General features: G+C 39.8%; 1 long non-coding RNA gene and 1 other non-coding gene across 2 annotated transcripts; both read left to right on the top strand.

The window, feature by feature from the left end:
* Positions 1–24920: 24920 nt before the first annotated feature.
* LOC126929287 (uncharacterized) lies at positions 24921–37714 on the top strand. The gene is made up of 3 exons (XR_007717132.1): positions 24921–25407; positions 32656–32706; positions 37012–37714. It is a non-coding gene; the product is annotated as an uncharacterized LOC126929287 (long non-coding RNA).
* On the top strand, positions 35716–35819 carry LOC126929980 (U6 spliceosomal RNA). The gene has a single exon (XR_007717405.1). It is a non-coding gene; the product is annotated as a U6 spliceosomal RNA (small nuclear RNA).
* Positions 37715–66293: the final 28579 nt, after the last annotated feature.

Genomic DNA, 66293 nt, shown 5'->3' with positions numbered 1-66293 from the left:
ACAGAAACGTCTTCCAAAGGCCATCAGCATCAAAGATCATAGGTAGATAAATCCACGAAGATGAGGATAAAACAGTGCAAAAATGCTGAAAATTCCAAAACCAGAATTCCTCTTCTCCTCAAATGATAGCAACTCCTATCCAGCAAAGGCACAAAACTGGACAGAGAATGAGACTGACTAATTGATAGAAGTAGGCTTCAGAAGGTGGGAATAGCAAACTCCTCTGTGCTAAAGGAGCATAGACTAACCAAATGCAAGGAATCTTAGAACCTTGATAAAAGGCTACAGGAACTGCAATCTAGAAGAATCAGTTTATAGAGGAACATAAATGACCTGATGGGGCTGAAGAAACCCAGCACAGGAACTTTGTGAATCATGCACAAGTACCAATAACTGAATTGATCAAGCAGAAGAAAGGATATCAGTGATTGAATATCACTTTGCTGAAATAAGGCATGAAGACAAGATTAGAGAAAAAAGGAATGAAAAGGAATGAACAAAGCCTTCAAGAAATATGGGACTGTGTGAAAAGGCCAAACCTATGATTGATTGGTGTACCTGAAAGTGATGGGGAGAATGGAACCAAGTTGGAAAACACACTTCAGGATTTTATACTGGAGAACTTCTCCAACCTAGCCAGACAGGCTAACATTTAAATTCAGGAAATAGAACCACTACTAAGATAATCCTTGAGAAGAGCAACCCCAAGTCATGTAATTGTCAGATTCTCCAAAGTTGAAATGAAGGAAAAAATGTTAAGGGCAGCCAGAGAGAAAGGTCAAATTACCTACAAAGGGAAGTTCGTCAGACTAACAGCAGATCTCTCTGCAGAAGCCCTACAAGCCAGAAGAGAGTGGGGGCCAATGTTCAACATTCTTAAAGAAAAGAATTTTCATCCCAGAATTTCATATCCAGCCAAACTAAGCTTCATAAGGAAAGGAGAAATAAAATCCTTTTTAAATAAGGAAATGCTGAGGAATTTTGTCACCACCAGACCTGCCTTACAAGAACTTCTGAAGGAAGTACTAAATATAGAAAGGAAAAACTGGTACCAGCCACTGCAAAAACACACCAAAATATAAAGACCAAGGAAACTATGAAGAAACTACATCAACTAATGTTCAAAATAACCAGTTAGCATTGTGATGACAGGATCAGGTTCACACATAACAATGTTAACCTTAAATGTAAATGTGTTAAATTCCCCAATTAAAAGACACAGACTGGCAAATCGGGTAAAGAACCAAGTCCCATCAGTGTGTTGCATTCATTCAGGAGAACATCTCACATGCAAAGACACACATAGGCTCAAAAGAACGGGATTGGGGAATATCTGCCACACAAATGAAAAGCGGAAAAAAAAAAAAAAAAGCAGAGTTGCAATCTTAGTCTTTGCTAAAACAGGTTTTAAACTAACAAAGATCAAAAAGACAAAGAGGATCATTACATAATTGTAAAGAGATGAAGGAAACAAGAAGAGGGTAACTATCCTAAATATATGTGCACCCACCCAATACAGGAGCACTGGGCTTCATAAAAGAAGTTCTTAGAGACCTACAAAGAGACTTAGACTCCTACACAATAATACTGTGAGGCTTTAACACCCCACTGTCAATATTAGGCAGATCAAGGAGACAAAATATTAACAAGGATATTCAGGACTTGAACTCAGCTCTTAACCAAGCAGACCTAATAGACATCTAGAACTCTCCACCCCAAATCAACAGAATGCATTCTTCTCAGTGCCGCATAGACTTATTCGAAAATTTACCACATAATTGGAAGTAAAACACTCTTCAGCAAATGAACGGAAATCATACAGTCTCTCAGACCACAGGGCAATCAAATTAGAACTCAGGGTTAAGAAACTCACTCAAAACCACAGCCTGTTCCTGAATGACTACTGGGTAAATAACGAAATTAAGACAGAAATAAAGAAGTTCTTTGAAAACAGTGAGAAAAATGTACCAGAATCTCTGGGACACAACTAAAGCAGTGTTAAGAGGGAAATCAGAAAGCTGGAAAGATCTGATATCGACACCCTAACATCACAATTATAAGAACTGGAGAAGCAAGAGCAAACAAATTCCAAAGCTAGCAGAAGACAAGAAATAACTAATATCAGAGCAGAACTGAAGGAGATAGAGACCCGAAAAACCCTTCAAAAAAATCTATGAATCCAGGAACTAGTTTGTTGAAAAGATTAACAAAATAGACTGCTAGCTAGATTAATAAGAAAAGAGAGATGAATCAAATAAACATGAGAAAAAATGATAAAGGGAATATCACCACTGATCCCCTAGAAATGCAAACTACCGTCAGAGAATACTTATAAACACCTCTATGCAAATAAACTAGAAAATCTAGAAGATACGGATAAATTCCTGGACGCATACACCCTCCGAAGACTTAACCAAGTAGAAGTCGAATCGCTGAATAGACCAATAATACATTCTGCAATTGAAGCTGTAATTAATAACCTAGAAATGAAGCCCAGGACCAGTCAGATTTACAGCCAGATTCTACAAGAGGTACAAAGAGGAGCTGGTACCATTCCTCGTGAAACTATTCCAAACAATAGAAAAAGAAGGGTTTCTCCCTAATTCATTTTATGAGGCCAGCCTCATCCTGATACCAAAACCTGTCAAAGACACAACATAAAAAAGAAAATCTCAGGCTGATATCCCTGATGAACACTGATGCAAAAATTCTCAATGAAATACTGGAAAACAAATCAGCACATCAAAAAGTGTATCCACCATGATGAAGTTGGCTTCATACCTGGGATGCAAGGCTGGTTCAATATATGCAAATCAATAAACACAATCCATCACATAAACATAACCAATGACAAAAACCACATGATTGTCTCAATAGGTGCAGAAAAAGCATTTGATAAAATTCAGCATTCCCTCATGTTAAAAACTCTCAGTAAACTAGGTATTGATGAAACATATCTCAAAATAACAAGAGGTATTTAAAACAAGCCCATAGCCAGTATCGTACAGAATGGGCAAATGCTGGAAGCATTCCCTTTGAAAACTGGCACAAGACAAAGATGCCCTCTCTCATCACCCCTATTCACCATAGAATTGGAAGTTCTGGCCAGGGCAATCAGGCAAGAGAAAGAAATAAAGGGTATTCAGATAGGAGGAGAGGAAGTAAAATTGTCTCTCTTTGCAGATGATATGATTATATATTTAGAAAACCCCATCATCTCAGCCCAAAAACTCCTTAAACTGATAAGCAACTTCAACAAAGTCTCACAAAATCAATGTGCAAAAATCACAAGCATTCCTATGCCCCAATAATAGACAAGCAGAGAGCCAAATTATGAGTGAACTCCCATTCGCAATTGGTTCAAAGAGAATAGAATACCTAGGAATAAAATTGAAAAGTGATGTGAAGCACCTCTTCAAGGAGAACTACAAACAACTGCTCAAGTAAATAAAAGAGGATATAAACAAATGGAAAAACCTTCCATGCTCATGGATAGGAGGAATCAATGTCAGGAAAATGGCCATACTGCCCAAAGTAATTTATAAATTAAATGCTATTCCCATCAAGCTACCATTGACTTTCTTCACAGAATTAGAAAAAAACTACTTTAAATTTCATATGGAACCAAAAAAGAACTTGTATAGCCAAGACAGTCCTAAGCAAAAAGAACAAAGCTGAAGGCATTGCACTACCTGACTTCAAACTATACTACAAGGCTACAGTAACCAAAGCAGCATGGTACTGGTGCCAAAACAGATACATAGACCAATGGAGCAAAACAGAAAACTCAGAAATAACACCACACATCTACAACCATCTGATCTTCAACAAACTTGACAAAAACAAGCAATATGGAAAGAATTCCCTATTTAATAAATGGTGATGGGAAAGCTGGTTAGCCATATGCAGAAAACAGAAAGTGGACCCCTTCCTTACACAGTATACAGAAATTAACTCAAGATGGATTAAAGACTTATAAATATAAGACCCCACCAAAAAAAAAAAAAAAAAAAAAAACCCTAGAGGAAAACCTAGGCAATACCATTCAGGGCATAGGCATGGGCAGAGACTTCATGACTAAAACACCAAAAGCAATTGTAACAAAAGCCAAAATTGGCAAGTGGGATCTAATTAAACTAATGAGCCTCTGTACAGCAAAAGAAACTATTATCAGAGTGAACAGGCAGCCTACAGAATGGAGGAAAATTCTTTGCAATTTCCCTATCTGACAAAGCCCTAGTATCCAGAATCTACAAGGAACTTAAACAAATTTACAAGAAAAATCTAAAGCCCCATCAAAAAGTGAGTGAAGGATATCAGCAGACACTTCTCAAAAGAAGACATTTATGTGGTCAACAAACGTGAAAAAGAGCTCATCATCACTGGTCATTAGAGAAATGCAAATCAAAACCACAATGAGATACCATCTCATGCCAGTTAGAATAGCGATGATTAAAAAGTCAGGAAACAACAGATGCTGATGAGGCTGCTGAGATACAGAAATGCTTTTACACTGTTGGTGTGAGTGTAAATTAGTTCTACCATTGTGGAAGATAGTGGGGCGATTCCTCAAGGATCTAGAACCACAAATACCATTTGACTCAGCAATCCCGTTACTGAGTATGTACCCAAAGGATTATAAATCATTCTTCTAAAAAGACACACGCACACATATGTTTATTGCAGCACTGTTTACAATAGCAAAGACTTGGAACCAACCAAATGTCCATCAGTGATAGACTGGATAAATAACATATGGCATATACACACCATGGAATACTGTGTAGCCATAGAAAATAATGAATTCACATCCTTGAGAAACTAACACAGGAATAGAAAGCCAAACACTGCACGTCCCCACTCATAAGTGGGAGTTGAACAATGAGAACACATGGACAGAGGGAGGGGATCATCACACATCGGGGCCTGTCCGTGGTGGGTGGGGGACAAGGGGAGGGAGAGCATTAGGACAAATACCTAGTGTGTGTGGGGCTTAAAACCTAGATGAAAGATCGGTAGGTTCAGCAAATCACCATGGCACATGGGTACTTATGTTAAAAAGCTGCATATTCTGCACATGTATCCCAGAAATTGAAGTTAAAAAAAAAGTATTCTGTATTTTTAAGTTTTCTTTTAATTGAAATGTAATAATTGTGCATATTTATAGGATACAATGTGTGATGTTTCTTTACATGTGTGCCATTGCACAATAGTCAAATCAGCTATTTAGCAGATCTCTCACCTCAGCATTTCCTTGTAGCGAAAACATAGTCTTGTATTTGAGTTATTGTGAAATTTTTCTCATATATTTGGAGCATTATTCCCCTTTGTTATGTGCATAGTTTGCATTTTGTCACCAAAGTTCATCACCTACATTCTAGTCCCTTTCATTCCTCAAGAATTATCCCACTTCCGAAATCAATGATTCAGACATGCTCTTCTCTGACCATTACCTCATGTCATTAGAGTATAATCACTTAACTGCTGTCTCTTCACTGGGGCCTCCAACTCACTGAACATTTTTGGTTTTATTGAGACAGGGTCTCACTTTGGCACCCAGGCTGGAGTCAAGAATTGAGGTTTGGTAACCTCCCCCTAGGTTTTGGAGGATGTATGCAAATGCCTGGTTGTCTAGGCGGAGGTTTGCTGCTGGGGCAGGGCCCTCATTGAGAACCTCTGCTAGGGCAATGTGGAAGGGGCATACGGGGTTGAGGCACCCACAGATAGTCCCCACTGGGGCACTGCTTAGTGGAGCTGTGAGAAGAAGGCCACCATCCTCCAGAGCCCAGAATAGTAGATCTCCCAACAGCATGCCCTGTGTGCCTGGAAAAGCTTCAGACACTCAACACCAACCCATAAAAGCAGCTGGGAGGGAGGCTATACCCCGCAAAGCCACAGGGGCAGAGCTTCCCAAGACCATGGCAACTCTTGCATCAGTGTGACCTGGATGTGAGACATGGAGTCAAAGGGTATTATTTTGAATCTTTAATATTTGAATGCCCCACTGGATTTTGGACTTGCATTGGGCCTGTAGCCCCTTGTTTTGATCAATTTCTCCCATTTGGAATGGGGATAATTTCCCAATGCCTATACCCCCATTGTATCTAGGAAGTAACTAACTTGCTTTGGATTTTACAGGCTCATAGGTGGGAGGGATATGCCTTGTCTCAGATAAGACTTTGGACTATGGACTTTTGAGTTAATGATAAAATGAGTTAAGACTTTGGGGGACTGTTGGGAAGGCATGATTAGTTTTGACATGTGAGGACATGAGATTTGGGAAGGGCCAGGGGTGAAATGACATGGTTTGGCTGTGTCCCCACCCAAATGTCATCTTGAATTGTAGCTTCCATAATTCCCATGTGTTGTGGGAGTGACCCAGTGGGAGACAATTGAATCATGGGGTGGTTTTTCTCATACTATTCTCCTGGTAGTGAATAAGTCTCATGAGATCCGATGGTTTTATAAGCTGTTTCCCCTATTGCTTCACTCCCGTGCTCTCTTGCCTGCTGCCATGTAAGAAGTGCCTTTCACCTTCCACCATAATTGTGAGGCCTTCCAAGCCGTGTGAAACTGTGAGACCGTTAAACCTCTTTTTCTTTATAAATTACCCAGCCTCAATTATGTCTTTATTCGTAGCATGAGAACAGACTAATACAAGTTGTTAAACCATTTCACTGATGAGAATTGAGAGATTCAGGCCAGGCGTGGTGGCTCAAGCCTGTAATCCCAGCACTTTGGGAGGCCGAGACGGGCGGATCACGAGGTCGGGAGATCAAGACCATCCTGGCTAACACGATGAAACCCTGTCTCTACTAAAAAATACAAAAAACTAGCTGGGCGAGGTGGCAGGCGCCTGTAGTCCCAGCTACTTGGGAGGCTGAGGCAGGAGAATGGCGTAAACCCAGGAGGCGGAGCTTGCAGTGAGCTGAGATCCGGCCACTGCACTCCAGCCTGGGCTACTGAGCAAGACTCCGTCTCAAAAAAAAAAAAAAAAAAAAAAAAAAAAAAGAGAGAATTGAGAGATTCATATCGGGATAATTTGCCCATCACCACAGTGGATAAGTGGCAGAACATTGGTGTTCCTTCTCTTGGTTAGCCTGTAGATTTCATTTAGATTGGAGGGGAGTAGAATTCATAAATTTCCTGGTACAAATTTTATGATCACTCTGAAGTAGAATTGGCACTTTATTGTGGAGTTGCCAGGTTATATCACACTGCAGCTCCTGTTGCATGACCTGATAATGAAGTTATTATGTATAAGAGTGTATCTCTAGATGTATCGAAAAGACATCTGCTGAGTCAGCCCAGAGGAACCAAACCATGGCCTGGTCTCTGACGGAGTTTGACATTTTCTCTTCTCATCTCATCTGCTCTTGTCTCTTTCCTTTTTTTTTTTTTTTTCCTCCTCTCCATCTCCCTCTCCCTGTCCTTGTCTCTGTCCCTCGAGTCTGGTTCTGTCACCTAGGCTGCAGTGCAGTGATGCAGTCACAGGTCACTGCAACCTCTGCCTCCCAGGCTCAAGCCATCCTCCCACCTCAACCTCCTGAGTAGCTGGGACTACAGATGCCCACCACCACACCAAGCTACTTTTTTTTTTTTTTTTTTTTTTTTAGTAGAAATGAGAGTTTCACTATGTTGTCCAGGCTACATTTGAACTTCTGAACTCAAACGATTTGCTGTCCTCAGCCTCCAAAAGATTGAGGATTATAGGCATGAGCCACTGCGCCCAGTCAGTTTGAGCTTTTCATACACACATTCTCAGGGATGTCATCCTTGACTGCAGCCTGTGGATGCTGATGGGGAGTAGCACAGTCTGAATCATGGTGTCCTTCAAAAAGTCGGTGTCCTTCAAGGATCTGGCTGTGGACATCACCAGGGAGGAGTGGGCCCTGCTGGACACAGCCCTGAGGAAGAACAGAGACATGATGCTGGAGATCTTGAATCCTGTGGCATCTGTGGCTGAATCAGTCAACATTCATTTACTTCATCAAATACTACCCAGAATAGCTTCCCCACATTCCACTCCATCTCTGCCCTGGTGCCTATGCGGTAGTCCCCACCTCATCTGCTTTAAATACATTCCCAGACCCTCAGTGGATGCCTGAAATGAGAGAGTATCTCTATGCTGTTTATTCCTGTACATTCATACCTATGATAAGGTTTAAATTAGGCACACGCAAAAGATTAACAGTAAAAATTAATAATACAATCAAATCATATAAATATCTACTACAATCAAAGTTATGTAAATGTGGTCTCTTAAAATATCTTACCGCATGATACTTAATTTTCAGACCACAGTTGACTGCAGGTAACTGAAGCCACAAAAGCATAACCTCAACTGAGGGAGGACTAGTTAGCACCCCTATAGCACTCAGAACTAACTGGACAGAATTTGCTTATTTATTCACTTATGTGTAGTTTGTCATCTCATGAGAATGCCCACTTCCTGACCAAGAATTTATAGGTTTTTTTGCTACTCCATATCTAACACCCAGAACCATGCTGGACGCTCAATGGATATTTGTTAAAAGGAGGAAAAACTGTGTTAAGTATTTACTAACAACCGTTCTGCTCAGTGAACCATGGTGGAGTTTGACACCCCAGTAGTAAACATGGCAGAGACTATTCCTCTAAAATAGACCTCTCAGCGTTCTGATTGAGCTTATGCCTATTAGACGTCTTTTGAAAATAAGATCTAATCCACTGTGGAAACAATACCATCCTGGTTGTAAAAAAGAGAAGGTATAGCAGCCTGTCAGAGACAGTGTCTCATTCTGTCACCCAAGCTGGAGGGCAGTGGCACAGTCAGCTCACTGCAGCCTCAAATTTCTGGGCTCAAGTGAGCCTCCTGCCTCGGCTTCCTGAGTAACTGGGACTGCAGACATACACCACGATACCTAACTGAGTTTTTATTCTTTTAGAGACAAGGTCTCTGTGTTGCCCAGACAGGCCTCGAACTCCCAGCCTCAAGTCACAATCTCCCAAGGTGCTGCAATTACAGGTAGAGGCCTCCATGCCTGGCCATGCAGTCTATCTTTAGCCCTGGGCACGAGCATCAGCAAACAGCTCCCCAGTCTCTGAGCTCCAGGCCAGGTGCCCTTCCTGCTCTGGGCGGCGCCTCCCATGTCTCTGGTATTCAGGGCACTCTTCCTGGCATTGCCATTTCATGTGTGCTGTGTTCCTCCCCTCCCCGCCCTTGATGATCAGTCACAGATCTCAGCACAGAACTAAACGTTCAAGCCCATGTTTTCTGCAAACAGGATATCAGGTCTCCAAATCAGATGTGAGTGCTCAGAGCCAGGAGAGGAGAAGCGGAGGGGAGGAGGTTGCCCCAAATCCTGAGTGCAGGTGAGCTCCAGGTCCTGTGAGCTGGTGTGAAGAGCCACCCAGGAGGGACAGGGCTGGGGCCATGTCAACCTCAGATGTCCTTGAGGGAGTGGCTTTTCCAACGTCGTATTGAGGTCAGTGTAAAAATGCCTGTCCAGTGGTGTCATAATTCTTCAGACATTTCCCTGTGTCTTCATCTAGCCTTCAGCACGTTCCTTGGCCTCAGAGGGAGGCATCTTCCTTCCATGCGTCTTTGACGGGAGTTAAACTTGATATAGTACCCTTTGTTTTTGGCCCTCCCCTTGTTGATTTCCCCTGTCTCAATCTCACAACATCCATCTTTTAATTTTCCCTCTCATTTTGGTCTTAACAATATTCTCTAATTGTTGATGTCCTATAATGTTCTTCTGATCGCTGGTATATTCCTTTATTTCGTGTCTTCACTCTTTGTTGAAGATCAATATTTGAAACATACTTGCTTGCTTTTGTAAAATGTTCCTTCCCCTAATGCCACTATAGCTGTTTCTTTTCTCAAAGAAACATCTTTTCACATCTTCTCAGGTATGGAAAGTGAACTTGAAAGGTATGAAACGATAGTCACACAGGATATCTTTAGGAAATTCCCATTCATCCATGCGTCAGTTTTAAGTCTCAGGGAATGACCCTGCCTGTCCACATAAGGGACCTGGGACTGGGATGAGTTAGAAACTCGGCGCAACCACCTGCCTGAAAATAGAGATGAACGTAGGCGCTGCCCCAGCAGCAAATGTTGCATAATTTGAATTTTGGAATGAAATTGGCCTAAAGTCAAACTGTAATCTGAGTTTCTATGAAATGGAGACTGCTTAATCATACCTCACATATCTAGCATTTGGAACATAAACAAGATCTAAAACTTAACTGGAAAGCAATGCAGGTGACGGGCTGAAGTTTAGAAACTGGATGCGAATGTAAGAAAGTAACACTCCATTTGAAGATAACTGACTCAGGGAGACTTAAGCTGGAGAGGATCCCTGAAGGGCCAACTCAGAAGTAACATGCAAAGGAATGAATGAAGGAATGTATGTGAGCAAGCCTCCCACAGCCTCTTCCTTCCATGCCAAGAGCAGAGATTTCTTACCAGAGTGGAGCTTTTTTAATGTAATGAGCCTGGGGAAGATTTCACATACAACCCAAACTTCTGTCCGCCTGGCCTGGCCTTCATTTTTCTGCCTTCTCGCCTCACGTGCTGCCTTCTTGTCTTCTGACTCTGCCTTCCTCTTTTCTCGGCTTCCGGCCTTTTGCCTTCCAGCCTTTCTGGCCTTCTGACCTTCTACTTTGTTCCTTTCTGGCTGTTGCCATCTGGTCTGGCCTTCTGCCTTCTGGCCTTGCCTTCTTGCCTCCACACCTTCTGCATTTGGCCCTCTGGCTTTCTTTACTTCTGCCTTCTGACCATCTGACTTGGCCTTCTGCCTTCTGATGATCTGATCTGGCTTTCTGCCTTCTGGCCTGGCCTTCTGCATTCTGGCCTCCGGTCATTCAGGCCTTCTGCCTCTGGCCTCTGGCCTTCTGCTTTCTAGCCATGTGGCCTACCGCCATCTGGCCTGGCCTTCTGTGTTCTTGCCTTCTGGCTTTCTGGAGCTCTGGCATGATGTCTTCCTTTTGGTGTTCTGTCTTCTGGCCTGGACTTGTGCCTTCCCGCATTCTGGCTCTCTGGCCTGGCCTTTTGTTTTCTGGCAGTCTTCTCTCTGGCCTGGCCTCTGGTTTTCTGCCTTCTGGCTTTCTGCCCATCTGGCCTGATCTTTGGCCTTCCGTCCTCCTGTCCTTCCTTCTAACCTCCTTGGCCATCCTCCTTTCTGTGTTCTTCTTTTGGTGTTCTGCCCTCTGGCCTGGCCTTCTGCGTTTTCACCTGGAGTTCTATTTTCTCACCTACTGACCTTCTGGCCTTTGTCCCTGGTCTTCTGCCTCCTGGCCACGTGGCCTGGCCTTCTGCCCTCTGGTCTTCTGGCCTGGCCTTCTTCCTTCTGGTCTTCTGCTTTCTGGCCTGGCCTTCTGTTTTCTGTCCTTCTGCCTTCTGTCCTTTTCCCTTCTGGCCCTCTGCCTTCTGGCCTTCTGGCTTTTGTCCTTCTGGCCTTCTGCTTTCTTGTCATTTGCCCTTCTGCACCTGGCCTGGCCTTCTGCATTCTGGCCTCCTGGCCTTCTGGCTTATGGCCTTCTGTCCTCTGGTCTTTTTTTTTTGTGCCTTGTAGCCTTCTGCCTTCTGGCCTGGCCTTCTGCCTTCTGGCCTTCTGCCTTCTGGCCTTCTGCCTTCCGCTCATCTGGCCTGGCCTTCTGGCTTTTTGGCGCTCTGGCCTGACCATCTACTATCTTTCTGTTGTTGTTCTGGCTTCTTGGCTTATCTTCTGTATTCTTGCCTGGCCTTCTGTATTTTGTTCCTGCCTACTGACCTTCTGGCCTTCTTCCCTGGCTTTTTGGCCTCCTGCCTTCTGACCTTGTGGCCTGGCCTTCTGCACTCTGGCCTTCTGCTTTTTGGCCTTGTGTCCTGGTCTTTGCCTTCTGAGATCTGGCCTTCTGTCTTCTGGGTAGCTGACTGGGCCTTTGGCCTTCTCACCTTCTTGTTTTCTTCCTGGCCTTCTGCTGGCTGCTCTTCTGGCCTTCTGCCCTCTGGCCTGTGTTTCTGGTCTTGCCTTCTTTCTGACTTCTGGCCTTTTCTGGCCTGGCTTTTTCTTTCCTGGCTCTCTTTTCTCTAGCTTGGCCTTCTGTGTTGTGCCCTTCTAGCCTTCTGACTTTCAGCCTGCTCACCTCTGTCCATCTGGCTTGGGCTTCTGCCTTCTTGCTTGGCCTTTGCTTGCTGGCCTTCTGGCCTTCTGCCTTCAGGAATTCTGGCCTTTTGGACTGGCCTTATATTTTTCTGGCCCTCTTCTCTCTGGCCTGGCCTCTGGCCTTCTGCCTTCTGGTCTTCTGCCCATCTGGCCTAGCCTTTTGCCTTCTTGACTTGTCTTTGGTTTTCTGGCCTCTGACCTGCTGTCTTCTGACCTTCTGACCTTCTGTCTTGGCCTTCTGGATTTCTTCCCTGGTCTTTTTGCTTCTGGCCTTCTTCCCTGGCTTTCTGCCTGCTGGCCTTCTGGCCACGTGACCTGGCCTTCTACCCTCCGGCCTTCTGGTCTGGCCTTTTGCCATCTTGTGTTCTGTCTTGGTCTTCTGCCCTCTGGAAGTCTGACCAGGCCTTTGGCCATCTCACCTTCTTGCTTCCTTCCTGGCCTTCTGCTTGCTGGTCTTCTGGCCTTCTGCCTTCTGGCCTTCTTGCTTCTTGGTGCTCCGGCGTGGCCATCTGTCTTTCTTTCAGTGTTCTGTCTTCTGGCTTGGCATTCTGACTTTTGGCATTCTTGCCTTATGGCCTGGTCTTTTGTTTTCTGGCCTCCATCTCTCTGGCCTGGCCTCTGGCCTTCTGCTCATTTGGCTTGGCTTTCGGCCTTCTGTTTTTCTTTCTTCTGGTCTTCCTCCTTCTAACCTTCTGGCCTTCTGGCTTTCTGGCACTCTGGCTTGGCCTTCTTCCTGTTGGTGTTCTCTCTTGTGGTCTGACCTTCTGCCTTCTTGCCTCATTTTCTGTTTTCTGGCTTTCTTCCCTTGTCTACTTTCTTCTGGCCTTCTTCCCTGGCCTTCTGCATTCTTTCCTGGTGTTCTGTTTTCTGGCCTTCTGGCCTGCTGCCCACTGACCTTCTGACATTCTTCCCTGACCTTCTGCCTTCTGGCCTTCTGGCCTGATATTTTGCCTTCTGGCTATGTGGCCAGGCCTCCAGCCCGCTCACCTTCTTGTTTCCTTTCTGCCCTTCTGCTTGCTGGTCTTCTAGCTTTCTACCTTCTGGCCTTCTGGCATGGCCTTTCCTTTTCTTCCCTCTGACCTGGCCTTGTGGCTTTCTGTCTTCTGGCCGTCTGGCCTGGCATTCTGTCTTCTAGCATGGCTTTCTGCCATCTGCCATTCCGGCCTCTGTCTTCTCTCCTGGTCTTCCGCTTTCTTACCCCTTATAGGTTCTGGCCTTTTGGCTTGGTCTTCTGCCTTCTTACCTTCTGACTTTCTGCCTCCTGGCCTTTGGCCTTTTGCCTATTTAGCCTTTTTGTTTGTTTTCTTTCTTTTTTTTTTTTCTCCTGGCTTTCTCCCTTTTGGATTTCTGGCTCTCGGACTTTTGGTCTTCTGGACTGGCCGCCTTCTTATCGCCTTTCTGGCCTCCTAGCTTTCAGCCTGCTGACCTCTGGCCACTCGGCCTCGGCTTTTGCCTTCTTGCCTGGCCTTCTGCTTGTTGGCCTTCCAGCCCTCTGCCTTCTGGCATTCCTGCCTTCTTGCCTAGTCTTTTGTTTTCTGGCCTTCTTCTCTCTGGCCTGGCCTCTGGCCTTCTGGCTTCTGTCGTTCTGCTCATGTGGCCTGGCCTTTTGCCTTCTGGCCTTCTGGCTTTGGCCTTCTTCTGCTTTCTGGCCATCTGGCCTGTCCTTCTGCCTCCTGGCCGCCTGCCTTCTTCCTTTTGGACTTTGGCTTAATGGTGCTCTCGCCTGGCCTTCCTCCTCCTGTTCTGCCTTCTTGCCTTGCCTTTTGCTTTCTGGTCATCTGGCATGCTGTTTTCTGGCCTCCTGTTTTCTGACCCAGTGCTCTGTTTTCTGGCCTTCTGGCCTGCAACCTTTCGTTCCTCTGTCCTTCTTCTGGCCTTCAGGCTTTCTGGCACTGCAGCTTGGCCTTCTTCCTTTCAGTGTGTTGTTTTCTGGCCTGGCTTTCGCCCTTCTTGCCTGGCTTTCTGTTTTCTGGCCTTGTGACCTGCTTCCTATTTACCTTCTGGCCTTCCTCCCCGGTCTTCTGCCTCTGGCCATCTTGCCATCTGCCTTCCGGCTGTCTGGCCGGGCCTTTGGCCTTCTCACTTTCTTCCTTCCTTCCTCTGCTTGCTTGGCCTCTGCTTGCTGGTCTTCTGGCCTCCTGCCTTCTGGCCTGTTTCTCTGGCCTGGCCTTCTGCCTTCTGGCCTTCTGACTTTTGTCTTCTGGAATTCTATCTTCTTGCCTTTGCCTTTCTGGCTCTCTGGCCTGGCCTTCTTTCTTCTGGTCTTCTGCCATCTGGCCTGGCCTTCTGCTTTCTGGGCATCTGACCTGCTGCCTTCTGGCCTTGTGTCCTGGCCTTCTGCCTTATTCCCTGGTCCCGTGCCTTCTTATTGTTTACCTTTTGGCTTTCTGACCTGGCCTCCTGCATTCGGGCCTTCTGCCCATTTGGCCTGGCCTTCTGACTTTGACCTTCTGACCTTCTGTCTTCTTGGCTCTGGCTTTCTGGCTCTCTGGCCTGTCCTTTCTTCTGGCCTTCTGTCTTTTGGCCTCCTGACTTTCTGGAACTCCGGGTCTTCTTTTGTTTGGTGTTCTGTCCTCTGGCCTGACTTTATGCTTTCTTGCCTTGCCTTCTGTTTTCTGGCCTTCTGGCCTACTGTCTTCTGGCCTTCTGGTCATGTGGCCTGGCCTTCTGCCCTCTTGCTTTCTGGCTTGGCCTTCTGCTTTCTGGCATTCTGTCCTGCTCTTCTGCCTTCTGGCCATCTGGCCTTCTGCTTGCTGATCTTCTGGCCGTCTGGCTTCTGGTTTGGCCTTCAGGCATTCTGATCTTCTGGCCTGACCTATTGTTTTCTGGCCCTATTCCTTCTGGCCTGGCCTCCTGGCTTTCTGCCTTCTGGCCTTCTTGGCAAGCCTTCTGGCCTGGCCTTTTGCCTCCTAACATTCTGGCCTTCTGACCTGGCCTTCCTGCTCTTTCTTTTGGTACAGTACCTGTTCAGGTCTTTTGCCTGTTTTTTTCCCGATTGGGTACTCTCCTTTTTCTTATTGGTTAGTAAGTGTTCTTTATATATTCTGGATATTAGTTCTTGGTTGAAGATATTATTGCTAATATGTTCTCCATTCTGTAGGTCGCTCTCTCATTCTCCTAATGGTGATATTTGTTGGACAGATATTCTCATTTGTAATACTATACATTTTATTTCTTTTTTCTTGCAACAGAATAGAATTTTCTTAAGGATATTTAAATGAAGAAAGCAGCATCTTCCAGTGGATGAAGGGGTTTTAGCAGAGGGAGGGAGGTGGGAATGTCAGGAGCTTGGAGGACACAGGTGTCACCTGACCCTCAGGGATGTGTAAGAATCTGGAGCCGGGGGGAGGCTGCAGGAGTTTTGGGTGGGACAATCATGGAGGCTTTCTAAAGCCATGCTGTGGAGTTGGTCTTCCTTCCTGAAGTCCACAGAGAGCTGAAGTTTTGAGCAAGGGCTGTCAAGACCAGAGCTGGGGTTAGGATTATTAATTCAACAGCAAATGCCTGATGTGGTGAAGTGGAGTCAGAGAGAGCCCTGACTAGAAAGACTCGGGGCAGCCTCATAGAGAGGGCTTAGCACTCTTTCTCCCCAAAGGCATATAGGCTGGGGATGGGGTGTGGAGACACATTCACGGATGCTGTGTCTTTAAGGATAATGCCACAGCCCTCTCTGGCTCTGACTCAGTCTAGAGCTGTCTTTCTGCTCTATGGAAAAGCTCAGAGAACAAGCAGATGAGTCAGAGGTTCACAGGGCAATCCTTCATCCATCAGTGCTCTGGTAGCATTGGAGGAGATGGGGCAAGTCTGCCAAACTCCTCTCGCTGAAATCTAAACATCTCAGAACCCAGATAGGGACATGGAAATCATACGTTTTATTTTGAAAAATATCATCACTCTTCTAAAAATATTTAAGGTGACTAACAAAATAATAGCAATAACATCTCTACTGTATCCTTAGGCCAGACCCCATACTGGTCATTATGGTAGGAGACGCACTTGGAGCTGTGCACAGAGAGGATGCCAAAAGCAGAGGCATGTGATGGAGAATAAGGCAGGAGCTCAAAGAGCCTGTGGTGGGGAGTTGTATGTGTCCACCTGGCCAGGCTATAGCACCCAGTTACTCAATCCAACACTCATCTAGGTGTTGCTCTCAAGGGATTTTGTAGATGGGCTAACATCTACTATCAGTTGACTTAAGATAAGGAGATTACCTTCAGTAAACTGAATAGGCCCCATTTGATCAGTTAAAAGGCCTAAAGAGTGGAATTGAGGTTTCTCTGAGGAAGAAGAAATTCTTCCCCAAGACTGCAGCATCATCAGCTCCTGCCTGAGCACTTGCAGCCTGCTGACCCGCCCTGAAGATGTCGGAATTGGCCAGCCCCACAATTTCATGAGCAGATACATTAAAGTAAGTGTTTTTTAATTTCTCTCTCTATTTCTATGTCTCTCTCTACCTCTACCTCTACTTCTACCTCTTTATCTCCATCTCTACCTCCATCTTCATCACCATCTCTATCATCTCTATCTCTGTCTCCATCTCTATCTCTAAGTATGGTTTAATATCTCTGTCTACATATCCTGTTCTTCCTGTTTCTCTGGAGACTGCAGGCGAATACTTAAAGCCAAGGTCAATGGAGCAGTGGACAATGAGGACCAGTTCTCTGACCTTAGTGTCTTCTTTAGTTTCTCTCTCTTACTCTGCTGTAGCTACAAAGACCCTCTTTCTGGTCTTCAAATGTTCCAAGCATGTTGTAGCTGCCAGACTTTGGCACTTGTTCCCATCACCCAGACAGCTCTTCCTCACAGCCTGAGCATCCGCTTCATCTAGGGGTCTGCATAGAAGCCACCTCAGGGAGAGGTCTCCCCTGGTGGCTCGAACCTACAATATCCATCACCATCATCCTGTCTTTACTCAGATAGTTTTCTTCCCAGTGCTTATCACTGCTGGCTAGTAGATAGCTTTTATTTATTTATTTATCTATTTTTTATTTATTTATACCCAGGCTGGAGTGTAGTGGCATTTTCTTGGCTCACCGCAGCCTCTGTCTCCCGGATTCAAGTGATTCTCCTGCCTCAGCCTCCTGAGTAGCTGGGATTATAGGTGAGTGCCACCATGCCCAGCTAATTTTGGTATTGTTATTTTTATTTATTTTTTGTTATAATTTAAGTTCTAGGGTACATGTGCACAATGTGCAGGTTTGTTACATATGTATACATGTGCCGTGTTGCTGTGCTGCACCCATTAACTGGTCATTTACATTAGGTATCTCCTAATGTAACATATCTCCTAACATATCTCCTAATGCTATCCCTCCCCTCTCTCCCCACCCAACGACAGGCCCTGGTGTGTGATGTTCCCCACCCTGTGTCCAAGTGTTCTCATTGTTCAGTTCCCGCCTATGAGTGAGAACATGTGTTTTGTTTTCTGTCCTTGTGATAGTTTGCTCAGAATGATGGTCTCCAGCTTCATCCATGTCCCTACAAAGGACATGAACTCATCCTTTTTTATGGCTGCATAGTATTCCATGGTGTATATGTGCCACATTTTCTTAATCCAGTCTGTCATTGATGAGCATTTGGGTTGGTTCCAAGTCTTTGCTATTGTGAATAGTCCCGCAATAAGCATACGTGTGCATGTGTCTTTATAGTAGCATGATTTATAATCCTTTGGGTATATATCCAGTAATGGGATGACTGGGTCAAATGGTATTTCTAGTTCTAGATCCTTGAGGAATCGCCATACTGTTTTCCATAATGGCTGAACTAGTTTACAGTCCCACCAACAGTGTAAAAGTGTTCCTGTTTCTCCACATCCTTTCCAGCACTGTTGTTTCCTGACATTTTACCATCTGACTGGTGTGAGGTGGTATCTCACTGTGGTTTTGATTTGCAATTCTCTGATGGCCAATGATGATGAGCATTTTTTCATGTGTCTGTTGGCTGCATAAATGTCTTCTTTTGAGAAGTGTCTGTTCATATCTTTTGCCCACTTTTTGATGGGTTGTTTTGATTTTTTCTTGTAAATTTGTTTAAGTTCTTTGTAGATTCTGGATATTAGCCATTTGTTGGATGGATAGATTGCAAAAAATTTCTCCCATTCTGTAAGTTGCCTGTTCACTCTGATGCTAGTTTCTTTTGCTGTGCACAAGCTCTTTAGTTTAATGATCCCATTTGATATTTTGGCTTTTGTTGCCATTGCTTTTGGTGTTTTAGACATGAAGTCATTGCCCATGCCTGTGTCCTGAATGGTATTTCCTAGGTTTTCTTCTAGGGTTTTCATGATTTTCAGTCTAACATTTAAGTCTTTAATCCATTTTGGATTAAGTTTTGTATAAGATGTAAGGAAGGGATCCAGTTTCAGCTTTCTACATATGGCTAGCCAGTTTTCCCAGCACCATTTATTAAATAGGGAATCCTTTCCCTATTCCTTGTTTTTGTCAGGTTTGTCAAAGATTAGATGGCTGTAGATGTGTGGTATTATTTCTGAGGGCTCTGTTCTGTTCCATTGGTCTATATCTCTGTTTTGGTACCAGTACCATGCTCTTTTGGTTACTGTAGCCTTGTAGTACAGTTTGAAGTCAGGTAGCGTGATGCCTCCAGCTTTGTTCTTTTAACTTAGGATTGTCTTTGCAATGCGGGCTCTTTTTTGGTTCCATATGAACTTTAAAGCAGTTTTTTCCAATTCTGTGAAGAAAGTCATTGGTAGCTTGATGGGGATGGCATTGAATCTATAAATAACCTTGGGCAGTATGACCATTTTCACGATATTGATTCTTCCTATCCATGAGCATGGCATGTTCTTCCATTTGTTTGTGTCTTCTTTTATTTCACTGAGCTGTGGTTTGTAGTTCTCCTTGAAGAGGTCCTTTACATCCCTTGTAAGTTGGATTCCTAGGTATTTTCTCTTTGAAGCAATTGTGAATGGAAATTCATTCATGATTTGGCTCTCTGTTTGTTTGTTACTGGTGTATAAGAATGCTTGTGATTTTTGCACATTAATTTTGTATCCTGAGACTTTGCTGAAGTTGCTTATCAGCTTAAGGAGGTTTTGGGCTGAGAGAGTGGGGTTTTCTAAATATACAATCATGTCATCTGCAAAGAGGGACAATTTGACTTCTTCTTTTCCTAACTGAATACCCTTTATTTCTCTCTCTTGCCTGATTGCCCTAGCCAGAACTTCCAACACTATGTTGAATAGGAGTAGTGAGAGAGAGGATCCCTGTCTTGTGCCAGTTTTCAAAGGGAATTTTTCCATTTTTTGCCCCAAAGAACATCTTTATTTCTGCCTTCATTTCGTTATGTACCCAGTTATGTACTTCAGGAGCAGGTTGTTCAGTTTCCATGTAGTTGAACAGTTTTTAGTGCGTTTCTTAATCCTGAGTTCTAATTTGATTGCACTGTGGTCTAAGAGACAGTTTGTTATAATTTCTGTTATTTTGCATTTGCTGAGGAGTGCTTACTTCCAACTATGTGGTCAATTTTGGAATAAGTGCGATGTGGTGCTGAGACGAATGTATATTCTGTTGATTTGGGGTGGAGAGTTCTGTATATGTCTATTAGGTCTGCTTGGTGCAGAACTGAGTTCAAGTACTGGATATCCTTGTTAACTTTCTGTCTCGTTGATCTGTTTTATGTTGACAGTGGGGTGTTAAAATCTCCCATTATTGTTGTGTTGGAGTTTAAGTTTCCTTGTAGGTCTCTAAGGACTTCCTTTATGGATCTGGGTGCTCCTGTATGGGGTGCGTATGTATTTAGGACAGTTAGCTCTTCTTGTTGAATTGATCCCTTTGCCATTATGTAATGGCCTTCTTTGTCTCTTTTGATCTTTGTTCCTTTAAAATCTGTTTTATCAGAGCCTAGCATTGCAACCCCTGTTTTGTTTTGTTTTTTTTTTTTCTTTTTTTGCTTCCATTTGTTTGGTGTATCTTCCTCCATCCCTTTATTTTTTAGCCTATGTGTGTCTCTGCATGTGAGATGGGTCTCCTGAACACAGCACACTGATGGGTCTTGACTCTTTATCCAATTTGCCAGTCTGTGTCTTTTAACTGGAGCATTTAGCCCATTAACATTTAAGGTTAATATTCTTATGTGTGAATTTGATCCTGTAATTATGATGTTAGCTGGTTATTTTACATGTTAGTTGATGCAGTTTCTTCCTAGCATCAATGGTCTTTACAATTTGGCATGTTTTTGCACTGGCTGGTACCAGTTGTTCCTTTCCATGTTTAGTGCTTTCTTCAGGAGCTCTTGTAAGGCAACCCTGGTGGTGACAAAATCTCTCAGTATTTGCTTGTCTGTAAAGGATTTTATTTCTCCTTCACTTATGAAGCTTAGTTTGGCTGGATATGAAATTCTGGGTTGAAAATTCTTTTCTTAAGAATGTTGACTATTGAGCCACCCTCTCTTCTGGCTTGTAGAGTCTCTGCTGAGAGATTCGCTGTTAGTCTGATGAGCTTCCCTTTCAAAGGGAACTTTGAACTTGTCAAAGTCATTCTCTGTCCAACTTTGTTCCATCACTGGCGAGGAGCTGCATTCCTTTGGAGAAGAAGAGGTGCTCTGATTTTTAGAATTTTCAGCTTTTCTGCTCTGGTTTCTCCCCATCTTTGTGGTTTTATCTACCCTTGGTCTTTGATGATAGTGACGTACAGATGGAGTTTTGGTGTGGATGTCCTTTTTATTTGTTAGTTTTCCTTCTAACAGTCAGGACCCTCAGCTGCAGGTCTGTTTGAGTTTGCTGGAGGTCTACTCCAGACCCTGTTTGCCTGGGTTTCACCAGTGGAGGCTGCAAAACAGCAAATATGGCAGAATGACTAAAGTTGCTGCCTGATCCTTCATCTGGAAGCTTCGTCTCTGAGGGGCACCTGGCTGTACGAGGTGTCAGTCGGCCCCTACTGGGAGACATCTCCCAGTTAGGCTACTCGGGAGTCAGGAACCCACTTGAGGAGGCAGTCTGTCCATTCTCAGATCTCAAACTCCATGTGGGAGAACCCCTACTCTCTTCAAAGCTGTCAGGGATGTTTAAGTCTGCAGAAGTTTCTGCTGCCTTTTGTTCAGCTATGCCCTGCCCCCAGAGGTGGAGTCTACGGAGGCAGGCAGGCCTCCTTGAGCAGCAGTGGGCTCTACCATGTTTGAGCTTTCCAGCCATGTTGTTTACCTACTCGAGCTTCAGCAATGGTGGACACCCCTCCCCCAGCCTCGCTGTCACCTTGCAGTTCAATCTCAAGCTGCTGTGCTAGCAGTGAGTGAGGCTCCATGGGCATGGGGCCCTCAGAGCCAGGTGTGGGATATAATCTCCTGGTGTGCCATTTGCTAAGATCATTGGAAAAGCTCAGTATTAGGGTGGGAGTGTCCTGATTTCCCAGGTACTGTCTGTCATGGTTTCCCTTGGCTAGGAAAGGGAATTTCCCAAACCCTTGCCCTTCCCGGGTGAGGTGATGCCCTGCCCTGCTTCGGCTCACACTCCATGGGCTGCATCCACTGTCCAGCCAGCCCCAGTGAGATGAACCCGGTACCTCAGTTGGAAACGCAGAAATCACCCGTCTTCTGCATCACTCATGTTGGGAGCTGTAGACTGGAGCTGTTCCTATTCGGCCTAATTTTTGTATTTTTAGTAGAGGCGGGGGTTTCTCTATGTTGGCCAGGTTGGTCTTGAGCTCCTGACCTCAAGTGGTCCACCTGCCTCAGCCTCCAAAAGTGCTGGGATTACAGGTGTGACCCACTGCACCACACCATAGCTTTGTTTTAATTATCTCTTGCTCACTGGAATAGAAGCTTCACAAGAGCAGAGATATACTTTTTATCTCTCACCTCTTAGACCTCAGCACAGTGCCTGCCACAGAGTGGGCCCTCAGTGGGTTCCAGATTGTGGTGGGTTTTGACTGGTGGGCTCAGTAATTGTAAGGAGTTGAAAGCAGATTAACCACCTGATATCCTCCTGGCAGCCATGGACTCCTGGAGAGACACCTTGGAGGGAACCTGCGAAAAGATACCAGCAAGAAACAACTCGGAGGTACCTGAAAGTTTTTCCTTATCTCTGATCCACGTTGCCTGGCCACGTTGTTCATAAAGAAGGCCTTATGACACATCTCATAAAAGCAACCCTAGCCTCTCGATCACTTGGCAATTTGGGGGAGGAAAATCAGACACTGAAAATGAAAGTGCACAGCGGTAATATATGGTATCACATCCATCATTCTTTACAGCAACAAGAACGATGGCCTTTGGGAAGCAGCAGTTGCACCTAAAAGATAGGCAGTTTAGACATGTCTTGACAGAGAAGAATTACCCATCTCACCCTCATCCCCCCACATCCCCATCCTGATCCCAAGGAATGGCAGAATTACAAAGAAATCAAATGCAGGGCAGATTTAGTAGGGATTCAAGGCTTTGGTGCTAATAACAAGATGAAGTTTTAGTCTACCAGGTATCAGCATATTCTCAGTCTGGGCGAGGGTGTGGCTGCCCGTTAGACAGGACTTGGTGGGATATGGGAGGACTCACTTGCCTCTAATAGCGCTCAATAATTTGTCCAGGGTGCTGAACTGGGACCATGCAGGCCTAATTAGCGTTGACAAATAGCAGTCACAGGTGATGGTTCTTACACTTGGCTTCTGTGTGAGAGTGAGTTTATTTTGAATTAATGAAGCTGGAGTGGGAATAGATATCTAGAAATTACAAACATAAGCTTACGAGAGCCAGTTGATAACATAAGCAAGTGAAGCAAGGTTTAAAGCAATAGAGAGTAGTGGGGATTGTGGTTAACCTGAAGGTGCAAACCCCACCTAAAGCAAGAAGCCACCACTGAGTTTCAGCTGTTTGAGGCCAAGTAGGAGTGTGAGACTGGTGTTTCCAATCAGAATTTATGGGAGGAGCTAAAAAAAAAAAAAACCTCTTTTATGTGGGATCTCTTGATTTTAAATATTGGCAGCTAATTTTAAAATGTTCTAGACTAATCCCTTATCTTAAGATGGGGAGTTGCAGGCCAGGCCAGAAAGGGGACGAGACTTGCTCAAAGCAGTTCAGCAACTTTGCCACAAGATAGGGATTGTAATTTCATTGCCTGACTCCTAGTTTAGTGCTCTTTCCTTTTCACTTCAGCTTGCTTTCCTCTTTAACAAAAGTCTTTAGTCTCTCATCCCTGGACCCAGAAAAGACAGGGTAAGGAAGAAATTGGCTGGGTCGGGGGATGTCTAAGCAAACAAGTCCTAAATTTACAAGAGCATGAGATAAACACAATTATTTTAACACACTCTAACTCAGCAAAGTTCTGGATTTAGGGTACAGAAGCCAGGGACTGAGGATATCAGGACTGGAGAGTCAGGGGTGCTTTGCAAAGATGTGTGCTCCTCCTGGACCATCTGCAGTGTTCTGGGGCATCCCTTGTGGAGCACCTCTGAGCTCTGAGCCAAATGCGTCCCTTTTCCTTTTATGCTAACCAAGTTTCACAAGAACAGATCCTGTGGCCTCTGACTTAAACCACAGTAGTTGTAAGCTGTCCTTGTAGGAGTTCTCTGGAGCAGAATAATCATGCAGACCATGGAGAAAAATCCGTCAAGATATATCTGGTCTAGCCACCTATCATAACTCAACAGCGTCTTCCTTCTGCTCCCTGGCTTAGACTCCCTGAGCCCTTATCCTCCAAAGCTGGGCAAATCTTTCACGTTTGGCAATATGGGGGACACAGTTTGCATTACACAAATCAACAATGTCATCTCAGAAGAGACCAAATAGGAAATAAGAGGCTTAATGGGATTTATCAGTTACTGTCTAGGACCATATTTCTTTGGGAAGTGATTGTTTCACAGAATCTAATGTCTCATAGTTTCAGATTACTTCCAACCAGGACAGCCTACAAGATAGCAGGACAATCGGGAGAATTGGGCAATGTAATTATAGTATGGAAATGATGTTGATCACTCTGAAGCAGAGTGTAGACCTTGACTCTAAAACCTTGCTCTGTCTTCCCACCCATTTTCCATGGCTCGCACTTGAAGCTGTAGCCACCCACACCCAGGAAACCTGGAGGTAAGCTCACTCCTACTTGGAAGCTAGAAGGTGGTCAAGTCCCTCTGTAGGGTGTAATAAGGTGTGGGGCAAGGGATCAGGACCAAGCAGGGACTGAGCAGTTGGGGCTAACAGGAACACCTCAGGGGTGACCCATTGCCCTAGTTTATGATGGTAACAATTTCCCAAGTACTTAATTTCCCAAGCATATACTTATGTGTGTGTGTATGTGTATGAGTGTGTGTGTATGCATATATATATATAACTCCTAATTCTTGTTACATATTAACAAGACTATGTATATGTATATATGTGTGTATGTGTGTGTATGTACGTATATATACACCTTCCTCCCTCTCATCTCCTTTTCTCCCGCTCATCCTTTCTTTCATCCATTCATCTATCCATCATCCATCCATTATTAAATATTTTCTTACTATTTTCCTTCCTTTTCTCCTTCTTTCATTTGTTCATTCCTTCCTTCCTTCTTTCCTCCCACGCATCCTTGATTTCTTTCACCCATCCATTCATCTATACATCATTCACTCATCTGTTACTAAATCTTTGCTTCCTTCTTTTCTCCCATCCATCCTTGATTTCTTGCATCCATCCGTCCATTCATCTATACATTATCTACTCTTTGTTATTAAATCCATCCTTCCTTCCTTCCTTCCTTCCTTCCTTCCTTCCTTCCTTCCTTCCTCCTCCTTCCCTCCCTCCCTCCCTCCTTTTCATCCATTTATTTACTGAGTACCATCTCCACATGAGACAATATGTAAGGTTTTTGACGATACAGAGATGAATTATTTCAACTACTCATTGAGCATATGCTATGTGCAAACATACCTATACGTAGCTTCCAGGTATAGAAAAACTCATTATTCATATTGTTCATCAAATATTTGTGGATGATTGATAAGTTTTTTGGACTTACTACTGCTCATCAAACCCATTTCCACTTTTACTTGAGCACACAGTTTAAACTACATTTTCAAGCCTTCCCTGCAGTGAGGTGTGACCAAAGTGACTGAATTCTAGTTAAAGGAATGTGAGCAGAAGTGATGTGGGGTAGTTCCTGACCTGGCCATAAAATGTTCCTGCTTTTTCCACAACCTTCCAGCTAGGTTTCAACACCAAGGATGACCCTGGAAGGTCACTTGTTGAAACTGGCAGAGCCATCAGGAGCCTGGGTTCTTGAATGAACCAGTGGAGCAGAGCCCTCCTTCCCTCCCCCATCCTCTGGTGCCCTGAACCTGCATTGCATCGTCAGGTAAGTAAAACCTGCACTGATTGAGTTGAGGAGAAACATGAGGGTTGTCAATTGCAACAGTTAGATAAACTTTATAACAGGTGCTGGGGGAATGAACATTCATGCAAACTTTTTTTTGGCACCTACTACAGTCCAGGAAACATAGTGAGTGGCCAGAATGAGGCACAGCTCACTCATTCAAACAACTCTACTAGGCTATGGGGCTGCAGAGATAGATTCATAACAATTTCCACAAACAATCATTAGGTAATTAGTATGCCCCAGTCGTGGAGTTAAACTTTGAGGACACAAAGAATAATTCATTCAAACATGGATTAAGTTTACTACTACGTGCTTGACACCGGGTTGAGTATTAGGGAATCAAAGATAAACATAACTGTTCTCTTCAAGGGGTTCACAATCTGGTGGAAGAGCCACATCACGTCCTGGTGTTGCAAGTATGGGAAGTGTTCAAATAGAACTTTCCATGAGATTCCATGATGACCCAGGAAATTATCTCTGCTTGAGGCTGAGGGAGAAGAGGAGGGAGCATGGAAGGCTGCAATAAATGGTGGTTTTAGATCTCAGCTTTGAAGGATGAATATAAGTTTTCTAGGCAGAGAATAGGTGGAAGGGAAATCCAGGCAGAGGACACAGCATGTGCAATGGGGGTGTGTCCTGGGATCAATGAAGAGTTCTGTGTGTCTGGAGCTCAGGGACAGGGGCAAGGACAGAAGCAAGTGAACAGGGTGGCAGCCTGACTGTATGGCAGATGCTCTCCTCTTTCTCCCTGCAGGGTTTGTGTGACTGGACTTAGCAGGGCTAACAGGCTGAGATTAATCCCATCCTGGACTGAGGCGGGAGTAGACATTCTGTCTGATGCCTCTCCCACTGGACAAGGACTGGGGTTCATTTTAAAATGATATCTTAATGAGGAACCTCACGATGTCATCCTGCTAATATCATCCCCATTTTATGAATGAGTAAATTACTCATTCAGATGACACGGCTGTTTGAGCCCAGGTTGGCACTTAAGCCTCCAAGTGAGATTGCATTTATAATGTGCTTGTGGCCCCTGTAGAGTAGGAAAGGGGTTTCCAGATCAAACAATGAGGCAGAGGCTCTGAAAATCTCGGGGTGATTGACTATATTTGGCAGAGGCCAAGGAAGTTCCCCTTCCAAACACTAACCAGAACTAGTTCCACCTGGCACTCGTGTGTGTGTGTGTGTTCATGCGCACGTGCGCACGCCTGTGTGTGTGCGTGCATGTTTGTGTGTATGTGTAGTGTAGTGAGGGGTGTAAAGGTGGGAGAGTCGTAGCTGAGCCAGGTACAGCCTGTGCTGTGCTAGGAAGGAATAAATCTCTCCCTGAGCCAACGTTAATATAAGCTTGGCAGGTTCTGCGCAGGCCCCCAGTTGATTATGCCAGTGGATGCTGGGGAGGAAAAGATTAAGCTGCCAGAGTGGGGTGTGAATGCACATTACACAGGGTGACTACACACACACACACCCACACAGCCACACACCAACCCGCACAGCAACACACCGACCCACACAGCAACACACCAACCCACACAGCACACCGACCCACACAGCAACACACCAACCCACACAGCCACACACCACCCAACAGCCACACACCGCCACACACCGACCCACACAGTCACACACTGACCCACACAGCCATGCAGCCACACACTCACACAGTCATACACCCACACACCAACCCACAGAGCTACACACCAACCCACAGAGCTACACACCGACCACACAGCAACACACCAACCCACATGGCCACACACCGACCCACACGGTCACACACCGACCCACACGGCAACATACCGACCCACACAGCCACACACTGACCCACACACCCGTGTAGCCACACACCCACACAGTCATACGTCCACACACCAACCCACCCACATAGTCACACACTGACCCACACAGCCATGCAGCAACACACCCACAGAGTCATACACCTACACACTAACCCACAGAGCTGCACACAGACCCACATACCTACCCAGCCCCACACACCCACACAGCCATACACTGACCCACATGGCCGTACCAAGGCGATCAGAGTCTGGAACACTCTTTCTATAGACTGACCGCAAATTGGATTTCCTGTCAACTCTCGCACTTGGAGTCACAGCTCAGGGTATTTGAAGAACACACTTGGTGGGGCTCACAGAGCCATCTCGCTAATTTGGGGCAGCCCAATCTGTAGAGTTATAAAGTGTTGCTTTTCACAAGGTTACTTCGCTGGATGGGTTTTGTGCAGCTTTGAAAATAAGACTTATTCCTAACAGAGCTTTCCTCTGGGGCTGTTGTTCCATTACTGTTTTTATTATTTATTTGTATGGGTGTGACATGGTCGGGGGAGGAGAAGGGGTGTGTGTGTGTGTGTGTGAGAGAGACAGAGAGAGGGAGAGACCATGGAAGCTGGTTGGCCCCATCTAAAGCATTTGTATGAAGTCTCTTCCAGAAATGTGTTTACATGACAGACTGTCTCAGATCCAGCAAGGAGAGGCTGCTTTTTGGCAAATATTATCAATTCCAAAATGTGTAATAAATACACATTTCACAAAAGCAATATGTGTTTTAAAATATAATATGTGCAGACAATCTTATAAATCACTAGCTTGACACTAGTCAGCTGGAGAGGTTTCTGGGGCAATGGTGATGTACATGTGTGTGTGTTTTTAATAATGTCAGCATATGCATAATCTGTTTGAAAAACAACAGCCAAGCCCTTTGTACCTGCCACCTTTACAATACGCATTTACCCAGAGCCTGCTGTATCCTAGACTCCCAGGCAGATAACAAGGGGGAAAGGAAAGGAAAGGAGAAGGGAGGTGAGGAGAGGGGAGGGGAGGGGGAAAGGAGGGGGAGAGAGAGAGAGAGAGAGAAGAAAAGAAAAGAAGAAAGTATAAATATGAATAAGATGTGAAAGTTCCACCCATCTCAGGATATATTTCCCGGATGGACTTGACCAGCTGAGGCTTCAGATGTCAAAAAGTATGCATTTTATGGTGTTCACGCAGAGGTTTGTGTGATAATATTACATGAGGCAGAGCCACAGACTGCAAGAGAGGGGAGGGTTTCATCCGATCCCCCATGCTGACACACCCATGGAGCCTCATGCTGTCATGGTGTGTTAAGGGCTAAATGTCAACCTAGAGTATACATTTTCTGCCCTTTGTCAGTTGGTGATACCCTTTGGATTTTTTTCATGCCCACTTTAGTATTTCATGGTTGAATGTCACTTTCCTGGTATAGGTAGTAGTGGTCACAATGGGATTTCTGACTCACAGTTACCCTCTACTGGATCCCTTAACCTCTTCAAGGAGTTCCATGGGCCTCATCACCTCGTGGGTACTGCCTCACAGAGCATCAGTATTCTAACCCTAACCCACGGTTGTCTACCTCTCCTCCCGCCCCACCAAAACTAGCAAAGAGAACCAGCATTTCTCAAGTGTTGCAACCAAGTTTTCAACATAAAAATGAGACCAGTGCCCAGAGGAGGTAAAGTATATTTATAAATAAGAATTCTATTACAAAGTGCAGGTTATAAAGTGCAGCCTGGGCAACAAAGTGAGACCCCATCTCTACAAGATGAAAAATTAAAAAAAAAAAATAGCCAGGTGTGGTGGTGCATGCCTGTAGTCTCAGCTCCTCGGGAGGCTGAGACAGGAGGATCCTTGAGCACAGGAGTTTGAGGTTACAGTGAGCTGATCACACCAGTACACTCCAGCCTGAGCAGCAGAGAGAAACCATCTTCAAAACAAAAACAAAAATAGCAAGTACTGGAAAAAAAGAATATATGCCTATATTTAGGTAAAAGGATATTCATTTAAGTGTTGGTCATAATACTGAAAAAATCAAAGCAAATTAAATTCCCAAACAAGGAGAGATTATTTAAATGAGTTATGGTACATTTGTGCAGTGGAATACTATACAACCATTGCCAAAAAAAACCCAAAATAATTTAGAGACTTAGAAAAGGTTTCATGATAGTAAATGAAAAAGCAGGTTATAAATCAGGCCAATTTGAGAGTATTTTATATTCTGTTACGTTTGTTATTGCTGTCATGTGTTACTTATGGAAGGCTGCAAAGTGCTACATATTCAATATGAGTTTAATGTTTTAGTATATAACGCGTTCACATATGTTAGTTTTATATAGGTTTATATTTGGAAGATATGTCTAGAAATGTTAACATTCGTCATATTGGGAGAGGGGATTCAGGATCATATTTATGCTCTTTGCCTATTTGCATTTGTTTCTGCAATGAATAAAAACTGTTTTGTTTTGTTTTAAATTAGAGGGTTTTTTTTTAAGAAAGAGTCTCATTCTGTTGTCCAGCATGGAGTGCAGTGGCACAATCATAGCTCACTGTAAACTAAACTCCTGGGCTCAAATGAGCCTCCCGCCTCTGCTTTAAGTAGCTGGGACTACAGGCATGCAACACCATGCCTGGCTATCTTGTATTTGTTCGTTTGTTTTTACTTTTAGTAGAGACAAGATCTCACTATGATGCTGAGGCTGTAATAAGAATTAAAATGTGTTTTTAAAGTATTTTAGTGTCCTAGGAAAATAAGCTGACACTTAAATGTTTAAGTCTACCACGGACATAAAAGAAATCAGGCAGTAGAAGAAAATACTAAGCAGCAGGTGCCATTACAACTTGACCTCTTACTCCTTTAGGGAACTTCATTGGTGGATGTCCATGTTTTCTCATTCTCTGGGTGCCCCATTAGTTGGTAGTCACCCCAGTAGCAGGCCTGGATAGTTGCAGGATGAAGCCAGTATCAGATTCCAACCTTTCCGTTCTTTCATACAGACAACCAGAAATGGGTAGCGGCCAGAAGAGAACAAAATGACCCCTTCTTCTTTGTCTTAAAGTAATTGTAAGTGAAGGAAAGGGCTCAACGCATGTCCTTGGGGATGGTCATCATCCTCTTTTTTCTCTACTGGCCCACCCAGAACCTTATACCTGATTGTCATAATATCAGTAAGTGGAATGACCTCAGAAAACAATACCAGAAAGAGGATGAGAATAACATTGATAAATGCAAATAGCTGCCTGAAAGCAGGTGTCAGCAAAGTTTTATTGGAACACAGTAACACATATTAGTTTACCTATTGTCTATGGCTGCTTTTTCATGATAGTGGCAATGGAGGAATTGAGAGTTAGGCCAGGAGCTCACAATCCCCAGTATAGACTATCTTGATGTTTTATTATAGATCTATTATTTGTTGTCTGACTTCTGTATCTGAAATGTAATATCCATGAGGGCAAGAATGTGGTTTCCCTAACAGGCCTTTCCTTAGTATTAAGAATAGTGCCTGACACATAGTAGGCACTCAGTAAATCAATATTGAATGAATAAAACTGAACACAAAAATGACAAGTGAAGAACTTAATCATAACTTAAGAAAACAGAAGGCAAGGAAAGGAAGACAATTTTATGCAACTGCACCATGTTGCTAAGGAATGAAATAACATATATGTTTTTAAAGGAAATCAAAGATTATTAAACAATGAAACGAGAAGAAAGACTGCAAAGCGAAAGAAACTGAGAGCTAAAACACCACCACCATGGAACTGACAGATAAATTAAAATAGCAATGATTGAAATACTTAGCTAAACTAAAATTCTGATATAAAGGCTTCATTTAGTCATGATGAGTGCAGAGAATAAAAGACAAAGCAATAAGAGACAATATAATCAATAATAGAGGACAGTCAAAAAGTGATCAACGTAAAGACAATTGATGTTCCTGAAGTAGAGAACCCACCAATGAAAAAACCTGTTAAAGATAGAATAGCCAAAAGATATGAGGATAACAACATTATAGATAATTAGTGATAGATTCATAGAGAAACATTAACTGTAAGCTATGTTCTAGTTAAATTTTTTAACTTTGAAAACAAAAATTGTTTAGATTTCTAGGCAGAAATGCAAATCACCAGCAAAGGGTCACCATCCTTTTAGGATGAAAATTAGATAATCTCTTCATTTTGCCAAACCAATGTTTACTGGTGGACAGGGGAGTAAAGGCTACTTAGGACTTGGTAAAAGAAATGGAACTGTGGAATGATGGGAAAATATGAAAGGAATAATTTGTTACTTTTGCAAGAAAATATCTGAAAAAATAAAAGATGCACACAAATGGGCACATACACACAATCTGACTTCAGAAGTTTTCTTCAGAATTGCAATTAGTTTTTACTTTTTTTTTTTTTTCATGTAATGTGTAATTTCGGCGTATCTACCAGATTCCTTTGAGGTAGCTTTGTGCTGTGAGTCGTAATGAATTCTCATTCGGTTGTTCCTAAAGTTGGCTTCCCCATGTCTGGCCCCAAAAAGCTGCCTCTGCAACTCCCTGATGATGTTTATATTGTCTGATTAGTGTATTCCACAAACCTTTGTTATTGTTATTGTTTTTCTTAAACCACTTAATTGATGTATGATTGACATATAAAAAGTGGTACATATTTAACATATATATCTTCATCAGTTTGGGGATAAAAAACATCCCTGAAACCATCACCACCATCAAGGTTATAAACAAACCTGTCACATCTCAAAGTTTCCTGCCACCCCCTTTATTATGATTGTTGTTGTTTTGATAAGAGGACTTAACAGAAGATCTACCCTCTTAGCAATTTTAGGTACACAGTACAGTATTGTCAGCTATTGGCACTATGATGAAACTTTGTACCCTGTAACCATCACTTCCCAATCTCCCCCTTCCCCCACCACCTGGCAACCACCACGCTACTCTCTGCTTCACTATTTTAGATTTCACATGTAAGTAAAATCATACAGTGTGTGTCTACCTGTATCTGGCTTATTTCACTTAACATAATGTCCTCTGGGTTCATCCATGTTGTCACAAACGAGAGGATTTCCATTTTTGGGGGGCCGAATAATACTCCATTGTGTGTATACACCACAATTTCTTCATTCATTCATTCATCAATCAACATGTAGGTTGTTTCCATATGTTGGCTGTTGAGAATGCTGCCATAAACATGAGAGTACAAATATCTCTTCAGCACACTGATTTCAGTTCCTTTGGATATATACCCAATATGGGAGTGCTGGACCACATGGCAGTTTTACGTTTAATTTTTTGAGAAACCTGAGTACTATTTTCTATAATGGCTGTAACAATTTATATTCCCACCAGTAATATACAAGGTTTTCCTTTTTTCCACATCATCACCAACAGTTATCTTTTTTAAAAAACAGGAGCCATCTTCATTGTGGATTTGATTTGCATTTTCCTGATGATCAGTGATGGTAAGCATGTTTTCCTATATCTGTCGGTCATTTGTATGTCTCCTTTGGAGAAATGTCTATTTACGTCCTTTGCCCATTTTTTCAATCAGGTCATTTGTGGATTTTTCTGCTATTCAGTTGTATGAGTCTCTTAGGATATTAAACTCTTACCAGATAATATGGTTTGCAAATGTTTTCTCCCATTCTATAGGTTATCTTTTCTTTTTTTTTTTTTTTTTTTTTGAGAGGGAGTCTCGTGCTGTCGCCCAGGCTGGAGTGCAGTGGCGCCATCTCAGCTCACTGCAAGCTCCGCCTCCCGGGTTTGCGCCATTCTCCTGCCTCAGCCTCCCGAGTAGCTGGGACTACAGGCACCCGCCACCTCGTCCGGCTATTTTTTTTTGTATTTTTTTAGTAGAGACGGGGTTTCACTGTGTTAGCCAGGATGGTCTCGATCTCCCGACCTCGTGATCCGCCTGTCTCGGCCTCCCAAAGTGCGGGGATTACAGGCTTGAGCCACCGCGCCCGGCCTATCTTTTCATTTTATTGATTGTTTACTGTGCAGAAGCATTTTAGTTTGATATAGTCCCACTTGTTTATTTTTGCTTGGCATTGTATCCAATATCCAGGATCTTTTCCCCTATGTTCCCTTCTAAGAGTTTTATGGTGTCAAGTCTTACATTTTAGTTTTTAATCCATTTTGAGTTGATTTTTGGGTGTGGTGTACATCAGGGGTCCAATTTCATTCTTTTGTGCGTGGATACCCAGTTTTCCCAACATCATTTATTGAAGAGATGGTCATTTTCCCACTGTGTATTCTTGGTACCCTTATTGAAATTTAGTTGACCATATATGATGGATTAATTTCTGGGCTCTCTATTCTGTTCCATTGGTGTATGTATCTGTTTTTCACTAGCCTTTCTACCATGCATAGTTGTTATCACAGACTACAAAAGCATCTTAGGTATTTTTTAATTTTTGCAGTGTCTTATTTGTGGAGCTAGTGATTGCTTCATTGGCTCCGTTGCAGGACTGTGTTCTGAGAGAAGCAGGATTAATATTTCATGCAACCTCCCACAAGTTGCAGCTACTATATTCCTAATGTCTTCAGCCTGTTTTTTTGAGAGATGGGTTCTAGTGCCTGCCAAGCTTCTAAGTACAAAGAATAATACCATTACTGAAAAGGTCCAAAACTACATGAATAAAAAGCTCTGATTGCCTTTACAATGCCATATAAGACATGAGAAATGTACAGACAAAACAATCATTCAGGGCTGGGTGCATTGGCTCAGGCCTGTAATCCCAGCACTTTGGGAGGCTGAGGTGGGCGGATCACTTGGGATTAGGAATTCGAGACCAGCCTGGTCAATGTGGTGAAACCCCATCTCTGTTTTAAAAAAATATAAACATTGGGCCGGGCGTGGTGACTCAGGCCTGTAATCCCAGCGCTCTGGGAGGGACAGATCATTTGAGGTCAGGAGTTCAAGAGCAGTTTGGCAAACATGGTGAAACCATCTCTACTAAAAATACAAAAACTAGCTGGGGTGGTGGCGCATTTTTTCCCCTAATAATTCCCTACCTCACTCCCTCATAATCTCTAAGCAATATATGTGTTTCTCAAACCTAAAGATGTAAAACCACACAGTATGTAATGAACAGTGTAAAAGTTTTGTGCAAAATCATTGGAGAAGAAGGAAAACCCTGGCTTCCTTAGCTCTCAAAATTAAATAGAAAAGTAATCAGAGATTTTTACATAACCAGGATATTATTAGTTTTGTTTCTTAATGTCAATTTTAAGCATTTAACAAAATACAGACTAGACATCATGTGCATTATTAAATACCTCTTACTATGGAAATGTGATAGTCAATATTATAATTATCCAGGATTGTAATCTTGAAATAGAAATGCTTAATCATATATTTGTTTCCTATATAGTTTTCCATGTAGAGCTTACCATGCAGTATTTTTTCTTCATAATACTTAATACAATTGTAAATAATGAATTATGCTGTAATTACTTATTCACTGTGTGACATCCTTCTAGGCGTCATACATTGTGTTAATGGCTCAAATATTTCACAATCCCTCTGTTTAAAGCTATTGCCTTGAGATTTTGCATTTTCTTCCACAAAAGAGGACATTTCTCTGCCCCTTGATTTGGGGTTTGGGCATCTAACTAACTTGTTTTGACCAATGGAATAAAGCAGATCTTATGGAGAGCTAGTTCCAAGGCAAGAATCCAAGAGACCTTGTGTAAAATGCTGTTCTACATGAGCTGATGCCGTCATCATGAGAAATACACACCTGGTCTAGCCTATTAGCCTGTGGAAGAGAATGAAAAACATATGAAACAGAACTTTCCCATCGAAACAAAACCTACCAAATCCAACCAAGAGCAGAACCCACATGTCAGGCATTACTCCTATGTTTGCAGTTTAGCTGCTTACTTGTGCATTTGCAAATACCAACGGGGCTTGCTATAGGCTGCATTTGATGGGGGCAGCTTACCTGATGTTATGGTCTGAATGTATCCCCACACTTCATCTGGTAGAAACATAATCCCCAATGCAAGTGTTGGGAGGATGGGTTTTGGGGAGGTATTCAGGTCATGAGGGTTCTGCCCTCATGGGTGGATTAATATCAGTATGAAAGGACACAATGGAGGGAGTTTGCCTCTCTCTCTTTTGTCCTTCCAACCCTTCCACCTTTTCTACTTGGTGAGGACACAGCATTCCTCTTCTTCAGAGGATGTAGCAACAAGGCACCAACTTGGAAAGAGAGATGAGGCCCTTACTAGATCTGAACCTGCTGGTGCATTGATCTTGGGTTCCAGCCTCCATGAAAAATACATTTCTGTGCTCTATAAATTACCTAGTCTAAAGTATTTTGTTACAACAACACAACCAGAGTAAGACATCTGGTATATTCTGCTCTACAGCCCATCCACCCTGCTTTTGTTGTATTTTAACACAGACATGTTCTACTCATAGTATTGCAGAAATGCTAAAAAGCAAATAGAAATGCATGCAGGTGCTTACCTCAGCAGCACATACACTAAAATTGAAATGTTACAGAGATTAGCATAGCCTCTGCGCAAGGATGACACACAGATGCATGAAGCATTGCAGATTTTTGTAACACAAAGGATAAATGCTTAAGGAGATGGACACCCCATTTCCCATGATGTGATTATTATACATTGCCTGCCTCTATCAACATATCTCATGTACCTCATGAGATATTTAAACATCTGTTATGTACCCACAGACATTTAAAATGAAATATTTAAAAAATGTATGAAGGCCTTTGAAGCCTAGGCTTTGAACAGACATATCTTCATTTCTGCCTCATTCTATTAATTAAAGCAAGTCATATAGGGTATTGATATTCTGCCTTTATCAGAGAAACTCTAAAGTCATATGACAAAGAGCTCAGAGAGAGGAGTGAAAAATAAAGATTATTAATAAAAATTCATTTCTAGCTTTTCCCATATCCACCTAGATTAAGAAATAAAGTATTACTAGGACCTTAGAAGTCGCTCTGATGTCCTTACTCAGTTATTATCTCTGACCTTCCTCCTCCATATTAACAATTATCTTGACTCCTAGCTACATAGATCAGTTTTGCTAACTTTTATAAAATGAAATCATAAAATCTGTACTTATCTGTGTTGGGATTCTTCATTTTAATAAAATTTAGTGAGATTCATGACCATTGTTATAGGTAGCCATAGTGAGTTCATTTTCATTGTGATTTAGTGTTACATTTTAGGAATATGCCACAATTTGTTTATTGTCAGTCATCTACTATTGATGAATATTTAGGCTATTTTCAGTTTGGGGATATTATAAATAATGCTGCTGCAAACACTTGGCAAACACCTATAAACTTCTCTTTTGCCTGCATACTAACAATGGGTTTGCACAGGCTAGAAGACTTCTGACTGCTCCACATCCTCTTTAACACTTACAATTGTTAGTGTTTATTTCATTCTATTTTTATTACTCTTTTTTCTTTTAGACGGAGTCTCACTCTGTCACCCAGGCTGGAGTGCAGTGGTGCGATCTTGGCTCACTGCAATCTCCACCTCCCAGGTTCAAGCGATTCTCCTGCCTCAGCCTCCCGAGTAGCTCGGATTACAGGCATGCACCACCATGCCCAGCTAATTTTTGTATTTTTAGTAGAGATGGGTTGGCCAGGCTGGTCTCGAACTCCTGACCTCAGGTGATCCGCCTGCCTTGGCCTCCCAAAGGGCTAGGATTACAAGCACGAGTCACTCCTTCCAGCCTATTTTATTTTAGTTTTTTTTTTTTTTTTTTTTTTTAGAGACAATGTCTTGCTCTGTCACCCAGGCTGGAATACAGTGGTGAGATCATGGTTCCTGGCAGCCTCGACCTCCCAGGCTGAAGTGATATTCCTGCCTCAGGCTCCCAAGTAGCTTGGACTACAGGTGTGTGCCACCATGCCTAGCCAGTATTTTAAATTTTAGTCATTTTGGTAGATATTCATTAAGTGGTTTATATTATGTACAATTTTTATGCTTTTGTAAGTGGTATGAATTTTAAATATAATTTTACTTCTTTATTGCTCATATATAGAAGTATAATATTGATCCCTGACCTTGCTAAATGTACTTATTAATTTTAAGTTCATATGTGGATTCATTTACATATTTTACATACACAGTTGTGTCACTTACAAATAATGAGTTTCTACTTCCTTCTCATTTTTATACCTTTTGTTTCCTTATTGCACTGGCTAGAACCTGCAATATGATGTTGAATACAATGTTGAAAAGAAATGGTAATAGAAGGTATTCTCATTCATTTCCAAGCTCTCAGGGAAAAAAATATTATTTTCCCAATAACTGTAACAATTGATGTAGTTTTTGGTAGCTACCCTTTATTGCTTAATTCCATTTCCCTACTTAGCATGTAAGCTCTACGTTCTTTAAATCTCCGTTTGGGGTTGTCCTCGTGATTTCAATGTGTTTTCTGACTTGTTAAAATCTAATATATGTTAATACTATTACCACTTTTGAGAAAACATAAGGACCGTATTACTTTAATTCCATTTTTTCTCCCACCTTTTGTGCTATTATTGCCATGTGATGTATATATTGCCAAAATGCTTCTTTTATCATTGCCTTATATAGCCAATATCCATTTCTGTTTACCCATATGTTTACATTTGAATTGCTCTCAGCCTTTCAGCGGCTGCTTTTAAGTGAGCAAATGACTGGCGGCAGATGAAGTAGTAGCAAATGTCCACAGATAGCTTCTCCTTGAGAACCTGGGCTTTGCTACTCTGTGGGATTGTGTTCTAATTTCTTGCCACCTTGGTAGATCTGTAATCTCTACCAATAGCTATAATTTTATGTGTTTTTATATTTTGTCTAGTATCTGTTTGTTTTTAATGGGAAATTTTTCCATAACAAGGTCATCTAGTACTTCTGGAAATACAAATTCTAATATGTGTCTCACTTCCTAAGATTCCAAAAAGCGAGGACTTCCATTTCTAGCCACACTGCAGATTAGATACTAAACTCCTGCTGAAATTGACAAATAATCCTGTGTGTGTGTATGTGCAAAAATGTATATATGTATATATACATTTGTATATATACAGCATACTTATAAGATGCCCATCTGGCAGGAAATCTTCTAATGCCCAACATTCAGTAAAAGAGGAATCTCAAATAAATGGGTGTAAAAGTGAACCAGCCTTCAATTGAATTCATTCGTCGTAAACTTCAAGTTTTATGTTCTTAGCGTTAACCCTGGAAACAGAAGGTTAACAACTAAAATAACATGGTATGTAAATACAATACAATAGAATAAAAATATGAGGCATTGAATAAGGATTACTTCTGGATGGTGAAAACTTGATTGCCAGTAAAACAAATTTCTTGTTTTGTGTTGGGGTCATATATCACAACACCTGTATATAACTAGAAACAGCCACCTGTATGTAACCAGGAGAAAACTATGACGGTGTTTAAGTAGCGCTGTTTGCATTAAGAAAAAATGGACACATTTAAATATCTATAAACAGGAGAATGATAAATAAATTGTATTATATCCAGAAAATTGAATAGTAGGTCGAAGGAGAACCAGTGAATAATGGCTAAATGGAACAATATGGTCAAATCTTAGAGATAATTAATTAAAGAGCCTATATTTAAAGAATATTTATGGTATGATTTCATTTATATGCATTCAAAAACATGCAAAACTGAACAAAATAGAAACACATGCAGTAAAACTTTTGACATTCTATGGAATGATAAACACAAATTTTAGAAGGCTCAAAAGGCCTGCATTTTTGGGGTCTCTGCTCACCAGTAAATAGTCTCCTGACACAACTGCATAATGTGACCCTGAAAATTCAAAATGCCTCACAGCTTGGTTTACTATTGCCCAAGTCTTAAATTCAACCAATGCAGGTGAAATTTTTATGTATTACTTTATTCTTTAATGGCCAGCTGTTACCTGTCTCTTAGTGTTTCTGGTAAAAAATAAAAAAAAAAAAAATAAGGGTTTGTAAATCCCAGTATATAAAAGTCTTTCTTCCTACTTAATGGAAAGTAGTTGTTCCAATAAACACTAGGTATAGAGGGGAAATCAATCAAAATTAAGAAGTTTAGAAGACGTAAAACGAAAGACAGAGTCACATCAAACAAGTGCCTTCTTGTACTCCCCTTTCTTATTATAACTCTAGGAAAAGGCAATAGTTTTATGAATGCCATTTATTCTTTGAGAGAGGCAATAGTATGTACTGGTAATATTGTTCCCCTGCAGATGTGATAAAATCAGATACCATGGTTATCCCAAATAGGAAGAATTATGCCAATTGAGTTTAAGTTCACAGGTCCTGGGTTCTGGGTCATAGCCCTGAACAACTAACGTATCAGCAAGCGTGAAATCAAGATTTTTCCTTTTCTGTCTAACCTCCATCCTGCATATAATCTCATGCTCTTTCTCTTTGGTAAATTTTCCTTCTGCGAACCAAATTTTTCTCCAAAAACTGCTTTGTGATTACACAGCTGCTACCAGGTAGAGCCAGATCATGAATCCAGACAGTCAGAATAAATAGTGTGGTAATCATTATATCATGTAAAAATAGATTTTTTTTCAGGGAAAATTTTACTTTAAAGTTCACTTCTTCCTTATCTAATGAAACGAATAGCAGAGATTATGTTTCAAAGCACTTTGATGATATATGAATTTATTAGGCACAAAACAGCTTTTAAAAGGAAGTTATTACAATGATGAGTCAGTTTCAAAAATCTAAGTGTTTTGGTTCAACTGAGTGCAATTACTCACATTTGATAATTCATTATAAATGCTAGGCTCCATATCTCATTTTTCTTCCAACTATTCAAATTTTATGTTCATCCAACAGCTGTATTCAAGGTAAATTTGAAAAATGTGGATCATTTTCTGTGCTGCTGGGTACCTGTTTCTAGGAATGATGCTTCCTTGTTTTTCTCTTCAATGGCATCAAAACTCTAGACAGTTAATCATCAAAGGAATTGCACAAACAATATTTTTCAATTGCATCAAACATAACAAAGCTTGTCAAATATATTTTTAAACAAAATTTCTATGACAATAATGAACCAGACACTAACGTCTGTCAGGCATCACAGTTTCTGTGTCATCCCTAAACTTGTCAAAATGTCATGACCATCCCTATGCAAATTTATCTGCTTGAGATTTTTATATGTTCCTTTACCAAAAAAGGATCCTTGAACGATATGCATATCTTTGAACACTCAAACCTAAATGATAACTAAATGTTACAGGGAATAGAAGGTCTGGTTTTTTACATTTTTATGGGTATGTAGTGGGTATTTTTGACTTCATGTGAAATCTCTTTTAAAATACTCTCATCTATTAAGTAATTAACACAGTCTTATAACTCATCCATTGCCAATTAAATTATGAGCTATTTCTATGATGCTGTACTTTAAATGAAACCCTAGAAGCATGCCTATGATATTAGAAGAGAAAAGGAAAAAGAAAGATTAAGTGAATTTCTTGCACCATTTTTTCTGTCCACGAGGCCCCAGAATGTGATCAGTACCTATGATCCACAATAGATTACAAACTGAAAATGAAAAAATACATCAAACAGGGATCTGAAGAGGTGAAAGAAAGTCCTCAGCTTAGACAGCATCCAAGCCCACATTCTAATTTGGTAACTAAATTGAGGGTATTTGAATATAATAAGGGTCTGTCAACTACTTGGCCCATAGGCAAACAACATTGATCTTGGTAAATTGATGCTATTTCTCTATATTTGTGCTCCAAAAGATTATTTCTTGATTTTTCATCCCAACATGAATGAACTCTTCAGTGAATAGTCTTTTTAATTTTTTTTATTTTTATGCTCAGACAATATATGATGTTCCATACTAACTAAATACTAATGTGTTTGTTCTGTTTTGATGTTTTTGTATTAATATTTTCTATTGTAATGCATTATGTATGCATAAACAATATTATACTTAAGTTACAAGAAAATAATATGAAGCATAACATTAAGGCCATCACTTAGCCTTCAAACAAGACCATTTCCAATAACTTGCATCTACCGTTGTGCCATTCTCTTGTCCCACCCCGCTTGTGTCTTTTTAAAAAGATAACTACAATTCTGCATTCTGTGTTTACCAGCTTCTTGCTCTAGTTTTATCATGTGCCTAAGGAGTATACTGCATAATTTTGGGATTGTTTTTAAATTTTATAGTTAGATATAATAGTGTGATCTTCCAGGACTTGCTAGTTTGTCTTGACGCTTCCAAAGGTTCATCCCTGATGTCATGGTTAGATACAGGCCATTTTTTTTTTTATGGCTTCATATATTCAACTGTGTGAATGCATTCCAACTTATTTATTCATTTCTCTGTCAACATGCTTTTGAATCATTTCCAGTTGTAGGAGGCATATTTCTTCCCAGTCCCCTTCTTTCTTTCTTTCTTCACACAAACGTTGCTTCTATGTTCTCTAGGGTGTGTGTACAAACTGTTCATTAAATATGTGTTTCTTCTTTATACTGGGCACACAGTTAGACTACATTTTGCAGATCTCCTTGGAATAGTCATGTGACCGAGCTGTAGCTGAGGTAATGGTGAGCCAAAGTCTGATACATCTGAGATACAGCTTTCAAGTCATGTGTTTGCCCTTCCAATGACCAGCAGAACAGCATCTCTTTCGTTTGTCTCTTTCCCTGTCCACCAGCAGAAAATAAGGGGCTCAGAATATGTTGGAGACACAATGCACAAATAACCTGGATCTCTGAATGTTCATGTGGAAAAAGTCTCTCATGGCAAGTGATACATATTTGGACTATTATTTGAATGAGAAAATAAGCTTCTATATTATAGACTTCATTTATACATTTTGTAATGTAGTTGCTAAAACTATTCATATTCCTCTAACTTAGTGGTTCAGTGAGTAGAATTTTTCTATCGCTTAAAGGAACATTTGACATTATCTGTCACATGGGACCACAGTGAGGTGAGGTACAATCCAAGAGCACATTAAATTCTGTGCCCTAAGCACCTCACTCTTATAAAGGCTTGCTCCTGGCATCTAGTAGATAGAAACCAGGATGCTGCTAAACATCCTAAAATGCATTTCCCCACAGCAAAGAATTATCTTACCCAGAATATCAACAGTGCCAAGGGTGAGAAAACCTGCGCTAATTAATATACAAGCAGATAACAAATGAGAACTTAATAAGTGGTAGTTACCCTAATGCAGCTTAAAGTCAACTCTTTAGATTACATTTCTGTGGCCGTCCAATTGCATCCAATGGTTCAACAATCCAAATTCACAATGGCATGCCAATTAAGTAAAGAACATGTCTTCAATATTTTTTTTTTACTTTTTAAAATTACACACATGCTCCTAGAAAGTACAAAATACAAGTGCATAGAAAAATAATTACTCTCATTTTAGTAGTGTTTTGTTATATATATTTAATCAACCAACAGATCAGGAACTAAAATGTAAATACTAATATTTGATAATCCACAAATTTTTTTATAATTTTACATACATTCATTTTAATTTTTTAAATTATACTTTAAGTTCTAGGGTACATGTGCACAATGTGCAGGTTTGTTACATGTGTATACTGGTGCCATGTTGGTGTGCTGCACCCATCAACTAGTCATTTACATCAGGTATAACTCCCAATGCCATCCCTCTCCCCTCCTCTCTCCCCATAATAGGCCCCGGTGTGTGATGTTCCCCTTCCAGAGTCCAAGTGATCTCATTGTTCAATTCCCACCTATGAGTGAGAACATGCAGTGTTTGGTTTTCTGTTCTTGATGGTTTTCCAGCTGCGTCCATGTCCCTACAAAGGACATGAACTCATCCCTTTTATGGCTACATAGTATTCCATGGTGTATATGTGCCACATTTTCTTAATCCAGTCTGTCACTGATGGACATTTGGGTTGATTCCAAGTCTTTGCTATTGTGAATAGTGCCGCAATAAACATACATGTGCATGTGTCTTTATAGCAGCATGATTTATAATCCTTTGGGTATATACCCAGTAATGGGATGGCTGGGTCATATGGTATTTCTAGTTCTAGATCCTTGAGGAATCACCGTACTGTTTTCCACAATGGTTGAACCAGTTTACAATCCCACCAACAGTGTAAAAGTGTTCCTATTTCTCCACATTCTCTCCAGCACCTGTTGTTTCCTGACTTTTTAATGATTGCCATTCTAACTGGTGTGAGATGGTATCTCATTGTGGTTTTGATTTGCATTTCTCTGATGGCCAGTGATGACGAGCATTTTTTCATGTGTCTGTTGGCTGTATGAATGTCTTCTTTTGAGAACTGTCTGTTCACATCCTTTGCCCACTTTTTGATGGGGTTGTTTTTTTCTTGTAAATTTGTTTGAGTTCTTTGTAAGTTCTGGATATTAGCCCTTTGTCAGATGAGTAGATTGCAAAAAGTTTCTGTAGGTTGCCTGTTCAGTCTGATGGTAGTTTCTTTTGCTCTGCAGAACCTCCTTAGTTTAATTAGATCCCATTTGTCAATTATGGCTTTTGTTGCTGTTGCTTTTGGTGTTTTAGACATGAAGTCCTTGCCCATGTCTATGTCCTGAATGGTATTCCCTAGGTTTTCTTCTGGGGTTTTTATGGTATTAGGTCTAACATTTAAGTCTCTAATCCATCTTGAATTAATTTTCATATAAGGAGTAAGGAAGGGATCCAGTTTCAGCTTTCTACTTATGGCTAGCCAATTTTCCCAGCACCATATATTAAATAGGGAATCCTTTCCCCATTTCTTGTTTTTGTCCGGTTTGTCAAAGATCAGATGGCTGTAGATGTGTGGTATTATTTCTGAGGGCTCTGTTGTGTTCCATTGGTCTATATCTCTGTTCTGGTACCAGTACCATGCTGTTTTGGTTACTGTAGCCTTGTAGTACAGTTTGAAGTCAGGTAGCGTGATGCCTCCAGCTTTGTTCTTTTGACTTAGGATTGTCTTGGCAATGCAGGGTCTTTTTTGGTTCCAGATGAACTTTAAAGCAGTTTTTTCCAATTCTGTGATGAAAGTCATTGGTAGCTTAATGGGAATGGCATTGAATCTATAGATTATCTTGGGCAGTATGGCCATTTTCACAATATTGATTCTTCCTATCCATGAGCATGGAATGTTCTTCCATTTGTTTGTGTCCTCTTTTATTTCACCGAGCAGTGGTTCTTGTAGTTCTGGTTCTCTGTTTGTTTGTTACTGTTGTGTAAGAATGCTTATGATTTTTGCACATTGATTTTGTATCCTGAGACTTTGATGAAGTTGCTTATCAGCTTAAAGATTTTGGACTGAGATGATGGGGTTTTCTAAATATACAATCATGTCATCTGCAAACAGGGACAATTTGACTTCTTCTTTTCCTAACTGAATACCCTTGATTTCTTTCTCTTGCCTGATTGCCCTAGCTGGAACTTCCAACACTATGTTGAATAGGAGTGGTGAGACAGGGCATCCCTGTCTTGTGCCAGTTTTCAAAGGGAATGCTTCCAGTTTTTGCTCATTCAGTATGATATTGGCTGTGGGTTTGTCATAAATAGCTCTTACTATTTTTAGTTACATTCCATCAATATCGAATTTATTGAGAGTTTTAGTATGAAGGGCTGTTGAATTTTGTCAATGGCCTTTTCTGCATCTATTGAGATAGTCATGAGGTTTTTGTCTTTGGTTCTGTTTATATGCTGGATTACATTTATTGATTTGCCTATGTTGAACCAGCCTTGCATCCCAGGGATGAAGCCCACTTGATCATGGTGGATAAGCTTTTTGATGTGCTGCTGGATTCAGTTTGCCAGTATTTTATTGAGGATTTTTGCATCGATGTTCATCAGGGATATTGGTCTAAAATTCTCTTTTGTTGTTGTGTCTCTGCCAGGCTTTGGTATCAGGATGATGTTGGCCTCATAAAATGAGTTAGGGAGGATTCCCACAAATTGTTTAATGTTCAAAAAAATGGAAATTACAGGACTAAGAAAATTAAAGTGGATGAAGTGTGACATAAAAGACAAAAACAACCTGCTCTCATAATCTGTCCATATCTTACCATGTGCTTCTAACGTCTTGTTCCATCATGAATTCCTGGGTCAACTAAGCCTTGGATTTGGTGTCTGCCCAAACTGTAATCCGATTTATTAATTTTCCTGGCTGGCCTCAATGTTTGGCTGGAAATCAAGCTCTCTTCCTACTGTTGTGCATCCATTTCTCTGCTTCTAATGCCAGGCTCCGTTTAATATTTATTATATTCAGGAAGTCCAAATGGAGGCAATATAGCAAAGTGTTCAGGAACAGAAGCTCTGATTCAAATACAATTTTTACCACTTTCTGAAATAGAGACCTTAAACTGGATGGAGTCTTCTTGTGACTTACATTCCTTTCTGTAACATGATGATAGTAGGATAATGTGAGGGGCAAAAAGAAGTAACATATGTACAATACTTAGAGCAATAGCTACACATAACAAGTACTCTCCCAAAAAGGTCATCTTTATTATGCTCAAGTATTTCATTGACTATCTTGCTCTCATATTTTGGAGTTTTCTTATTCTTGTCTGTGTGACTGCTTGCTTGATTTATATTTTACTTACTGATTTGACTTCTAGTTCCTGATCTTTCTTCTTGGCCATCATCTTCTGTTTTACTCTCTGTTCTGCTTTTTGTTCTCATGTTGTATATATTATTGATTCATCCATTTATTCAACAAATGTCTATGGGGTGCCAACTATGTTCTACTCTAGTTATGGCAGTGAATAAAGCAGACAAAAATATCTGCTCTCACAAAACTTAAATTCTATGAACGCATAGAACTGCCCTCATAGAGCTTAAATTTTAGTGGACACTCCATCCATATCTGGAATCATGAAAAGACTCTTGATTTCTTCATGGTTACAGATCTGATTTTCTTAGCTAAATTTTAAATTCCATGTATCGGTTGGCTGTTCTCACTGTGCCTTCTAGTCCTGTCTGGTATAAATAAATGACAACAGTTGACCAAGTCTTACCATTGGTTCCAATTCCATAAGTTGCAAACATCAGTGCACAGAAATTAAAACTGGGGCAATGCTGGGTGACCATTTCTCTGATTCTTGAGAGATGTTTATTCAATATTTCACTAGGGTTGAAGCAGATAAAAAGTACTAGAGGTAGCAGACTGCATGAAAAGTCCAAGAAATATTCAGGGGGAAGTTTACCCTGGGATTCTAAACGCTGTGATTTACTTAGATCAAAAGGAGAACTTTTCTGGGCATGCCATTGGTCACAGGGTATTTGGAAATTTCCGCATCATTTGTAGATGTCCTAGAGATATTCTTACACTTCTGACATTGTATTTTTATGTCATTGTTGTCCAGGATCCCAGTAAAAATCCCATTCTGACAAGCGTTTTGTAATTTTATTTTTGGTGATTATATAAAATACAAAAACAAGCTGGATAGAGTATATGTCTGATAAAATACACCAATTCTTGCAAAAATTATGTTTTATTAAGCATCACTTCAACTTGCAGAAAGTGAAAATCCTTTGCTATTATACAGCTATCTAAAAGTTAATTTTCTTTTCCTACCTTGGGTTTTATGTATTTCAATGTTTCAATTTTGAAAAACAACCATAGGTAAATTACACAACTGGCTTTAGAAATGAATAATCATGCATTTTCTACATCAGAGAAATGGGGCCTTAAACATATCTTTGAAGCAAATAGAAGATATTCACTTCGCTACTGATTAATGCTAGATGCCTTTTCAGTACACAAGGGAAGGATTAACAATATGTAGGAACATGTAAATAGGGAAAATCAGTCGCTGGTGCCAAAGGCACCATAATGATTGCCTTCCTATGGAACAATAATCCCAGTGTTCATCAAATAGAGAACGGGGTTCCTCTTTGGAATATGAAAATCAAGTTTTGTAGCAGTTAAGGGCTATTTTGTGAGAAAACTTCAAGTGAGTTGATGGAAGAACAGCAATGCATGCTCCTGTCATTTGTATCAGAACATTTGTGCTTCAATATAAAGATATTGAACATAGAAACCTACCAAGTGAAACTTCCAAATTCTGAACAGGAAATAGTAGAGTCAGACAATGTTGAGCACTTTTTAGTTGCTTCTGATGTGGACATTATGTGTATTTTCTCTTAAATTTCCTTAACTTTTTGATTAGCTATGTTAGTTTATATGTGGAAATTGTTTTCCAAGTGAATGAAAAGGCTCAAAATCAGTGACTTAATTATACTATATTATCTAATTAAGGTGAAGTACTTTGCAATCCACACATTTGAAATTTATGTACAACAAGAATTAGACTAACGTTCCTCCCTAGTTCCAAGTAGTTCAACAATGAATTTTATTATTTCTTCATGCAGCAAATTAATGCACTACTGGAAAGGTTTAGTCATGTTAGGGTGCATGTCAGTCAGATGACTGTTTAAGATACGACATGTGAATCTCTTGCTCTGTCAATTACATAAATTGTTTTTAAATTATGCTGTAGATCTGCAAACTATCTTGCAAAAAAACAGTAAAAACACTTACTAAGCACCAGAGGCCACAAACTATGGATTATGCAACTTAGCCTTTAGTAAAAGCAGACACACAAAGGTAGTACATCCAATGCTGTTTTCTGTCTCATATAGAAAACCATATGAATTTAATCTATTTTGGATATTCCTGTGAAATTTGAGGAACCTGTGTTACATATATACCTATAAATCTATCTTTGAAATGGGAGTCTCAATATTTCATTGCAAGGACATGTGAAATCCTAGAATCTTGGTCTATCTAGCGTCTGAACTTAGGCTAATTCTAGAAATTTTTAGAAGTATTCCATCTAGGCTACCATTGGATGCACAGTCTTGGCACAACTGAAAATGACAAATGCAACATGTAAGAGTGTTTCAAGAACCATCTTTGTTTAGTTAGCGCTCCTGTAGGTCCTATATTTCTAAGCACCACAATTTTAAACTTTTAACTAATAATATAGAAATGCAATTTTTCTTAACACAGAGTGGCCCTTTCATTATTTTGCTAAGTGGTTAAAGCAAAGTGATGGAAGTATTCCTCAGGGTAGTGAACTTTCTGTTTCTTAGTGAAAGATTGACTGGATACAGGCTGCTGACAATGAAGTATAAGAGACTGGCTTCATTCAAAAACAGCAGCTGTAGCCAATAAAGTAGTTTAAAATAGAATAAAACTACTATGTCTACCTTTTCATTGCCTTTGATTTGTCTCAATAAAATTCGCATTTAAACATAGTAGGATTATCTTGCTTTGCTATGCTTCATATAAAAAACACTGTTCTCATACAAAGAAAGTTTAATTTCTTTTCCAACATTTATTTTCATTATACTTTACTACCACTATGTATGTTGGCACTTTGTATAAACATTCATTAGCTATGGTACAAAAAAGTATGTGTGTGGTCAATCTAAATAAAAGGTAAATATTTGTTTCAATAATGCTATTTGCATTTTCATTAAATATTTGTCTTTCATATACAGCAACCAGATGTAACCTAGGGTTAGTCTCTTTCCAGTATGCAGAATTTAATTAGACTGTTGCCTTAAAATCTTATTGTCTGTAAAAAGCAATGTACCTTCCAAATTTAAAATATTTAGATTCCATTATCTAGTTTGTTGATTTATATGTGACATAATTCTGCTATTAGAGCCATGTCAAAGTAACCATATGGAGGAGTCATCATATTATTTATGTTAAAGAAAATCAGTCTTTAAAGTGAAGCTATTTAGCCTTCTCTAATAAAGCAAATATTCACTTCTTAGATATAAAAATTGTATGAAAGGAGTAGTAAGTGTTCATAATAGTATAATACTCATCTATTAGAACATAGCCAATGAATGTATAATAATGACAAAGCAGACCAGTACTGACAGGTTTTACAAGATCAAACTGTGTAACTGTAGAATAACTGACGGAAGAAAAAATATTCAGTTCACTTGGTTATGTATTAGCATTATTTAAATTGTATTATTTAATCTTCATTTAAATTTTAAAAATTGTATCAGGGAAGTCACTTTTCTATAAGTTACCTAAACATATTTTACCGTATTATGAATGTTAAACTGATTCTAAATCCACTAGGATAAAATAAAGACATGTAAATTACATACAGCAAATATAAGTTTTTGGAGTAACTTATGAATTTATGTTGTATTTTCAGGTATTAATTGATGCTTTCACTGCAGGAGAAGGGGAGAGATGAAAGGGTATGAAAAGAATGAGTTTATTAAGTTTGGCTCTACATGACTGAAATTCACTAAAGGTAATTGACAACTTCTTTGTCATGCCCAGCCTGGATCTCAAATCAGTTAGTGTAAATCGTCCCATGTGGTGAAGTTTATCTATTTATAACACACTTAAATCTGGGAAATCCACAGCTACACAGCATTAACAGCAGGTCAACAGAGAAGTACATCTGAAATTCAAAATAAACAGAAAAAGACCAGTCAATCTTAGGCTTGTTAAGTACATTTTTATTGAGTGTATTTTCTTCCTTCAGCATGAATCAAAAGGACAAAAACTGGTCCTGTGGCTTTTACTCTTTCATTATCCCAGACAAGAAAGAAAGGATAGTATAGAAAACGAAAACAGGAACATAAAATAGCTATTTTCTGCAAAAATGATCACTTTCCTCATAGCTTCATAATTTACTCCAGGTCCATAAGGGCCTCAGTTCCTGTGATCACAATGATGGATGACTCCACTTCAGCTACAACAGGCAAAGATGCTGCAAAATATCACTCTGCAGGATACACAATAGAACCAACGAACCAGCAGGACTGAATGACAAGCAGGGGTGCCAAGGGGAATTCTCTTCAGTGGAAGAGTAGATAGTCATTCTCTGGAATTATTGAAAATGCAGCTTGTAAATATTGCTCCCATTGTGGACACATGCATGTGCAACTTGACAGAAATGGGCAATGCTGGCACAGAAGAATGCAAAAATATTTTCCACTTCAGTGCCTGTATTTCTCACATGGCCATATTTTGCATTAAACACAGCTCTAGCTCGATGCCCAGTGGATTGTTGAGAATGTAAGTATACATATTTATATAGCTGGGACTACAGGTGCACACTACCATGCCCGGCTAATTTTTGTATTTTCAGTAGAGACAGGGTTTCATCATGTTGGCCAGGCTGGTCTTGATCTCCTGACCTCAGGTGATCTGCCAGCTTTGGCCTCCCAAAGTGCTGGGATTACAGGCATGAGCAACTTCACCCAGCCTATAGTATGACATTTCTAAATAGCTACTCTGAGAATATGAACCATTCTCCGGAACAAAATTGATTTTATTTCCATGAATATACATTTTATTTATCTTTGAAGAAAGTCCTATAATGTACACAAGGGATATATTTAGCCCATAATGAATATTCATGAGAATGCAGGTTATTAATAAACTTACAGTTGTTTGCTTTATACTTCTGAATTATTTTTATATACACTTTTCAAAATATAAGCACTTTTTAAAGGCATTTTTCTACTTTGAATTAGGAAAAATGTTTTAAAAGATAAAATTATTTTTATCAATTTAGTATCAATTAAAAATAAATATATCAAATAGGATACATATACATCACCTTCCCAAGCCCCTGATACAGCAGGCATTTAAAAAGTGGAAAAAAAAAAGTTGTTGTAAAATAAAAATATACATGGATATTACATTATTGTATCATTATTATTAATTTTATATCCGTTCAGGAAGGGCCAAAATATTATATGAACATCTTCACAGAGACTCACAAATGCTTTTCACTCCAGCTGCAAAGAGTCAAAGTTTTAAAGGAAACTTGTTTTATGTGGTATTTTAATTTAGTTTAACATATTGATATTTTTTAATTAATTACACATTTTAAAAATTCAAATTACCTAGGGGCTATGACATATACAAAACTGTGGGAAAATAACATTTATGTTTTTCTTTCCTTGAGAGCATAGGTCTTCCTTCCTCCCACATTTTATTATACATCACATATACACATGTAAATATATATATCAATGTATAGCATCTACTTGAGTATTGAACATGAGATGGTACTGAGATTTAGCAGGGTCAGAACAACATTAGAAGCAAAATCAGAAATGATCAGGATAACACTTAAGTCATATCTGTTTAACTTTATTCCCATATTCTTGCCATTCAAAATGTTGGACAGGTGAATGGTTGAGTAAACTGTGGTATATCCATATGATGAAATACTACCCAGAAATAAAGAATATACTTTTGACACATGCAATCACTTGCATAGATCGGAAGGGCATTGTGCTTAGTGAAAAAAGCCAATATCAAAAGGACACATAGTATATTACTTCATGTATATAACTTTAATAAAATATCATACATATAGAAAACAGATTAGTTATTTCCAGAGGTTAGTGATTGTAGAGGAATGTGAGATGAATATGACTATAAAATGTGAGGAAGACACTTTTAGTGATGGAAGAGTTCTGTAACTCAATTGTAATAATGGTCACAATTAATCAACACATGATAAAATTGACATAGACCTATGTATTCACATTGTACCAATGTCAATGCCTGGTCTTGATATTGTACTACATTATACAAGATGTAACTCTTGGAAGAAACTGTGTAGAATGGTCCATGAGACCTTTGTATTTGAAACTTCCTATGGATCTGTGATCTTTTCAAAATCAAAAGCTAAAAAATGCTAAGTGTTCGATAAATAAAATAGTAACTACCTTTCATCCAATTCTTACCGTATAAAAATGCTTCACATACATTAACTCATACAATTCAATCTATAGCAGGATCATATTGATGCCATTATTATTCCTAATTTACTGCCTAGTAGCTTGTTCAAGGTCACATAGTTAATAGGAGGAAGGATTATGATTTTAATCCAATAACCAGCTCCAGAGGATGTGCTCCCAATCGACACATCACAGCGTTTCTCAAAAATAATTCCGGATGGAAGGAAAGAAGGGAGAGAAGGAAGGGAGGGAGGGAGGGAGGGAGATACAATAGCCTGTATATTTACTCAAAGTGAAGACATCATAAAACCCTTTTAACAAACACAGCCTGAGTTTTCAAATTCCCTCTCCATTCAACTTCCTTGACTATAGAGTCCTAATCAGGGTTAAGGGAAGGAGAAATCAAACTAAAGATCATAATGCTGCATGTATGTGGCATTGCATTGCTGGAGTTCTCTGAGTAAACCTTTCTGGAGATGGACATTTTGCACTCTGTTGGAAAAGTTATCTTAGTTATAATGTTTCTGAAGATGCATTTGCCATAATGAAAGTAAGCGGTCACATACAATTTGATAGACACCAGCACAACTGACAGGAAAAACTTGGTGAAGTTGAAGGAACTGCCTTTGTTGTATCTAATATTCTGTCACCCCAGATCTATCTTCTTAAATCTCCACATTACTTAGCCTAACCCCATTTTTTTCTATTTTCTAGAAGAACCCACCACATTGATCAGGTGGATTTATTCACATTTTTTCCAAAAATGCTAGGTACATTCCTTCCTAAATCCATCAGTGAGTTATAGTCCGTGTTCCCCATGGATGAACTATGTTCACCAGTTATGACTGTTAGGGGGAACTTCACAAAAGATTGTCAGTGGCATCTATTGGTACCTGTTGGACATTACCTAAAAATTTAGCAACCAACAGATGCTATTCTTATACCTGTTGGTCATGCCCAGGTAGTTACATGTAAAATAATTACACAGAGTTTGAAAATTTCAAGATTTTTGCCCACCTGTATAGTGCCCTTCACTCTCCTCTCCAGCTCTCCAAATATTATCCATAATTCAAAGACCAGTTCAGTCCTACAGGCATATTCCCAGAATAACTTCCCTGAAAATATTGCTTAAATTAATGAAGAACATCTATGGGCAATGCATCTTCAGTAAGATCTAGTGGAAAAAAAGAAACGAAGAAATTTCAATACAATGTGATGAAGATTTTAAATTATTTCTCTCTTGCGAATTTCCATTGCTTGTTTGAACATTCAGGAGAATAGTACTCCTTTCCCATTAAATGTATAAATAAATGTAAGAATGAAGGTTGGCCCTCCCTCCAAATTCATTAAACATTAAATTTTTTAAAGTAAAAGATATGAGGGCTGTAAAAAAATTAAAATTTGTAATTACTTCCAATATAGAAAATAATTGAAATAGATAAAAACACAACCAAATAGAAATGGATATTGCTGAAAATCACCTTTTTTTTTTTTTTTTTTTTTTTTTTTTTTTGAGACAGAGTCTCGCTCTGTGGCCCAGGCTGGAGTGCAGTGGCGCGATCTCCACTCACTGCAAGCTCCGCCTCCCGGGTTCACGACATTCTCCTGCCTCAGCCTCCCGAGTAGCTGGGACCACAGGCGCCCGCCACCTTGCCCGGCTAATTTTTTTGTATTTTTAGTAGAGACGGGGTTTCACCGTGTTCGCCAGGATGTTCTCGATCTCCTGACCCTGTGATCCGCCCGTCTCGGCCTCCCCAAGTGCTGGGATTACAGGCGTGATCCACCGCGCCCAGCCTAAAAATCACCTTCTTAATTAAATTAGTATCAAAAGTGAAATTACTGTTCTATCCATATTGGTGACATTACTTCTTAAATTATTCAAATGAAAATATATTCTACGGCCGGGCGCGGTGGCTCACGCCTGTAATCCCAGCACTTTGGGAGGCCGAGGTGGGCGGATCACAGGGTCAGGAGATCGAGAACATCCTGGCGAACACGGTGAAACCCCGTCTCTACTAAAACTGCAAAAAAATTAGCCGGGGGTGATGGCGGCGCCTGTAGCCCCTGCTACTCGGGAGGCTGAGGCAGGAGAATGGTGTGAACCCGGGAAAGTGGACGTTGCAGTGAGCCGATATCGCGCCACTGCACTCCAGCCTGGGTGACAGAGCCAGACTTTGTCTCAAAAAAAAAATAAAAATAAAAAGAACATATATTCTACCTGTGAGTTCAGGAAAAATTGACCATAAAGGAATGGTATCATACACAAACAAATATAGCTCACAGTTTTCGCCTAGCAATGAAGTGTTTACAGAACAAGTTACAGATTATTCTGCAATACGAAACAATTCTAAAGTGTTTTTAATCTTAAAATTCAAATTAGAAGTGAAATGATGTTCTTATTTCAGCAATGAATACAGAAGTGAAATGACTTGATTTTTCTGACGACTGTATTTTTCAGTGTTCATCTGGGTTTAATACTTTAAAGATTCCCTTTTATTCCTTAACTAATATTCTGTTTGTGAATGTAAACACCTTTTTCAGTTCCACTTATTCTGCAGAAGGACCCTTCCACATCAAGGATTAACACAATATGCATCATGGGTTCAAAAAGTTCAATTTGCAGCTCTCCTTAGCAAATCATGAGAACCATCTGGACTGACTGATGTGGAGATTGAAAGTAACTGATCCTGCAATTGAGAAGCTTTTTGAAACATGAAATTAAACAAGATGATATTAAGCATTCTGAAGTTCATCAGAGTGGCACATCAAATGTGTTACTAGCTGTTCATTTTCCTTCGTATTTTTATGAAGACCCTTGACTAGCAGAATGGAACAGAAACAGAAGGTAAAATAGCGAGCTATTGATGCAGTGATCAAAGACACACAGCTGGTTTACTTTGTCATAATAAGCGTTTTATGTGGTACATGAAGACTTTGATCCCTTGATAAATGTCATTTGTAGGTGAGCAATTATTAATAGGATTGTAAGACTTAATATGCAAGGATAACCATTAATACAAGTAGACTCTTGTAAAGTGAATTAGCAATCATTTTACTTATGAATAAACACATACTATTTCAGGTCATTTTCTTATTGTTTCTTGAAAAAAGTCTTTTTATAAGTCCAGTTAAATGTTATCTAATTTTTGCATCATATTTCATGGTTAACAAGGCTTATTTTCTTTCTTTACTGATTTTAAAAGCTAAATTTCACTGGGGATATATCTTTTGTTTAAGGCTGGGTAACTGATAACCTAAGCCAAGACCCCACAGTTTGTTATTTTCTTTATTTCCAGCACACAATATTTTCCATCATGGTATATAACATCTTGCTAAAGAAGCAATGTCTTTTTTAGCAAGACAATTGAAAAGCATGAACATTGGTTTACTAGAAAGATTTTTATTGTTCCATATTATTTACAACTATTTGCTTATTTCCATGTATAAAATGGCATTGATTCAATAGACTTCTTCCACATTTGCATGATATTCAGCTATACCACTAACTCAGGCACTATCCATATGACTCCAGAATTAAAGCAATATCTGACAAGAGGGTCCAGTGTGACCTCCCAACTGAATTAGAAGATAGGCATTTTGTGATTTGAGGAAGACATCCTGTGAATTTACAAATGTCCAGGAAGTGATACAAAAGAAAAACAAAAGACTTCAGTCTAGTTAAAAGTAGTGCCACTATTTGTTGAAATGCAGAAAGCTGTAATAAGTATCATTCCGAAATCTGGGGATAAGGTACAGAAAATGGCATCTCCCAATATAATCTTGGACATATTTGTCATTAAGGAACACAATGAAATATGACAAATTGTACAGCAACTTTTAAAAATTGCTAATAACACCTTCCTTTCTTGTTCGGATGATGCTCTGAGACATTGCCATTTATTTTGACTGCCTCTTTTTAAACAAACTTCCACTTAGGAACTTTAAAACCACCTATAAACCAATAGTCACAAAATAAGTGGGGAACTCAGTGTCTAAGCATTGTTGTTCTGCCAGACACAGTACTGTGCACTTACATAAATGCTATGATTTGAGCATGACAATAATGAAATAGGAATTGTACTTTTATTCCATTTTTACAGGTGAAAGAAATTGAGGTCTATAAAATAAATCAAATAATATGTTCAAATTCATAAGGGTTTTGATTTTTAGAACTTTTAGATTTTTTGTTTAATACCTATTATTTTTTAAATAATTCGACTCAACTCAGAAGTTAAAAAATACTAAAAGGAATGACCGTGTTATTTTCAGCCAGCTTTTCCCAATGATTACATCTAACTTAACCTAGTACATTGCCAAAGTCAGGAAATTGACATTGTTTCTATACCATTAACTCAGGTTCAGACCCTATTCATATTTTGAAGGATTTTACATGTACTCTTGTGTAGGTGTGTGTGAGTGCATGTGTGATGTGTGTATAGATCTATGAAGTGTGGATTTATGTAACCATTACCGTAATCTGGATGCAGAACAGCTCTATCACCACAAAGAAAGTGTAACATGTTTTCAGGTTATCCCGCACTAATCACATCTTCCAACCAACCCTAACCCTTGGCAGCCACTGATCTGTTCTCCATCACTAGGATTATGCTATGTAATTCAGGTATTTTTGAAGCCAAAACTCATGAGGTTGCAAAATAAATAATAATGTTTTATAAAATGTTATTTTCAGTCTTTATAAATGGCACACTGTAGCACATATTCCAATGTGCTATACATGTGTAGGTGGCAAAGTTTGAACATGGATCTAAGTGCCTGAATGTAAAAAATATTGTACGCTTTTATCACAACATCCCCATTTGTAATCTTTTCCCCCAAAAGCTAGTAGTAGTGATGTTTGCTTTCTCTTCTTTAAACTATCAGAATTATAGTCATTACTAATTTGTGTTTGAATAATGCCTGATTGCACTTACATAAGGTATCTAAAATAGTTAAACTCCTAGAAACAGAGTAGAATACTGGTTGCCAGGGACTGGAAGGAGGGGAAATGGGGGTTGCTATTCAATGGGTATAAAATTCAGTTATAACAGATGAATAAGTTCTGGAGGTATGCTGTCAACAGAGCACCTATAGTTAACAAGATTGTATTGTGCAGTTAAAAATTTATTAAGAGGATATGTCTCATGTTAAACATACCTATTTAATTAACAGAAAAAAGCATGGAATATTTTATGCATAAAAATTACATATATGCCTGAATTTCACATTTCGTTTCACAAATTGAACTGGTGCTGAAAAGGTATTTTTATATTGAAAAACATCTAGCTGAAGGAGAAGTTACAAATGAGGGATCATTCATAAATAAAATATCATCCTAGGGACTGCTGCTGTTTTTCTATTTTGAATGCCCTCCACAATTAGTCTTACTAATTACTTTGACTCATTGCAAAATAATGATTTCTCAAGAGACAATAGAGAGTAGAGAATAAGTCCATTCTTGAGAAAATTTGTAGTTAGTCAAAGTAATTTTTCATCCTCTTTTCTTATTTAAACCTCAAGTACTCTCTGAGACTCTCTGCTCTTCTTTTCTAGTGTAAATTATGCCAGCTATCCAGAGAGTCAGGGCTTTCTCTAACCGCTCCTCCCTAGAGATGTCAACAGACTTTTACTCAGCTAGACTGTCTAGTTGTCTGTCTTCATATCAAATTCACAAGACCTGTGGACCATTCTCTTAGGCCCTTGCGGGGCAGTGCATAATATATTCCATGCTAATTATCTAATGAAATTCACTAAGTTAATATTTTATTATACCACATAAAATATTCTTAGATCTAACGGTACAAAAATTTCCAATTATGGGCCGGGCACGGTGGCTAGCACCTGTAATCCCAGCACTTTGGGAGGACGAAGTGGGCATATCATGAGGTCAGGAGATCTAGGCCATCCTGGCTAACACTGTGAAACCTCATCTCAACTAAACATACAAAAAAAGCTGGGAAATGGTGGCAGGCACCTGTAGTCCCAGCTACTTGGGAGGCTGAAGCAGGAGAATGGCACAAACCCGGGAGGTGGAGCTTGCAGTGCACCCAGATCAGGCCACTGCACTCCCACCTGGGTGACAGAGCGAGACTCCGTCTCAAAAAAAAAAAAAAAAAAGAAAGAAAATCCAATTAAGTCACTCCTTTGAATTACATCTAAAGGCTAATTTAAAGAGGGTATCACAAAAATATAGAAATGATAGTGACAGAAAATGGTCCCAATCTTCACTGCACTGTTGCTGAGACCACCTTGCCATTCATGATTATAGAATGCCTTTCAGGTAACATAAAAAGAGCCAGTGTTAAAATGGAACCTTACTACACCCATGTGTAACAGGCAGGACCTCTATTATTATTCATAGTTTACAGATGAAGCAGTTAGATTCGGCCCAGGTCACTGGCTTATTAAATGACAGGCTAAGACAGAACCAAGTTTTATTCTCAAATAAGACCATAAAGAAGAGGATTGATCCAAATGAATTATAAACATTTCTTACAGCCCCAGTAACAATAATTGATAAGCTAATGATTTCTTTAATAAAAATCTGATAGGACAAGTAGAATGTAACAGAATCAACATGATCTGTTAATCAGATTTGGGTAGTAGTTGGTAGCTAAATTTTGGATACTCATGGACATAAAGATGACAATATTTATGACTTTAAAGATGACCATTCCACAGTTTCAGAATTTCTACAGAGAAAGAGATGAAGGAGCTTTCTGAAGTGATTGAAACTGTGTGAAGATGAATTATTTGATTGATAAACTGCTATCATTCTAAATTGACTTTGATTTCTGAAAAAAAAAGTCCATAAGGATGAAATATGTATTGAATGGAAATCATATTTTGTTTTTCCATTTTTTACCTAATAAAAAAATCAGAAAAACAGATTTAAAAAAAAAAAAAAAAAGAAAAGATGACAATAATAGACAATGGAGACTACTAGAGGCAGTAGGGAGGGCAGCCAGGGTTGAAAAACTACAGAGTACTAAGCTTCATACCTGCGTAATGAGATCCATCATACCCCCAAACCTCAGCATGGCACAAAATACCCAGGAAACAAAACCTGCCTGCACACCCCCTGTATCTAAAATACAATTTGAACTTAAAAAAAAAAAAAATAAAAAATAAATAGAGCATATCATTACTATTTGAGTAGGACATTGTTTTAATTTGGGCTGCCATAACATATTTCCATAGAATAGGTAGTTTAAATGAAAGAAATATACCTTCTCACAAGTCTAGAGGCTAAATGTGTCCAAGATCAAGGTGCTGTCAAGTTGGTGTCTTCTCCAGCCTCTCTCATTGGCTTGTAGAGGGCTATCTTTTCCACGCATCTTCACTTCATCTTCCCTCTGTACCTGTTTGTGTTCAAATTTCCATTTTAGCTTAATTTAGCTTTACCTCTTTAAAGATCATGTCATCGGCCGGGGCGCGGTGGCTCAAGCCTGTAATCCCAGCACATTGGGAGGCCGAGACGGGCGTATCACGAGGTCAGGAGATAGAGAGACGATCCTGGCTAACACGGTGAAACCCTGTCTCTACTAAAAAATACAAAAAAAAAAATAGCCGGGCGAGGTGGCGGGCGCCTGTAGTCCCAGCTACTCGGGAGGCTGAGGCAGGAGAATGGCGTAAACCCGGGAGGCGGTAGCTTGCAGTGAGCTGAGATCCGGCCACTGCACTCCAGCCTGGGTGACAGGATGCAAGACTCCGTCTCAAAAAAAAAAAAAAAAAAAAAAAGATCATGTCACCAATACTGTCACTGTATTTTAGGTACTGGGAGTTAGGAACTCAGCATATGAATTTTGAGTGAACACATAAGGCAAGGGTGAAAATAGAGCGATTATTTAAAAGGCTATTGCATTATCTAAAGGAAAAATGTTTTCTAATTGGACTAGAACACGGGTTATGAGATTCAGTAATTATAAAAGTTATATAAAGAAAGGAATTATGCTGCTTATCAATGTTTTTTTCATGAACTCCTCCAAACATTTTAGATTCCCTACCGTTTTCCCCCATGCTAACTATAATCCATGCATTAGGTCACCCAACTGGATATTCAAAAGATAGAATTCAATGTTGGTGTGTCTGGTTCCAAAGATCACATTCTGTCCTTCATAGCGTGCTTCCTGGAGGTTGACTTTTATCCTCCTAGAGTTATTAATAGCAAGTGAATAAATATATGTTAATTAGGAACCTTTGATCATAGAGTGATTATATATGTTTTCCTAAAGATTATAATGTATATTTACTTTGCTTTTATATAGAATACATATCAGTATAACTAGACTTGAATTGAGGCTTTTTGTACAACAGTTCTTTATTTAGTCTCTATTGTTTATCGGGTTTTATAATAAATACTGGGAGGAATCAGAAGTGACTGTCTTTGCTTTGAGGGGAATTTCCCATGATGTTTTTTGAGAAGAAAGGTAATATGCACACACAAATATGGTATTTGCCATGAACCAAATGAGTTAGCTGACAAATCGTGCTAGAGGAGTTCAGATGAAGAAAGCAGACAATCACCCCAGGCTTAGAAAAAGGAAAAAAGGATGAAGCTTCACTTCCAAGAATCTACAAATCCAATTTAAAAAAAGACAAAACCTAATAATACCATGTTACAAAAGTAGACTTCTTTTATTCTAGGTAGGCAAGGGTCTTCTTTTCTGAAGTCCTGTGTGAATCTTAGTCTTACAGTTTTAGGTTTCCAAAGATTGCTATTACATAAAAACACAGAGAGCATCCTGTGTTTTTTCCTTCCTAGCAGTCTTCACATTTTCATTTTGTTTGTTTTTTTAACAGCAGCATCACGACTTTGGTAATTGGCAAAGCATCAGGAAAGCAGGGATGACTTTATATCTGTTTTCATTCCATTTTCACTCCTTCAGCACATAGAAAAATAGAGTGAGAAAGAAGTCAGTAGATTAGGTTCAAAGGCATAAAATGTGGCAAGAATAGCAATCAGGTAAGACATTTGCGTAAAATGAGATGATTGCAGGGTAGTTTTAAAAGTCATTTCCCTGATGAAAATTATGGACTGTTGTGCACACTATTTCATAGACTTTGTGTTTGTTAAAAGGGTTCTTAACCAAAAATTATCAAAGATTTCTCATATTAATAAATGTCAATAACATCATATTAATGGCTCTATAAAGACCTTATTCTGTGATTGTATCATAATTCAACAAGTGCCCTATTGTTGAACACTTAGACTCTTTCTGATTATTTCTTTACAAAAAATGCTATATTATACATTTTTGTATGTACTTTTAAGATATGAAATTGGTAGGGCAAGAGATGTGAATAAATGTAAGGTCTTTGATAAATAATGTCAGAATTCTCTCCATAAGGATATGATTAAAGCATCTTTTCATTTGAAGGAACAAGAATAACTGCTATGTGCTTTCTGAGACTTCCAGTACTTTTTTGGTTTTGAGTTTTATTGTTGTTTATTTGGTTTTTTTGGAGGTTTTCTGTTTTGTTTATAAGTAGGTTTCAGTATTACTTAGTGATCAGTCATGGTGGATATTTGAAGAATAATTTCTCTCTTTCGGATTATTCCTCTAAACACTACAAGCAAGTATCACTGAGTTCTTTCTCTACAAGGAAAATATAAAGCATAGACAAATTAAATGTGCTCAAATTCTAAAACTTTGAAAACACAACAATGGAGGGAAAACAAATAGAAAGTTTGTAGCTACTCAATGACAAGCATTGAGTGAAATCCCAGTATGCCTATTTTTGCATAGAATGAAAAAAGACACAGCAGGTTCCTTTTGAAACATCAAAGTGATAAAATTGACTACATGCTTTAACAGCCTTCAAAGAAATTTTTGACAGAATGAAAAAGTATGCATAATTGAGAAAAGTACCCTAATCTGTAGAATAAAATAGGTATAAAAAGAGGCTAAACAAAAAATGCATGCTGCCTGTTCTTTCCACAACAATTTTCCACCTGTCCCTGACTGCTGTGTTTAGGGAATCCAAGTTTAGAGCTGAAAAAAATAGGAGGTTGGAGAGTTTAGGACGAAGGCAGTGTAGGGCTGTGTAAATTGCAGAGAACTTGGAGCCGGAAGACTTGAGCGGCATGCAATTGTGGGTGGGCTATGAAATCGGGGAGCCTGGCTTTAAATCCCAACTCAGACATGTACTAATCCTATGATCCCAGGCATAATTACCATATCCACTCTTTGACTCAGTTTCTACATTTCTTTTTTTTTTTTTTTTTTTTTTTGAGATACATTTCTAAATAGAGATAAAAATTAGTGCTTTATGGCTGGGCGCATGTGGATCAAGCCTACAATCCCCAGCACTTTGGGGGGGCCGAGGACTGGGCGGATCATCGAGGTCAAAGAGATCGAGATCATCCTGGCTAACACGACTGACACCCCATCACTCTCCTAAAACTGCAAAAAAATTAGCCGGGCATGGCGGGCGCCTGCATATGAGTCCAGCTACTCGGGAGGGCTGAGGGCAGGGAGAATGGTGTGAACCCGGGAGGCGGAGCTTGCAGTGAGCCGAGATCGCGCCACTACACTCCAGCCTGGGCGACAGAGCGGAGACTCCGATCTCAAAAAAATTACATAAATAGGAATAATAAAAAAACAGTGCCTTACTTTCTCAGTGTCCGACTCTATTATTTATTAAATATTAGCCAGTGTTTTAATTATATAACTAGATTGGAACTAGACACGTCACCTTACTTTGTGTCTCAATTTCTTCAAACTGTAAATGAAGTAGTTTGACAATGTGAGCATGTGATATCACAACCAGATGTGAAAGTCTGTGGTCCTGTCAGAACAGCTTAGAGTAGGTTTGGAAATTATTTGAAACCAGCATCAGTGAAATATGAAAATAAAGAATTTGAAGCACAGTAGGAGAGAAAAGGAGAGAGGAGAAATAAAAAAAAGACACGTTTACAGAAGGATTTTTTATATCTGCTTTTCTCCTCTGAAACTATAATTATATCACAAATATGAGTGATTGCATAGGCCCAGAAAAGTTTACTCCCTAAAATAGAATAAATTTGTTGCACTGCAAGAAGAGTGGCTTTTTTCCAACTTCCCCCTTTTGTAAACCAAAAGTGTATGAGTCAGATCTCAAGTGATTTTAGAGATTTATGCTTTGCAAGGTGGAGGATACTTGCAAAGGGAAAATAGGAGGTTGGAGAGTTAGGACAAGGCACAGTTGTAGGGCTGTGTAAATTGCAGAGAACTTGGAGCCGGAAGACTTGAGCTGTGCATGTAATTGTGGGTGTGCTATGAAATCACGGAGCCTGTGCTTTAAATCCCAACTCAAACATTTAACTAATCCTCATCTAAATGATCCCCAGGCAAATACCATATCCCCTCTTTGGCTCAGTTTTTCTACATTTTTAAATAAAGATAAAAATAGTGCCTTTACAGCCCGGAAAAAAGAAGCCCAAATCACAAGTAGTGCGGTTTTCCCCGTGTTTTTTCTAAAGAGGTCATCGGGGAACTTCAAGTATTTATAAAGGATAAGAGAGCAAGCAGTGCAGGAAATTCAAAACCAGGGAGGAAAAAGAAAGAGAGGAGAGTAGGCAAGAAAGCGAATTTGATACATTCTTGCGAGGCTCTGATTTAGTTCTCACTGAGTCTATAAGGTTACATGTTGCGAAAAAAAAAATAAAAAAAGGAAAGTAGTCAGTTGTTGCATCTCATCCTCGCTTCTCCAGTAAGAATCTTCCATGTAACGTAAGTTAAAAGTACGCATGTGAAATTATAGCTATCCTGTTTTTATGGGAACAAAAAGATGGCAAGTTTTTGAATGGACTCAGGTTCCAAGGCTTAATTTTTCCTTGTGTACATAGTGAGTTTGTTGTCCCCTAAGATTTTTTATTTTTCCTTTACACACATTCTCCCAATATTAAAGCTTCAGCTCATAGACGCATTCTTGTTTCAAACATTTAACAACCCTCATGGTTGTTCTCTCCTTTTAAGTTACAAGAAAAAACATTAATACTGGTGTAATAAACGTATCCTGTCCTTTTAAATTCAAAGAACTGCTTAGGATTCACTTAAATTTTTAAAATGGGTCTCCACAATTCCTGGTTTTCCAGCTGAATTGTTTTGAATTTTTCCACCACAAATCAGAAGCTTTTTACCATTGACGTATTGAGTTCACAGACCCAGTAAAGTGGAAATAAATACATTTTCCTTTAAGACAGTGTTTATGACAGTCCAAAGAATCAAGGCCAAACATAATTAACTGTATGTACCAACATCATTGCAGTTTTTTTAACTAACTAACAGACACTTTCCAGGGCTTATCACATCGTATACTGCCTAAGTAAATATTTGATGGGTGCCCCTTGGACCACCTGGCCCCGAGGCTTATAATCCCAATGCTTTCGATAAGGCCCAAAAGCCAGGAGGAGGTGCTTGATGCCTAAGAGTTTGAGACCTGCCTGGAGCCAATCATTACCACAACCCCATCTCCAAAAAAAAATTTTTTTTTAAATTTAGCGAAGCATGGTGGCAGGTGCCTGTAGATCTAGCCTACTTGGGTGACTGAGACGGGAAGGATCACCTGAGCCCAGGCGGAAGGTTACAGTGAACTATGTTTTCACACCACTGCACTCCAGCCAGGTTGACAGAGTGACACCCTGAATCTAAAAATAAAAAATAAATATAAAAACGCTTAAAATAACGTACAATAAGTATGTATGGGAAATCATGCAAATAAATACAAGTTGAATAAACGATGTGAGTAAAATTACTTGGTAATGAGGCCTTTCTTGTCCTATCGCTTACACCAAAAATTAATCCCCAGGCCCCCACATCCCCCCTTAACAATGCCATGTTTTATCCCTCCCCATACTAATTACATAGTCATGGGTTTGGGGGTGTACTACATATGTATTTTGTATTATGGGGACCTTTTCTCTTGCTGCACAGAATGTGAAACTCCATGATAGATGAGGACGTTGTAGGTTGTTTTTTTCTTCCTTTTTTTGTATTTTTTTTTTTTTTTTTTTGTTCAACTTGCTTTTAAAAATTTTTTCCCCCCAACCTGCTTACAGTAAAAACACACATTAAATATTTAACTAGATGGATAAATTAAGCATAAGTCACCTTCCCTTGATTTTCTTCAAATTATTTTATGTCTCCCCATGAAAGTAATATCTCTCCTTCAATCCATCATTTTTCCTTCAATCTTCACTTTTAATATCTTGGTCACCGGCAAACTTAACAAGTCCAGGCTCTTTGTCCAGGTCCAAAACGAATGAGATTTTTTAAGCACTTTATTCAATTAATAGTTACCTGAGTGCTCCTCCATAATGGACACTTCTACTCTACATTTCTGCCTTACTTGTGGAAATGTATTCATGTAATTACCCACCATCACGTAGGAACGTCCTGAACCTTGTGTCAAACTGTTACTTTCCTTGGCTTTTTGTGGAGAAACATGTTACTTTTTTAATGAAGCTCCAGTTTATAAGGCAAATGTTTCCATGAAAGATACAAAACTGAATGGTTATAATGGTATGAAGGGGTCCTTCTTATATAACGTCTTTATATAAACAAAGAGTTTGTAAATTCTCCTTTAGTATCTATAATGTGTTTTCATCAGTATATTGCCCTACAAGTTTTTTTATCAAAGTTTTCTGTCCACGATTTTGAGGTTTGTATGAGAGTGAAAAAAAAATGCGCAGTCCTGCTGCTAACACTAATAACACTAGGAACAAGAGGCCCCAATTTAAACTTAAATATGTGAAAAAACTTGCTTTTATTTTCAAGCATTTTAAATGTCTAAAATTTTGGACTGGAGTAAAGACATTTCACAGAAAAAACAGAAATATTTGTACTTGATTTATTTTTTTTCACTCTTGATAACCTTTTATTTTTGTTTTACAGCCCACAAGTGGCAGCTTTTTAACGTGTGTTACCATGTGTTTGTTTTAAATATCGTTTGATACCCATAAAGAGCCATGTGGCAAGAATACCCGCCTCTAGGCAAAAAAAGAAAAAAAAAACAAAAAAAACAAAAAAAAAAAAAAAACCTTTGCCTTTTAACACTATACACTTTAAGTAATACTGAAAAATAGATGTGAAGGTAACTTTTTTATCTTAAAGTGACTGTAAGCCAACATTTAGAGACAATACTTCACTGTAAACAATTCAAGTTTTAAAATCCTTAGTTTTATAACCCTAGAAAATGTGCCTTTTTTAAAAATGCACATTCTTTACATTTATTGCCTATTGACATGTTAATTGGCAGGCAACAAGGGAATGTTTTTGATTGTCCTTGCAATGATAAAATTATCCTAATCAATAGAAGTATTATCTCACATTCTGCATGACTTTT

This window comes from Macaca thibetana, chromosome 10, assembly GCF_024542745.1.
Source record: "Macaca thibetana thibetana isolate TM-01 chromosome 10, ASM2454274v1, whole genome shotgun sequence".
In the NCBI taxonomy this organism is placed as follows: Eukaryota; Metazoa; Chordata; class Mammalia; order Primates; family Cercopithecidae; genus Macaca; species Macaca thibetana.
This window is presented reverse-complemented; position numbering and strand designations above follow the sequence as displayed.